Source organism: Cornus florida, unplaced genomic scaffold, assembly GCF_030987335.1.
Source record: "Cornus florida cultivar Cherokee Brave unplaced genomic scaffold, ASM3098733v1 CherokeeBrave_3.0.0_Hap2_Chr06, whole genome shotgun sequence".
Classification (NCBI taxonomy): Eukaryota; Viridiplantae; Streptophyta; class Magnoliopsida; order Cornales; family Cornaceae; genus Cornus; species Cornus florida.
The window spans coordinates 100563478-100628498 of record NW_026775576.1 but is presented as its reverse complement, the minus strand read 5'-3'; the positions used below and the strand labels follow the sequence as shown (position 1 = coordinate 100628498).

The 65021-nt window shown below is 35.7% G+C and overlaps 6 protein-coding genes across 10 annotated transcripts; 2 read left to right on the top strand and 4 right to left on the bottom strand.

The window, feature by feature from the left end:
- Positions 1-28071: 28071 nt before the first annotated feature.
- On the top strand, positions 28072-32243 carry LOC132313348 (ferritin-3, chloroplastic-like). Its single transcript, XM_059812076.1, has 8 exons — positions 28072-28533; positions 30331-30414; positions 30508-30568; positions 30709-30796; positions 31082-31143; positions 31325-31390; positions 31769-31832; positions 31974-32243. Exons 1-8 carry the CDS (start codon positions 28193-28195, stop codon positions 32024-32026), a joined length of 819 nt encoding a protein of 272 aa, XP_059668059.1. The 5' UTR covers positions 28072-28192; the 3' UTR covers positions 32027-32243.
- A 2929-nt stretch (positions 32244-35172) lies between these two features.
- LOC132314724 (uncharacterized) lies at positions 35173-36168 on the top strand. Its single transcript, XM_059813547.1, has one exon. The coding sequence runs from the start codon at positions 35173-35175 to the stop codon at positions 36166-36168; it is 996 nt and encodes a 331-aa protein (XP_059669530.1).
- Positions 36169-36490: 322 nt separating this feature from the next.
- LOC132313347 (small ribosomal subunit protein eS4z) lies at positions 36491-40200 on the bottom strand. Its single transcript, XM_059812075.1, has 5 exons — positions 40089-40200; positions 38341-38418; positions 38037-38217; positions 37427-37524; positions 36491-37166 (listed from the first exon to the last, which is right to left on the bottom strand). The coding sequence occupies exons 1-5, from the start codon at positions 40089-40091 to the stop codon at positions 36732-36734; spliced, it is 795 nt and encodes a 264-aa protein (XP_059668058.1). The 5' UTR covers positions 40092-40200; the 3' UTR covers positions 36491-36731.
- Positions 40201-41908: 1708 nt separating this feature from the next.
- On the bottom strand, positions 41909-43414 carry LOC132313346 (uncharacterized). 2 transcript variants are annotated; one of them, XM_059812073.1, is made up of 2 exons: positions 42568-43414; positions 41909-42480 (listed from the first exon to the last, which is right to left on the bottom strand). In XM_059812073.1, the coding sequence occupies exons 1-2, from the start codon at positions 43154-43156 to the stop codon at positions 42461-42463; spliced, it is 609 nt and encodes a 202-aa protein (XP_059668056.1). In that variant the 5' UTR covers positions 43157-43414; the 3' UTR covers positions 41909-42460. The 2 variants fall into 2 exon arrangements, with proteins under 2 accessions (XP_059668056.1, XP_059668055.1); XM_059812072.1 differs by having other exon boundaries at positions 41909-42248; positions 42568-43395.
- Positions 43415-43997: 583 nt separating this feature from the next.
- LOC132313345 (protein TIC 56, chloroplastic) lies at positions 43998-48395 on the bottom strand. Its single transcript, XM_059812071.1, has 6 exons — positions 47474-48395; positions 46620-46817; positions 45702-45984; positions 45006-45168; positions 44373-44601; positions 43998-44263 (listed from the first exon to the last, which is right to left on the bottom strand). Exons 1-5 carry the CDS (start codon positions 48162-48164, stop codon positions 44401-44403), a joined length of 1536 nt encoding a protein of 511 aa, XP_059668054.1. The 5' UTR covers positions 48165-48395; the 3' UTR covers positions 43998-44263; positions 44373-44400.
- Positions 48396-50863: 2468 nt separating this feature from the next.
- On the bottom strand, positions 50864-55763 carry LOC132313344 (kinetochore protein SPC24 homolog). Of its 4 annotated transcripts, none has more exons than XM_059812067.1 (6): positions 55657-55763; positions 55324-55553; positions 53322-53463; positions 53124-53225; positions 51252-51322; positions 50864-51139 (listed from the first exon to the last, which is right to left on the bottom strand). In XM_059812067.1, exons 2-6 carry the CDS (start codon positions 55499-55501, stop codon positions 51009-51011), a joined length of 624 nt encoding a protein of 207 aa, XP_059668050.1. In that variant the 5' UTR covers positions 55502-55553; positions 55657-55763; the 3' UTR covers positions 50864-51008. The 4 variants fall into 4 exon arrangements, with proteins under 4 accessions (XP_059668050.1, XP_059668052.1, XP_059668051.1 ...); XM_059812069.1 differs by having other exon boundaries at positions 50864-51104; XM_059812068.1 differs by having other exon boundaries at positions 50864-51104; positions 51249-51322; positions 55657-55762.
- Between the last annotated feature and the right edge of the window lie 9258 nt (positions 55764-65021).

Below are 65021 nucleotides of genomic sequence, written 5' to 3'. Positions count from 1 at the left end.
TAAAATACTCTAGTTGTTAAATATTTTTCTAAAAACAAAAAAAAAAAAAAAAAAAAACAAAAACAAAACAAAACAAAACAAAACAAAATTACTTAAAAATTAAAAACAAAATTTTAATTCTTTTTTTTTGGCATATTGACTTTAATTCAAGTATTTGCGAATTGTTGGGGGGGATTAAGACACTTAAGTACTTTTTAAAATTCTTTTCTGAGATCGTCTTGAATCCTTAATTTTCGTGCTTTATTTTATGTGAGTTCCATTATCTAGTATGATAATAATTTTAGTACTTGTCAGTCCCTGATGGATTTCACACACACACTAGAATTTTATCTATGGGTATTTGTATTTTTGGTTGTATTTTGATGATTATCGATGGATATGAAATGGTGAACTTTGAAGGTTACTATAGTAGAGATATTTAAATAATAAAAAAATTAAAAAAAAAAGAGTAAAAATATATATATATATTTCGTAACCCTTTCATGGAGTAATCGGGGCTCATGTCTCATATACATAGAGTGTTCGCATGAAGAAATGGGGATAAGGATAAAAAGAAAAAAAAAGAAAGAAAAAAAAAATTAATATTTTGCCATAGAAAATAATTTGAGAAGGGATCTGAGGAATTGAAGTTATAGAGTTGGGTTCAATTGAAAAGATATTACTACATAGGTGATTTGCAAGTTCACAAATTTCACAAGATTGGGGATTGATTATGCTATTGTTCTTGTTATATAAGTGTGTGGGAAACATTGGGATAAAGTATGAAAATAGGGACAAAAGAGTATTGTCAGTTAATAATTTTTAAAGTACTTTTGTGTAGTCTTTCCCTTGATTATTATGATGATATGAGAATAAGTTGATTGCCAAAGGATTGAATTATTGTATGTTTGTGGGTATCATCTCTGGAAACCCTCACGAGACTTTACTCATCCACTAGGGGTAACCTAGGGGTTTAAAAGGCTTGTTGCATACGCTAAATGCAATCGTGATTCCCACGAAAGTGGCCTTTATGTTTTCTTTAGTTTTATTGCTACGGGACTAGCAATATCTAAGTTTGGGGATGTGTTAGGCGCTGAATATTATATATTTTAGCCCCTTTATTTTGCATATTTTATTCTCTTAATAATAGTTTATTTGTGATTTTACATTATTTTATTGTTTTTATTTATTTCAGGGATTTAATTGTAAAATCAGTCAAGACCAGTGATACTGAGCATTAATAGACATTCTGTAGGACCGAGCAATGTAAAAGATCCAAGTCTAAGTATACTTAGAAAATAGTCCAAAAGAAGCCACAAGTTAATAAGAATGGAAAGAAAAATGAAAGGAAAACTTCTTCTCCAAAAAGGAAATTTTCGCCAAAGTTGGTAACTTGAACCCGTTTTGGTAATCTGGCTATATCTCTCTTCTCAAGTGTCAGAACGGCTATATTCTAACGCGAGTTGAAAGGAGATTCGAAGAGCTACAATTTTGTATTTCGCAAGAAATCCCTAAAACAGATGTTTACCTTGTCCAAATTGGCCTAAAAGTCTGTATGAATTTTGGAGTCCTTATTTGACAGAATTTCTATGTATGTCTCCTATATGAAAAGGTAACTTTAGGGCTGATCTTTTATTATTTAAAGGGGTCCCTCTACAACATTAAGAATCATACAAAGGAGCTTGAGGCTGAGATCAAAGAGGAGCATTCAGAAGAAAGAATAGATCAATCCACAGCGGTGAAGATGTCTTTCTCAACCATAAAGAATTCCACTCCAATCATGCTTGGCTAAACGCTTTGCTATGGTTGTGATGTAGCCCTAGCTTAGCACACTGGTTTAATTGTATTTAATTATTGGAGAACAATTTTTATCATGCATGATTATGTAATCTATAGGATTTTTAATTGACTTTTCAATAAGAATTAGTTTAAGAGTATTAATTCAATTATAAATATTTTTCTATCTTGTCTTAGATATTTGAATCTTGTAATTGAACACAATTCATTCACTTCTGTTAGTTGTGAATGAGATGATTACACAATGGTATTTCTCTGAATATAATGTTAGAGATTTGATGGATTATGCCTAGAAAAGATAGACCATGCTACACCCTAGAATAAAGTAGTTAGGTAGATGGTTTATACCAATCGAAGATAGTCCATGCTTAGCTTTAAATTATATTATTCTCTAACTGAATTAATATGTGCTTGTAGCCATGATTAATTCCTTGTGCATGTTATATGATATATCTCTAATAAATTGATGCAATTGACTGGCGGTGCGACGTTAGTGGTGAAATCATACCCCTGGTCATCTCTCTCTATTTTCTACATCCTATTTAATCATTGTTCTTTAGTTTATTTTATTTTTCTACTTAGTTGATTTAGAATTAATCATCACAATTCGATTATCCTACTTTCAAGTTAATTTAGAATTTAAGAAATCTGTTGACAAACTTGTTTTACACAAGTCCCTTGTGTATGACACCCTTACAAGTAAACCCTATCTGCAAAGATTCGTGTACTTGCGAGTGGTACATATAAATCTCACAACAAGTGCCTTTGTGTTTATGTCTACCTCTCTCTCTTCAAAATCCATCAATGATGTAATTAGTAGTTTATTAGTTTATTAATAAATTAAGGTCAGCTTAATGTTTGCTTAATCTTCTTATCAGTGCACTACTATAAGTAGTAGTGAAGCGTACACTGTAATACCCCTAGTTTTCAAAAGGATAGAATGGGAATTTAATTTTGATGATTTTGAGTTTTATTGCATTTTTAATATGTGAGCTATGTGTTTTGGTTTGTTTAATTGTTTAAGTGTGTATTTATTTTTAAATAAATGATTTACTTAGATTTGTTTTAATTATTTACTTGAATAATTTGATTGAGTTAATTGTTTTATTTAATTATTTTAATTGGATTAATTTTGTGATAGTTGATTTAGTTGGTTCTCAACGTGACTGTTATATAGCTTTTCATTGGGTTTATAATTTTCATAGGCAGCCGTCATTGATTTGTAACATAGGTTTACATATGGACCGGGTTATATATGGATTAGGGTTTAATGTCTAAACCTATATATATGTGTATTACAGTGGATTAGGGTTTAAAACAATACAAAACAAAATGTAGGTTTTCGGTAGAGCAAAGATACAGTGAGATATTGAGAGACAGAGAGGAAGATAAAGAGAGAAGGTCTAGGTTTTGGTCTGGATTAAGTTTGGACCAAGAAGGAGGAAGGAGAGGTGTTTTTGGGTTGAACCAAGGCACTGGAGGAGCAGACTTGCGATTTAGGAACCAAACATATTACAGAGACGGTGATTTACAGTTTCAAACTCTGAAATTGCAGGCAAGTCTCTGTTCTATTCTTTCCCCTTAATTCGTGTTCTGTGCATGCCTGGTTAGACTCCAGGGTTTTAATAAAAGATAAAACGGATTGACACAAACATAATAACATGTTTTCCATGCAGATATGAATTTATTTGATCTCAGTGAGTTAACTGTTTTGCATACTGGTTGATTTTCTGCTATCTGTGTCTTCTACGTTTAAGCCTGTTTTAATGAGATTAGTAATAAGATTGGATGCCTTACAATTATTCTAAGAATGAGTTTAATCCCTAGAACAAGATTTTAAAATAGTTTTGAGTTTTACTAAATAAATCTGTTGTAAGTTGTCTAAAGTTGCTATCAGAAGTTATGTAATCGTTGCCGTAAGACTTGTGTCTAGTTCAAATTATGGTTGCATAACAGTGGGTTAAGAGTACCCTAGAACTAAGATTGAACCCTATAACAACCATTAAGAACCTTACAGAGGTCTGGAAAACACTGCAGTCGAAGAAGAAGCAGCAGAACGGACGACGGCACTAAGGGGAGAAGAGCAGGCTCCAAGAAGAGGAGGAGCCGGCTCTTTCTACCTTAGAGCCAGCTCCAAAGGAAGGTGGAGCCGGCTCTAGCATTTAGGAGCCGGCTCCTAGATTAGTTGAGCAGGCTCTTTTGGGAAAAATAGAGCAGGCTCTTTGTTTTGAATGAGCCTGCTCTTAATTGAACGCACCAAATTTTGTTTCTGTGCACTGTTTGGTCTGTATAGGTTCTTGGAACTTTGTTAGGCTGTTTTAAATTGTTGTTGGGTCTGGAATAAATCCGTTATACTATGGAAAACATTAATCCATGATTAAGCATAAGAATGGAGCAAAATAAGTCTAAGGAAAGCGGTATATTGCAAACTGATTGTCGTTGCATTACAAACTGATTGTTTAGTTAAATTCTTGTTTATATAACTCTGTCTTGTGAATACTTTGGATGTGGATGGGATCTTAAAACCTAAAATAAAACTAAGCTCAATGACTGGAAACCACCGGAGTTGGAGAAGACAACAGAAGAAGAACAGACGTATACTTAAAGTGGAGAAGGCTCTACTTATTTGGAGAAGGCTCTACTTGAGTGGAGAAGGCTCTACTTTTTTTTAGAGAAGGCTCTACTTGAGTGGAGAAGGCTCTACTTATTTGGAGAAGGCTCTTTGAAACACAGAGCCTTCTCTTTCTCTTAAATATCATGTATACTGAGTTTTAAATGGTCTGGTTGGTTAAATCTGAGTTTCTAAAACTATTTAAAGGCTATTAAATGATGTAATATACTGCTTAGGACTTATAAAATAATGGAGAAGCAAGCTTATATTCTAGAATAAAGGATAGAATTAACATAAGTTTAAACAAGGGCTGTATGTGAAAGATTAAACCACTGATTTGAAGTGCAAACTGTTTTAGAAATCTGATGCCTGTACATGACCCTAAGTTTTAAATTATGTTATGTAGCTAAGGTTTAAGCATTCTGTTATTGAATTATAGGTATGCTTGGTTGGAATTAACGGACAATTAAATCTGTTGTATATCTCTGTTAGGACACTGTTTGGAGGAGATTTGATGTTTTTGCATGGTCTTAAGTTTTGGATAATGTTTTACAACTGTGTTTTAAGCATGTTTTTATTCAATAATGTGTATGCTTAGTTGGGTTAAACTGATGCTTAAATCTGTACATAAAGTGCATCAGTCAGGGTACTGTTTGGATAAGCAAAATTGCATAAACCTGTTTTATCAATTTAATAGACTGAAACTTGGATTCTGAATTTTCAGTGGAGATATGGTTTAGTGACACACATGTTAAACTATACTTATGATTGTTTTAGCAATTTATTGGTTAATAATAGGATTATTTAACCTATTCACATGCATGATGGAGTCCCTGACATATTAAATTTGGTCTATGCATGCTCTGGATGTTAGTTGTTGATTTGTTAAATCGTCTCCTGCAACTATACGGTTAAATGCTTGGATTTAAATTGCTGAAGCTTTAAATATTTTTCTGCAATTGTTTGGATGGTAGTTTTTGGTCTGTAAATTATTGAACTGTGATATATGTTGTAATTTACATGGATATGGAGGATGGTATGTACCGGTATGGGACGGTGACATACTAAGGACGGTTTAGCTCAAAACGCATAAACCTAACCTAATGGATTAATGGAATGGATTGAAAGATATCGAATCCTAATTGTGACTAAGTCAGATCAGCTGTAAACAAGTTGGATGACTTCCTGGATTAATGGAGGGTAGTTAAGTCATATCAACTGAATAAGTTGAATGACTAACTAGTTGGTTTATTGTATGACAGTTTAATAAATAGTTGAATTGCATACCCTGGATTTGTACGGACTCTATATATTTATTATATGTGCCATGGTATGAGCCTGAGTCTCAGGACCATGGTTAGGGCGCGTATATCGCCTAGGATGAATAACTGGACATAGGTGTTGTCCCCTGGTAGGTCTAGGTATTCATGCCCACTTTAGGGTGCGTATTTGCATGTTACCTTCTATTCAGGCTGAGACAGACCTACTGTACTAGCGAGCGTCCTATAGTGTGTACTATATATACATATATGGACTACTCTAGTTATTGTTGAGTCTTCCTAGGATGTATCTGCGTATCGGATTACTGTTTGGATCGTAGTAGATCAGGACTTGCATGTGGGCCTGACCCACTCTATTATTTTTCAGGTGTTGGACAGTACCAGGCTTAGAGCTTGATCGTGTTGATGCAGATACAGACACTCACTCTTCCGGTTACATAGGATTTTCTTCCTACTTTAATTTTGGTTTTTAATTATGTAAATTTATTCAAGGTTTTGGGATTAGGGGTCCACTAGGTGGATTCCCGAGTTGTACGGTTTAAAATTATATTAATTTATTAATTCAAGTCTGAGGATTCTTATTTTAGTTTTCTTCCAGCGTATTATTATTAAGTTTTTTTTTTTTCTCTGTTTTTATTTTTTGCTTGTTTACATATTAATTGTTTGGTATCCCTCGGATCTGTGCTCGGACTTGATCACCCGTGGCTCTAGAATTGAGGGGTATCACATACACTTAGTCCATTAGTGACTTAATGAGTTCAATTAGAGTATTAGTGTCAGGTTGGAGCTATTAGGCAAAAAGACAATAGCAATAAAAAAAATTTGCTGCTTAAAATTTAATTGCATCAAACAAAAATAGTATTATCAAGCTGAAGCAAGTTTCTTGGCATTACTACTTGTAGTAATACTAGTGGTAGAAGGTTGGAGCATATGCTCTGTAACCATTTTTGGTGTTATGTTACCAACTTCCTTACTTGAATCTCACCAACTCTCACCCTCTTAACCAAACTAATTGTTTTATGTGTGTTCCAAACATCAATGACTATTGTTAAAGTTATATGTAGGTGTGGTGTGTGGCCAATTCAAGATTTGGTCTCTCTAAATTCTTTTCATCGCTATTATGATATCCTGATAATGCAAATTCGAGTCTGAAAGCAATCACTTTGTGCAAAACAATTCCAAAAATCTCTACACTCTATAATGGTCTATTTAAAAAGCTCATGAAATAACCTCGAAATTGATATTACTTTGTTCTTATTCACAAACAGTACTCTGTCATGGCTAAATGCTTCAATTCAATATGCAAAACCCAGTGTCTGCCCATTAAAAATAAGAACTTTGTTTTTTTCAACAACAACAACAACAACAACAAAAAATAAAATCAAAATCAAAATCAAAAAAAAAAAATCAAAATCTTTTTAAAGGAAAGAGGTTCTCCTGAAAAGCCTTGTGCATCTCTCTTTCTCAGAGAATGTTTACCATTACCACTGCTTAGTTCTCAATTCATTGTTAACCATTAATTAAAAAATAAACGCACATACAATAGCCGAGGCCCTTGATGAAAGGTGTCCATATACACTCCATTCTTCACTTTAATGATCAAGTGTAGAAATTCACACCAAACAATATCATTTTCTATAGCATAAGCCTGTGGATGCTCTAATTTGAAAAAAGGCATTGCTTTATTATGAGGAATGGTAGGCTCCTTTAACTTTCTAACTGATAGTATGACACGTGACCTTCTCACATAGCACGAAAAAGTAAAATATGATGAGCTCATGGTTCTTGTCGTGTAATGGACTCTTGCTCATATATCTTCATAAAAAGATGAAATAATTTTTATTTTTTTACCATTCGTATTCTTAACAAGGAAGAGGTCTCCACTCTCCATTCAACAAGAGGTATGAGTGCTTCCACCATTAACGGCTACTTGCACGTTACAGTTGGGTGCTTTGTTTATTTGGGCCTTGGGCTATCAAAATATGTATTTTCCTATTTGGACCTCTGGGCTCCCTTGTTCCCCATTGTATGGGTTTGTTTGGGCCAAAGGCCTCCCATGTAGAATGTTTTTTAATTTATAATATTAGCTTCAACTTTCAAAAAAAAAAAAAAAAAAACATGAGGTGTGAGTGAACATAGAGACGTGATTGTTAAGTGCAACGAGGTGCAACGATTGTGGCCGATTTGCGCAACAATTTAACCATTACACTCTAAATGTCTACAAAAATAAATTTGTAGTGGATAAAAAATAATACTGTAATTTATTACCACAACTCAAAAGTTCTTTTAGATGTCCGTATATTTCTCAACATAAGTCCTTTTATTTATATGATCATAAAACAAAATTTTGAGAACATCATAGATAAATATAATAATTTAATATATAATACAAGATATAAAAATAATATAAATCAGTGATTTTTTTGGCGCTCTTAAAATTTTATTATGTCTAAATTGTTTTGAATGAGCATCTCGTAAAACATTACTATATTTCGTATGAAATTGATGTTGCTTGACTTGAGTGGTGGGCCTATAGATCTTGTTGTTCTCCTGCTTGGGTTCTGTTTGGGTTGGTGTTTTGAGCCTATTCTTTATTTAAGGCTTTTCGGCCTAGGCCTTTTTGTCTTGTCAGCCTCCATTTTTCTCTTAATTACTGGGTTATTCCCCTTGCATTTTTGTTATTTTTTTCCTCGTCAATAATATTTTTATTTACTACAAAAATGCCAATTGATCAAAAAAAAAAAATTAAAAAATTAATACATCTTTTTTGAAAAAAAAAAAATAGAACTCATCCAATAAAAAAAAACCATGAAGCCTCCCCTGATACCTTCCCAGAATAATCTAGCTCCCAACCACCTCAAACCACCTTTCTCACCTACCAATCTTCCCCTGCAGATTGAAGTGTATGAACCCCCACTACTACCTTTACACCATGGCCATCATACAGATCATTATCCTCCACCATTAACCAAACCCCTTAGACCATTACTGAATAATTCTTCCACTTTTGCATCTACCTCCAAACAATCTCCCCCCTACAAACATCCCCAACCAAAGCACAAAAAACCCCCCTCCTCACACCCTGCTACATTCATAAACTCCATTCAATTGCAACACAACAATCACCATGAGAAGAACAAGACCATCATCCCAAGATTATCTAAGCCTCCACTCACAACTCTAAGACTACTAAACATGACCATACTCCAAAATATTCTTACCCTCCAAAAAATTTCAATTCATTACTCTATGATTCTCCTAGTCATCAAATTGAAAGGCTCCAAGAACAATTACAATGGTCTGAAGAGAATTTGGGCAAATCAATGGATATGCATTATGAGAAGAGCAAGACCATTTCTGAACTGAGAGATGAAGTTTTAAAGCTCAAGGCAATGATCACCACCACCACTGAGGTTACCACAGCACAATTGGTTCACCTAATCACTACAACTACCACTACTATAGCTCCCCATAAAGCAGCAGCAACAGCCACAGCTGAGGCTCGACGACATCTACCACCTCAGACCTCCACAACCACCACTGCTGCACCAACAAATGTTCTCCCTCCATTAAAGGCACCAGGTTCCAATTCAAATTTGAATTTCAAATCTCCTAATCTGGTCAACACTACTTTGCAAGCTCCAATAGTCCATACTGCCCAAATAGGAAACAACATAGTGAGCTTTCAAATCAATACCATTCCAACTCCGAACTCTAAGTCCAAAGTAACAGTCCAACCACCAACTCAGTTAATACCAACTAACCATGCCCTATCCCCAGACAAAACAGCAACCTCTCCTATCCTGACACACTCTACTACTCTGCCTACCCCACATACCAACAAATCACCACACCTTATCAAACATCCACCAGCAAAAACTTAGTCAAATGTTGTTGAACATGGAACAAACAAAATGAAATTTGTCTACATAGCTCCTACATCTACTAATCCCAACATTATTGAACCATCTAAAGAAGTTGTTGATGAAGGTATTAATTTCTGGTCTTCTTTCCATTTGGTCGGATTCTCCATCCACAAGAAATTACCTTTCAAGGTAATACAAAATGCTGCAACTAAACTATGGAAATCATTTGGACTATCTGGCACCATCATTGGGGAGAACAACTCCTACATCTTCAGATTCAACTCCTCCTCAGAGGTGGACAGAGTGTTTTCTCATGGTCCCTGGTCAATAGATGGGCACCCCTTCTCACTAAGAAAATAGAGCCAAAATAACCAACCTCAGCCTGTTCAATTGGGTTGTCTTCATATCTGGTCCAAGTTCTACACTGTGCCACACAATTACTGGACTGCAAAGGGTCTTAGCCACATTGCAAGTGTTATAGGTGAGCCATTATATGCTAATGAAGCCACAGAAATGATAACCAAGTTGAAATTTGCAAGAATCTGCATCAACATTGACCTGAGTAAACCTCTTAAGCATGTTGTTCAACTCAAAATGGAAGACATGTCCTTAGTAGACATCAGAATTGAGTACCAATGGCTACTTAAAATATGTGATAAGTGCAAACTCCTCAACCACTTAGAAGCCAATGCCCTCTCAAATTCATCAACACAGCTCAAGGGAATTCCAGTGTAATCAACCCAGACAACAACACCCCTCATGCTCATCCAACAATTGAAGGTTCTCCCCACAGAGATCACAACCCTGCAGTCCAACCAGCCACTGAATGGGTAACAGTTAGAAAGAAAAAGAACATGGGCACCTCAACTGCTATTAAACCTTTATTACCAACCACTGCAAAGCCTTCAACTGCTAACCAATTCTCTCCGCTACAGCACCAACCTTCTGATTCCAATAACCTTGATTCCCCCTCACTACTACAAATTCTTTCCTCAAACAACTCAGGCAACACAATGGTCAACAATTCCATCACTGATTCACAGTCTTCTACAATATCCCCATCCCCTACTCATTCTCCCCTCTGTAGTAGGAAACTTAACTTCTCCTCACCTATATCCACCCCACTCTCCCCTCATAATAAATCCATATTATCTATGCCAACACTACACTGTAAACCTCATTCCTCCCACCAAACCTCTAGTACACCAAACACAATCCCTCAACATAAGAATCAAAGGAAATCCAAACTTGATCATAAGAAATGCAGTCCTTCCAAGACCACTAATGTGGCTCATACCCACATTACCACACCAAAACATTCCTCAGTGTTAGCCCAAGCTAACAAACACATCTCTACCTCACCCTTTCTGGTCTCCTTCTCATTGAGTGATCCAGGCAGCTGCAGCAACACAGCACAGAAAGGGAGATTAACTGCTAGAAGTCTCAAGAAAGTGGCAAAAATGAAAGATTTCAAAAATTCAGGGTTGATGCATGAGCTTCAGTAAGCTAAAGGCATCTTGGAGGTCACTTATCTCCACCCTTTCCATGATTTCTTTCCTAACATGGAATATTAGAGGGTTAAATCAACCCTTTAAACAATCAAAAATTAAAAAACTAATTTCTGATAGAAAATTGGATATGGTTTCCATAGTGGAGACCAAAGTGGCACTTTCAAATGTGGTAACCATTCACAAGAATATTGCTCCACAATGGTCTATTTCTCACAATTATCATTTTTCAGACTTAGGTCAAATTTGGATACTTTGGAATCCTAACACTCTTAACCTGTCAGTTATTCACTGCAGCAGACAAGTAATGCGTTGCTCAATATCATTGATTGGTTTAAATCTGTCATTTTTCACTTCTTTCATCTATGCTTCCAACTGTGCCATTGAAAGACAGGTTCTTTGGGATGATATCACTCGCCACTCAATAATTTTTGTTTCTATCCCTTGGCTGTTTGATCGGTTGGTCAATTAAACATCAACCTTCGCAATAGCACGAATCATTGTAAAATAGGGCTATTGGTCGGGTAAGTCGAACCACTGGGACTGCGCTAGTTTAAGGCAACCTAAGCGTCTAGAATCATTTTAGAATGATAAGGGGGAATAGGGTGTTTGCTTGGTTTGTCACTAAAGCTATGAAATTAAGATGCATAAAATAGAACTTGCAAGAATTTAAAAGAGATAAAATGTCGGTAAAAGAGACTAGGGAAGTAACTTCACCACCGACAATATAAACATGCTAGAATATGATTCATTCGGGGAAAAACAACATAAATATGTGGCTATGATAAGTAGTTACTCATGGTTACTACATTACCTTCAAAGGATTCATGGAATCAATAGGCAAGAACAATTTATCAAAGATTTTACATGCTCAATTACCTAAACTAAAGTGTAATTTAAGACATGTTCACTAAGCTAGAAATTGTCAAACCATCAATCACATGATAAGAGCACATGAAGCTAAGAATTAAGAATAAGCCATCAAAGGAAAAACCTAAGCTATGGCCTATCAAATCTCTCAACAACATGCCATTAAAACCATTCCAAAAATCTCATCTTCATTGTCACCATGAAAATGTAAACCATACAACCATGAAAACATACATTCTAAGACAAGAAAGTCGGTCCAACATGATCATTAAATCAAAATCAATTCATTACATCAAGTAAGAGTTCTAGATTATGGAATCACCACAAAAATACATTATTTTTCCCAAACTAGAATCAAAAGTAAAGCATGCTTACAATGAGGGGTTCCATTACCTCCCTAGAGGAGGAGTTAGTTACACATGGGAGCCTTAGAATGAAGAAGAACCATGGATCCTCCTTCCATTTTCGAGCTCCCCTTTCTTGCTCTAAGAACTCTCCTTCCTTTGCTCTCTTCTCTCTCCTCTAATCTTGTAGAATGAAGCTCTCCCCTATTGTGTGGCTCATATCCCTCTTATCTACCACCCAAAAGGCCACCAACCAACATCTCCAACCACTTCATTAAAGAGGAAAGCAAAATGAAGAAACCAAGGTGCAAGTGGGCTGAAATGAGCCATTTTCGAAGGGCATTCTGCCCAAAATTCGAGCACTCTAAGCAAGGCCTCGAGCGCTCGAATTTAGTGTAAAAATGCCCATGCTTCACTTGCTCCGCCCAGACCTACTTTGGTTAAACAGCCATAACTTTGCGCTCTGAACTCCGAATGATGAACTGTTTGAAGATTTAGAAAGCTGATTCAGAGCGCTAAATATTTTATGTTTTAGTGGAGATCCAATTCTCAAGGATGGTTGGTCGAAAATGAAGATCAAGGCAGAATTTCATTGCTGCCAGGCAGTTCTGTGTACCTCTGGTAACAAGGACATAACTCTCTGCTCTGAGCTCCAAATTACAAACCGTTTGAATATTTAGAAAGCTAATTCAGAGCTCTAAATCTTTCATGTTATGAGGGAAGTTCAGTTCTCGAGTTTGGAAGGTCAAAATGGCGAGCAAAGTCCAGGTTGTACTGCTGCCAGAATTCAGCATTGACACCTTTTGTTGCTTAAGATTCCACAAGGCCTTATTCTTGTTCCATTTTGGCCAATGAACCTGAAAATGCATAAAAACATAGAAATGAAGATAATGTACATAAATTAACATACAACGGACTTTACTAATGCAATTTAGGGCGCTTGAATATATAATATTCGGCGCTTATCACACCCCCAAACTTACATTTTGCTAGTCCCTTAGCAAAACTACAATGAAAAACTTAATGAAAAGACAACCATGGGCATGCTACTACAAAAATATCATCCATGGTAAAATGAGATATATACATAGCTCAAAAATAACTTGAAACAGAAAAAGAGCTGGAGATGGGGTCATTGGGAAGACTACCTTGCATATATGAAGCATTGATACTAAACACATTTCAACATACATGTATTAACATCATAGACTATATAAATAACTCAATTATCATCTCTTGAATGGAAATCAACTCTAGCTTCAGTGAAAGTGAATTGGATTCTCAACATGCGGCTTTTACTTTCTTTTCCAATTTCCAAGCACAAGTTTTCAAATCATTGAATTCCCCTTTAAATGAGGTCCCTAAGGCATGATTTTATTTACAAGACAACTTTTGTTGCTTGTTGACAATTTATTGTAACTCATAAGCGAAACATAGAATGGTTGTGCAATGCCGAAGTCCCTTAAGCTTTCTAACCAACCTATGTAGCAAGCGTTAGGCCAACAACTCCCAAACCAGATGGCTTTAGGGTGTTAAGTGTAGAGACACTCCATAGGGCTTAATAGCTCAAGTTGGAAAGGCTACGAACTCCAACGAACCATGTTTATTACCAGCTTATTTTTTTTTGAATGACCGTGCAATGTTTAAGTCCTTTAAGCTTTCTAACCAACCCTTGTAGCAAGCATTAGGCCAACAACTCCCAAACCAGATGGCTTTAGGGTGTTAAGTGTAGAGACACTCCTAGGGCTTAATAGCTCGAGTTGGAAAGGTTACGAACGTCAACTGGTCATTATTTTCTTTCCTTTTCAGTTTTTTTTTTTTTTTTTTTTTTTTTTAGACGACTTAAATCATGCCAAAGATATTCATCTATCAGGTTCATCAAATCAAATTAACTAGGCCAAGGTCAAGGTCGATCAAGTTGCATGCCTCACAGTTAAGTTTCCAATGTGCATCTGTGCATTGTGAAGCTTAAAAGAGTGTCAAATCCAGCGAGAATTTAATTGAGACATTTATACAGACTAATTTGAATCTACATGATCATTTCAACTCAATTTTTCTTTATTTTCAAAAATATCAACTGCTTCTATACACAAAGTTTTAAACATATGCTTTCATCTCCAACAGGTTTCAAATTCCATTATCATTGCTTAGCAAAAATTATGAAACCAAAAATATGCCAAAAATGCAATATTACACCCCAAAACTTGAATATCACATTGTCCGCAATGTGTGAAGACAAGCATACCAAACTAAGAGCAAAAAAAAGGGGGGAAAGGAACAATAATACCAAGTGGAGTGACGACGACATAGATGTTCAGCCATGTGAGTGCGCAACTGCGTCCCCCAAACTTGGATATGAAGACCTATCAAAACACAACTAATGTACACAGGTAAAAGCATAGGTCTCGTAAGAAAAACCAAAACAGAAATTAAAACACTAACCTAAATTTTAGTGCAAGATAAAAAATCAAAACAAAAGACAAATGCTGACATTAGCCACAAGCGTAAAATGAAAAACAAAATAAAGCCAAAAAATTTATTTATTTATTTATTTAGTATTATTATTAGTAGTATTATATCTATATATATATATATAAATATATATGTATATATATATATATATATGTATATATATATATATATATATATATTTAAATGTTTGCAAGAAGGTTGGATGTGTGCATGGGGTGGGGTTGAGGTTGGTTGGTTGGAGGAGGCTTGGGTTTGCATGCATGATGGGCTACATAGGAAGCCGAGAGAGAGATGGTTTGCATGGAGTGTGGTTGGGTGGGGGATGGTGTTGGGATGGTGATGTTGAAGTTGCCGAGATGAGATGAGGGTGAGTTGGTTAGCACATGCATGGTTGCTTGCATGCACGGTTGCGAGGTGTGGGGTGGTGGTGCAGGCAAGATGCATGGAAGTTGGTTTGGTGCGGAAAAGATTGGTGCAAGATGCCGAGAGATGGGCATGCTTGATGGGGTGAGAATTTCGAGCACTCGAAATGGGTTCTTCGAGTGCTCGAAGTAGATGCAGTGAGACAGGGAGAGGGAGTGAGTGAGGAAGAGGTATAGAGGACCGAGAGTGGTTGGTGGTTTGTTTGCTGTGATGCATGGTTGGCTGAGTGGTGTGAGGAAGAGGGTTTGTGGAAGGATGAGAGTGGAGGGTGGTGTGAGGGAAGATGGGTTTGTTAGGGTGGGAAGGTTGGTTATGCATGTGGAGGTTGAAGGTTGTGGATGGAGGAGTGCCGAGAGGGTGAAGGTTGTGGATGGGTTCGGGTGAGGTGGTGAGTGGTGGTAGGCATAGGGAGTGAGAGGGATGCATGGAATGGGTTGTTTGGTTGGAGCCGAGATAGAGTGATGCATGAGGTGAGAGAAGGTGATTGCTGGTATGTTGGTTGTTGAAGTTGGGTTTCTTGGTTGAGAGAAGTGGTCGAGCACTCTAAGCATGGAAGTAGAGTGCTCGAATTGGGACCAATAGCCTCAGCAGCTTTGGGGTTTAAAAATTCAAGCAAGGTCGAGCACTCCAAATTGGAGTTTAGATTGCTCGAAATGAAGCCAGAGAGTTCGGGTTTGCTGGGATGTGGCTGCGAGCACTCCAAAGGAACTTGAGAGGGCTCGAAAATGAGGCAGTGGCTGCAAATGAAGGGCTGAAATTGGAGGGCATCAGCGAGCACTCGAACTTGGATTTTGAATGCGCGAAATTAGGACAGTGGTGCATGCAAGATTAGAGGCAGCAGCGAGCACTCGACAGGGAAGGTAGATTGCTCGAAATCATAGCAGTAGCCTCAGGATGTTTGGTTTCGAGCACTCAACTGGACATCTTCATTGTGGGTTGACAATGGGCACTATTGCATGTATTGGATGCATTTTCATGCATGGTGTGCTAGCAGTATTCTTATGCATTGCATGAATGCATGCTATGGAATCATTAAACTGGACTGCAACATTGAGATGGAAATTGTAAACCTCGCATGGCATTAGAAAGTGACAACTTCATTCCCATTAAGGTATGCATTTTGAAAATGTGGCAACATTTTTCCATGAATGCAACCTTCCCATGCATGGAAAAAATTTTGAAAATTTTTGCATGTCATTCCATGTAATGCATGGGGAAAGTTTTAAACTTTGCATGCGGCAACCTAAATTCAAGCTATGCATAGAAAAAATTTGAAGCTTTGCATGGCATTCCCATGCATAGAAGAAATTTTTGAACTTTTGCATCGCAACATCATTCCAATTTTAATGTAGGGAAAATTTTTGAAGCTTTGCAAGATAATTCCAATCCAATGCATGGATGGAAAATTTTTGGAAAAATTGTCAAATTGCTCAACATTTCTAATGCCTAGATGAAAAATTGTTAAACTTTGCATTTCATCTCCAATGCATGGAAAATTTTGGGGAACCATGATCCAACAATGCATTGAAGATGAGAGGCTATGCATGTGAGTGCCAAGTCGAAAGTCCGAGAAATTGTCTGATAGAGCCGGAAACTTGCGGGAATGAAAACAGGAGTTGAGAAGGTCTAATAAGCCGGTCTAAAATTGCGGAACGCAACTGAAGACCATTTCAGAAAAATCAAATTTTTGGCTTTTCTAAACCATTTCCCAGAAAATTTCAAGGCACGAGCAATTTGAGAAGGTAGGGAAGCTTGGAACATCGAAAGAATTTCTTCCCTTGCTTTGCTAAATTTAATGTCGATAGCTAGACGAACCAGGATCAGGATCCATTGGAGAGATGGATCCTTAACGCTCCGTATGCAACTTGCCTCCTTCATATGGTCTCAAACTTGGATCAATGAATGGTGAGGGATATTGATCCTTCCGAAGAGAAACAAGTTTGGCCTTAGAGGATTTGAGCATCGCTTTTAATCTCACTTCTTTTCTTTTCAGATTTAAGCAAAGGTGTTGCTTGTTCGAGATTATGGAGGCTCGTTGAATGTCATTGTTTTGACTAACAATTGTAGGATCATGACCTTTCATATTTGCAATCTCCAAGTCATATACCTCATTGTACGCAAATGGTTTGTTCACAGGTTGAGTATCATGGACAATGATTCTAGATTGGGCTCGAATGATTGGAAGAATTTTCAGCAACTTGTCAACATTCTCCTTACCTTTGTCCGTGGTTCACCCTCAAAATGTTGAGGTAACTCCGGTGAAGAAATGGAAGGAGATGGACAATCCCACGATAGAGATGGATTTGGTGCTTCCCATAAAGGAGAGGAAAATGGTGATGGAATATCAAGCAAGGAGTTGACTTCCCAAATGGATTTGTCCACACCAAAATCCTCAAACTCAAAAGGGACCAAGCAAGCATATAGGGGATCCTCCGTTGAAGGAGGTGGGATTGGATTTTGAATGTATTCATCAGCAATAGTGATTTCAAAACACTCATTGTCATCTGAAGGAAGTTGCACAGCATTGAAGATATTGAGCTTAACATTCATATTCCCAAAAGAGATATCCATCAATCCGGATCTACAGTTAATGGAAGCATTAGCTGTAGCCAGAAAAGGACGTCCGAGAATTATGGGAATGTGTTTTCTTGGATCATGGACTGGTTCCGTATCAAGAACCACGAAGTCTACCGGGAAGTAGAATTTGTCCACTTTTATGATCACATCTTCAATAATTCCCCGTGGTTGCTTAATAGATCGATCAGCAAATTGCAACACTATCGGAGTTGGCTTTAGATCTCCCAAACCAAGTTGTAGGTAAACCGAATATGGAATCAAATTCACACTAGCTCCTAAGTCAAGGAGGGCCCTCTCGATTTTGTTGTCACCAATGACACAAGAGATTATGGGGGCACCCGGATCCTTATACTTCGGAGGAGTGCTGTGCTGAATGATCGCACTAACATTTTCGGTTAACCTCACTTTCTTTGGTAAATGACTTCTGGAAGTGCGCTTTTGAGTGCACAAATCCTTAAGGAATTTTGCATAGGGAGGAATTTGCTTGATAGCATCCAAGAGAGGAAGATTGATCTATACTTGCCTAAAGACCTCCCACATGTCTTGAATTTTGCAATTCTTATTCCCAAAATGTGTCGACTCTTGAAGACGTTGAGGGAACGGAGTTTTTGGCTCATAAGTAGTTTCCACATTTGGGGTGACATGCGTGGGACTTCCGTGAATGGTATTTGGACAAGAAGAAGTTGGATTTGGACTTGAAGAGCTTGAATTTGGATTGTTCAACGGAGGGTTTTTCTCACTTGTGTCTCCATCAACCTTGTTGTCAACCACTCTACCACTCCGAAGGGTGGTGATAGCTTGAACTTGTTCATGAGTCGGCCCACTCGGAGGAGGGGTTTCATCAATCACATGCATTCCTCTAGGATTTTCAAATGGTTGAGCGGGAAGCTTACCCTTGTCTTTTTGAAGAAGTTGGTTCACTTGGTTAGCTATTTGTCCCATTTGATTTTCGAGCCTAGCTATGGATTGAGTATGGGAGTGAACCATTTGCATAGTAGGTTGCAAAGATGTCAAGAGATGCTTGTTGGAATCTATGATTTGCTTGTTTAATGATTCCATCATTTGCACATTTAATGATTCCATCATTTGCTTGTTTGCAGCCACTATCTCATCAATTGGATTCACAGGAGGTTGAGTGGAGACATTTAGATTGTATGGAGGTTGGTAGCTTGAAGAGGCTTGGAAAGGCCTACCTTGATATTGAGAAGAGGGCTGATTTTGAGGCCCTTGATTTTGAAGTTGGGAATTTTGTGGGGCTTGTTGCCTCCACGAAAAATTCGGATGGTCTCGCCAACCCGGATTGTAGGTGTTGGAATATGGATTGTTCCCGGGCCGTGAGAACATGGCATTAGCTTGCTCTTGGTTGGGATTGGGAAATTGCCCCGGTGTGGGGCAATCTTCCGAGAGATGAAATGGACTATTACATGAGGCACAAACCGAACTTGCCGAATTTTGAGACAATGAAGGAGGAAGATGTGGTGCCATCAATTGGTAGAATTTATGAGCTATGGCATCCACTTGAGATGATTCCTCCCTTATTGATTTTTGTTGACAAGGATTGGTGTTCTTTGGAGTGGTTGAGGTCGGAGCCCTACGAGAATTGTGTTGAAGTGAATTTTCACTCAAATTCTCAAGTAAGGTCCAAGCCTCATCCGCATTCTTGGACATGAACATCCCACCACAAGAAGAGTCAACCATAAATCTATCGCTGTCGGTCAAACCGGCATAGAAAGCTTGCACTAATTGCCATTTTGGGATCAAATGATAAGGACATTTTCGAAAAAGATCTTGTAACCTTTCCCAAGTCTCGTGGAGTTGTTCTCCATCAACTTGAGAAAAGCTTAGAATGGAACGCCTCATTTGGTTGGTTTTACTCACCGGATAATACTTCTTAAGAAATTCTTGTTGCAATTGAGCCTAAGAAGTAATAGAGTTGGGAGCGAGGGAGTTTAACCAATATTTTGCCCTATCCTTTAGGGAGAATGGGAAAAGGTGGAGATGGAGTGCATTGTCCGGAAAACCTCTCAACCGGATGGTCGAACAGATTTCAAGGAACTCATCAAGATGCTTATATGGATCTTCATTATCAAAGCCATGAAATGATGGAAGCATTTGGATGGTACTAGATTTAATCTCATATTGAGCTGCATCGATGTTTGGCATCACTATGCAAGATGGAGAAGCATAGGTGGTAGGGATGAAATGATCTCTAAGAGTCATTGGCTCGATATTAGGAATTTCAGCCCTTTCATTCCCCGAATTTCCTACGTTATCCCCCATTATATTGAATTCAGTTTCAAGGTCCCTTATAAGAGTGGGTTCCCTAAGGTTCTGTCTAAGAGTTCTTTCAAGAGAGTTAATATCAATGGGAGAATCGATTGTGGGTAAGGAAAGTGACCTACGACCGAACATCAACAACAAAGCATATACTCAACAAAGCAATTCATCAACCACAACTCCACATACGATGTTCCCTTTCTCCTCAATTATCAAGACAGAAAATGTAAATGGCCACGACAAGGACCGATGCTTGAACACAAAATATAAACAAGATAAGAGCCTCGACAAGGGCTTCACAACTAAATTAAACACATACACAATATTCATAATGCGAAACTAGAAGTCAAGAGACTTACCTGGGGTCCTCTAGACTTACAATTTGCTAGCAATCCCACGGCGAGCTCCGAGTCCCTAGAATCTTACAACACGAAGATGATCAAAACACACAAGGAATATTCACAAGACACAATATTCACAATCAAACTAAAATTAACCCTAAACTTTGGTTGCTAAACCGTTTGCAGTCCCCGGCAACAGCGCCAAAAATTGATCGGTTGGTCAATTAAACATCAACCTTCGCAATAGCACGAATCATTGTAAAATAGGGCTATTGGTCGGGTAAGTCGAACCACTGGGACTGCGCTAGTTTAAGGCAACCTAAGCGTCTAGAATCGTTTTAGAATGATAAGGGGGAATAGGGTGTTTGCTTGGTTTGTCACTAAAGCTATGAAATTAAGATGCATAAAATAGAACTTGCAAGAATTTAAAAGAGATAAAATGTCGGTAAAAGAGACTAGGGAAGTAACTTCACCACCGACAATATAAACATGCTAGAATATGATTCATTCGGGGAAAAACAACATAAATATGTGGCTATGATAAGTAGTTACTCATGGTTACTACATTACCTTCAAAGGATTCATGGAATCAATAGGCAAGAACAATTTATCAAAGATTTTACATGCTCAATTACCTAAACTAAAGTGTAATTTAAGACATGTTCACTAAGCTAGAAATTGTCAAACCATCAATCACATGATAAGAGCACATGAAGCTAAGAATTAAGAATAAGCCATCAAAGGAAGAACCTAAGCTATGGCCTATCAAATCTCTCAACAACATGCCATTAAAACCATTCCAAAAATCTCATCTTCATTGTCACCATGAAAATGTAAACCATACAACCATGAAAACATACATTCTAAGACAAGAAAGTCGGTCCAACATGATCATTAAATCAAAATCAATTCATTACATCAAGTAAGAGTTCTAGATTATGGAATCACCACAAAAATACATTATTTTTCCCAAACTAGAATCAAAAGTAAAGCATGCTTACAATGAAGGGTTCCATTACCTCCCTAGAGGAGGAGTTAGTTACACATGGGAGCCTTAGAATGAAGAAGAACCATGGATCCTCCTTCCATTTTCGAGCTCCCCTTTCTTGCTCTAAGAACTCTCCTTCCTTTGCTCTCTTCTCTCTCCTCTAATCTTGTAGAATGAAGCTCTCCCCTATTGTGTGGCTCATATCCCTCTTATCTACCACCCAAAAGGCCACCAACCAACATCTCCAACCACTTCATTAAAGAGGAAAGCAAAATGAAGAAACCAAGGTGCAAGTGGGCTGAAATGAGCCATTTCCGAAGGGCATTCTTCCCAAAATTCGAGCACTCTAAGCAAGGCCTCGAGCGCTCGAATTTAGTGTAAAAATGCCCATGCTTCACTTGCTCCGCCCAGACCTACTTTGGTTAAACAGCCATAACTTTGCGCTCCGAACTCCGAATGATGAACCGTTTGAAGATTTAGAAAGCTGATTCAGAGCTCTAAATATTTCATGTTTTAGTGGAGATCCAATTCTCAAGGATGGTTGGTCGAAAATGAAGATCAAGGCAGAATTTCATTGCTGCCAGGCAGTTCTGCGTACCTCTGGTAACAAGGCCATAACTCTCTGCTCCGAGCTCCGAATGACAAACCGTTTGAAGATTTAGAAAGCTAATTCAGAGCTCTAAATCTTTTATGTTATGAGGGAAGTCCAGTTCTCGAGTTTGGAAGGTCAAAATGGCGAGCAAAGTCCAGGTTGTACTGCTGCCAGAATTCAGCATTGACACCTTTTGTTGCTTAAGATTCCACAAGGCCTTATTCTTGTTCCATTTTGGCCAATGAACCTGAAAATGCATAAAAACATAGAAATGAAGATAATGTACATAAATTAACATACAACAGACTTTACTAATGCAATTTAGGGCGCTTGAATATATAATATTCGGCGCTTATCACTGTTAATGGGGGATTTTAATGTCATCCCCAACATTGGAGAATAGCATGGTGGTTCAATGAAAGGAAACTCTGTAAGGACTGATTTCAAGGACTGCCTCCAAAATACTGACTTGGAAAACCTTAAGTTCTGTGGGATTCTATACTCTTGGTCAAATAAAAGCATGGGTGATGCTTGTATAGCTAAGAAGCTTAATAGGGCCTTGGTTAACCAAAGCTGGACAAACTCCTTCCTAATTTCAGAATGCAACTTCCTCACCCCAGGCATCTCAGACCATAGTCCTATCTTGGTTACACTTGATATCAACAAACCGCAAAGGCAAACCTCAAAGGCATATTCCCTTCAGGTTCTTCAATGCATGGACTTCACACAAGCTCTTATTATCCTCAGTTCAAGGGGTCTGGAGCTCACACATCAAATGAACTGCAATGTTCTAAGTTATTCAGAAGCTCAAACAACTGAAAACAATCCTAAGAACCACATGTGGGAAATAATTTTCAGAGTTGGACTCCAGAATCCATGCCATACAACTTGAGTTACAATCCTGTCAATTGGATCTTGACCTCTCTCCTAGTGATCCCACTCTAAAAGAAATGGAAATAACCCTCACTGCTGAATTTCTGAGGCTGGGAACTATTCAAGAAGATATTTTGAGGCAGAAGTTTAGAATGGCTTAGCTTAAATTGGGGGACTATAACTCAACCTACTTCCATAGGTTAGTTACTTCAAGGAACAATAGGAAGAAGATTGTCTCCTTGATACTTGATGATGGATAAGTCATTCAAGATTATGAAGACATTAAAATCCAAGTGGTTAACCATTTCCAAGCTTTGCTTGGCGAATCCCCACCCCCTACACACCACATTCCTGATCTAGCACCATTCATATCAAAGGTTGTCCTATCAAGCTTCACTCCTTCTTTGAAGACATGCCAAACAAACTGGAGATCCAAAGCTGTATGTTGAATCTAAACAAAGACAGAGTCCCAGGTCCAAATGGCTACAATGCTTCATTCTTCAAAAGTTCTTGGAATATAGTTGGAAGGTCTGTTATCAAGGCAATTTCAGAATTCTTCAGAAATAGAAAGCTCCTAGCAGAGGTTAACAACACTTATATTGCCTTAGTACCCAAATGTCAGAACCCAGCCTCACTTCATGACTACAGGCCTATCTCTTGTGTTAATACCATATACAAATGTATCTTAAAGCTGCTTGCAACCAAGCTTTAATCCACACTACCTACACTCATTGATCAAGCCCAATCTGCCTTTGTCCAAGGCAGAAAGATCAAAAACCCTATTCTCCTAGCCCATGAGCTGCTCAGAGTGTATCACAAACATGGAACTCCTGCAAGGTATGCCTTCAAAGTGGACCTTAAGAAGGCCTTTGATTCAGTGAAGTGGGACTTCATTATCAGTTGTCTTACACTGCACAAATCCCCCCCCCCCCCCCCCCAAGTTCATTGCACTGATCAAAGTTTATATCTCATCCCCCTTCTTTACCATTGCCTTAAATGGTACGGTCCAAGGATACTTCAAAGGGAAGAGGGGCCTCAGACAAGGAGATCCAATCTCTTCTTTCCTCTTTGTTATTCTCATGGATGCCTTTTCTTCTATTATAAACAATTATGTGGATAGAGTTTCATCCTTTAAGTATCATTGGAGGTGCAAGGAACAAAAAATCACTCATTTATCCTATGATAATGATCTACTACTATTTTGCAATGGAGATATCTGCTCAGTTTCAGTCCCAAAGTCTGCTTTAGATCTTTTCAGCTCAATGTCTGGCCGTGAAATCAACCTATCCAAAAGTGTAGTGTACTTCTCAGGTATAAATGACCACACTCAGAATGAAATCTCCTCTTTACTTAGCATTCAAGCAACTACACTCCCAGTGAGATACTTAGGAGTGCCTCTCATATCCACCAACCTTAAAGCTGAGCATTGCAACTTGCTGGTAAGTAAGATCACTCATGGAGTATCTAACTGGACATCAAGATCCCTCTCCTATGCAGGTATATTGCAATTAATCAAATCAGTCCTTGTCTCCACTCAAAATTACTGGTGCAACATCTTGATCCTTCCTAAAGGGGTTATTGATGAACTAAACAAAATTTTCAGAAGGTTTCTATGGTCTGGACCAAAGTTGAAGGCCACAGAATCAAAGGTTGCCTGGGACAAGGTATGTACTCCTAAACTTGCAGGGGGTCTTGGGATCCCTAATTTGGAAGCTACTAATAGGGCTGGAATCCTAAGGTTCATTTGGGACCTCCAAACTGACAACTCAAACAGGTTATGGGTAAAATGGTGCCACTCACACCTCCTTAAATCCAGGAACCTATGGACTCTTAATTACCTCCAACCCTGCTCTTGGAGCTAGAAGAAAATGCTCCAATTGAGACATATTACAAGATCACTCATCAAGCATTCTATTGGCAATGGGGCAGATACAACATTATGGTGGGATAATTGGCCTAGGGGGTCCTTTATGTTCAAAGTTTCTAATTTCTTTACTGACACAGGGGGGAATTCATAAAGGAGTAACATTTGACAACTTCATTCACAACAACAACTGGTCCTTTCCCATGTCCCTCAATAATATGATCCCTGAATTGGCTAACCTACCAGCTCCAGCTTCTTATTCTAGGGACTCAAAGAAGTGGATAGCCTCTCCTGCTGGTTTGCACTCATTCAGTCATACTGTCTCCTATTTGGTGGGGAACCTTCCCAATGCCCCATGGCATAATCTAGTTTGGAACTCTCCTTCCATACCTAGAATGAAGTTCATTTTTTGGCTGGCAGTCCAATCCAAGTTGCCAACTCTTGATAGCAAATCAATGTCTAAGCATATCAATATCTGCCCACTATGCAGCATGTCAATGGAATCTCATGATCACATTTTCTTAAATTGCTCTTTTGTCTCTCCACTGTGGCTTTTTATCAAATATAAGTGCGACATTTTTACATCCTTAAAGAGTTGGGAGGCCCTTGTTCAGTGGGCAAGTATCCAATGGAAAGTCAAGAACTCAATTAAGCTACACAGAAAATTAGGGCTTTCAGCTTTAGTGTATCATACCTGGGAGGAGAGAAACGCCAAGATTTTTAAAGGGAAGAAGGCCTCTCAAAGAGTTGTCTATGCCAAGATCTGTTCAACCATCTCTGCAATTCTAAAATTGGGGTGCCTCCGTGACTGCGATTCATCAACAGCTATTCTCAAGGATTGGAACATTTCCTCGTCTTGCTACAGACCTCCTCCGCGGTCGCCGGACTAATTCTTGGCAGCTTGGCCGCCGCTCCTTGCTACGGGATGAAAGTTCATCTTGTTAATTGCAATTGCCGTTAATGGCAATTACTATTTTTTTTATTTCAATGTTTCATTGTTGGGCTGCCCTCATGGGCTTGTTTTAAGTTGTAATTGCTTTCTTTTGAATTCGAAAGAAAAAAGAAATTAAAAAAAAAAAAAAAAAAAAACCTCAACCAGCGTCTTTTGAATTCGAAGGATGTATCATTGCTCTCGATAAAAATAAATAAGAAGTTTGACAATAATTTAAATTTAATAAGATATATTACATAATGATGAAGTTTTTGGAAAATATTGTAGAGGCACTCACTAATCATTAAAACACCCTGCTTTCTTTAACACGGAGTATCCTGTATTTTAGATATAATACATGTGGTGCTAGAGGTTGGTTTGTTTGTTTGTTTTGTTTTTGTTTTTGATTTTTGTTTTGTTTTGTTTTTTTTTTTTTTTCAGATCCCTAATATCACAACTGTGCTTTTACACTGGTGCATTTCAATGACTAAAAAGTATAATAAAATAGTATGAAGATGTTATGAAATTTGTACCAAATAATCAAAGTTTTCAAGAGTCTTCAAGCTTATCCACAAATGTCTAATTTTAAAAAGTCTGATTGAAAATTTTAAAGAATTCTATCAACAACAAAATAAGTAACCAATCATATAATCATATTTCGACTTATTGACCATGCTTTCTATTCTTCTTGGCAAACTTAAATACGATTCCGTTGTACACGTATTCTTCACCCAATAATGTGAGTTGCACTTATCATGAATCATAGTCACACTTTCATTTCACTTACAAATTCTTGATTTTGAGTTTGTGACCATTACATATATTACCAAGGGTTGAAATTTCAATTAGGATATTACATGAATACCTATTTATCTAAGAGTTGACTTAGGTTTGTGTGTATGTTTTCTTCGTTTCATAATAAGTGTCCTTTTTTAAAAGTTTAATTTTTTAATATAATTATTTTTATTATTATTTATTATATTAGTATTTAATGAATTATCAAATTTATTCTCAATAGGTCTATAGTGATGTGATAATTTACTTTTTATAGATTCAATATAAGAAGGTTAAATTGATAATATTAAAAAATATATATTATTACATTTAACTTTCATTTGAAAAATAAAAGGGTGAGCACTTAAAACGAATAGGGGAATTAAAGATCGTAACTTGGTAATGCTTTCTGGACAATACTTGGGCCCTCCCTTCGAGGATAAAGTTCATCCTCCCAGTTGATGTGGCTCAATACAATTTAGACACATATTTAAAATTTTAAAATTTCTAAAAATAATCATTACCCATTTTCTTTTGGGTTAAACCGAATCCCAAATTTATTTATTTTTTCTTTCCAAAAGAATCACTATTGTTTCTATACCCAATTTCCATTTGAAATTGAAAATTTTCTAAATTTATTTAAAGAATGTATTATATCAAGTGTTAAATATAGAATAAATAGGAACTTAAAATATTATATGAAAATTTGATGTTAACTTATATTTGAATGGAGTTTTTCTAATATATTTATATCTTGTCAGAGTTAGTTTTTCTATTAGATCTATTTTTTGTCACAGTTAGATCTATCTTTTAGATCTCTCCCAAGTTCCCAACACCATCAATTGATAGGGCTAATAATTTATTTTTTTTGCCCTTTTCCTCATTGATGAAAAAAAAAAAAAAAAAAAAAAATTTGTGAATACAACAAATTCGGAGAAAAAAAAAAAAGTTTGGATTTAACCTGTAAGAAATTGGATAATAATCATTTTTAAAATTTTAAACATATATCTAAATTGTATTAGGCCACATCAGTTGAAAGGATAAAATTCATCTTTCTAAAATTTTAAACATATATCTAAATTGTATTAGGTCACATCAGTTGCAAGGATAAAATTCATCTTTCTAAAATTTTAAATATATATCTAAATTGTATTAGATCACATCAATTAAAAGGATAAAATTCATCTGTCTTATAAGAGGACCCAAGTATTACCCGTGCTTTCTTGCCTTTCAACCTGGGCACAGTGACGATGTAATACTACTATTGATTGAGTTTAAGGAATCAATCAATATTTGATCTAGTATCAATTTTAGAAAATCTTTATAGCTAATTTGGTTCTAATTTACCATTCAAAATGAATTATACAAAAGTGGGTTTGTCCTGATGTGAACACCATAAATTGTATCTAGTTACTAAAATACCCTTGAACATTAAGAGCTGTCCATTGATTAATGGGGGGAGTATATATGTAAATCTCTAGTGTGAAAAGAGACCCTAGTCACGGGATACCTTTTTGATGGTGACGTGCACTCGGATATTTCCACAAGATTCGGATAGACACGAGGTCGCCACACGCCAGTACACACTGATCAATCTGGACCGTCAACGTTGCGATCATCCAACGGTTCATAATGAATCGTGTGCCACCCAGACTTTTTGGCCACCTCTATATCTATAGCTCTAATTCCAACTACTAGCCCTCACAGACCTGACAGGCTCAAACCTCCATTACCATTTTCTTCATCATTTTGCTCAATTCAATCTCCATTTTTCTAACCCTTCTATCTCATTCATATATATATATATATATATATATATATAACAATGTTTGTGAAAGCATTGTCAGCTGTTTCTCTTCCTACAATGCAAGGAGGGGCTAGTCTTGGGCACTTGTTGAGCTCATCCTCTGTTTTACCTTGTCCAAGGAACTCATTATCATCTTCTTCTTCCTTTGGTCTGGGGATTGTGCCAAAAAGACTAGGTAACGGGTTGGTGGTTTCGGCTTCACTGAAAGATTATGTGAATTCGCCGCTGACCGGGGTGGTGTTTCAGCCATTTGAAGAGGTGAAGAAAGAGGCCTTTGTGGTGCCAATCTCTCCCCAACATTCGCTTGCTCGTCAAAACTACGCAGATGAGTGTGAAGCAGGAGTCAACGAGCAGATCAAGTGAGTTCTTTTTCATATTTCAAATTTGAGTAGTGATATTTGTACGGATTTGTTATTGTGAATTACCTAACTGAAAGTTTACGATTGATTATTTATACATAATACAAATATAAATAAGTGGAGGGTTCTATTTTTTTCTTTATTTATTATATTAGATGGACCAATTAAAATAAGTAGATTTAACAATTCACTGTAACAAAGTATAATAATCATTTTTTAATTATTCATTGTAATTTTAAGCTAATTTTATGTTTTATGAAAATTTTAAGCAGCTATCTTGGGATCTGATACGTAAAGTGCAATAAAAACCCTTCTATATAAAAAACTTTATGTCTTATGGAAATTCTTAATGTTTAAAAATATCTACAAAAGGTCAATTTTGACAATTTTTTTATAAAAATTCCAAAAAATCCTTAATAATCATTTTTTTTTTTTTTTTTTTTTTTTGTCTTTGTCTTAAAAGGACATTTTAGTTTTTAAATTGATAAAATGTCCATATTTATTAAATTTTAAGAATACAGGGGATTATTTAACACCAGGAATATTTGCACATTAGGTGTGTTTTTTTTTAAGCACTTCACCCTTAAAGAAGATATTCAACTATAGTTCTCTTGTTTTTGGAACTCAGCCTAGGATCGCTAATGAATAGAGTTAAAAGTTAGTAAATCAGGTTGTGCTACTAAGTACTAATGGAGTCATAAAACATATTGTTTTAATAAATTTTTTAATTTTTCAGATTTTAATACATTTTTATTAATAAATTAAAATATATATTTTTAACTTATAAAAGGAAACATATTAGACGTGTTCACAAATCAAAAGAGTAAGTCCTCTGTTACTCAAGTTTGACAAACTCAGTTTTGATTTGTTTATTTAAGGAGCTAGTCTTGAACTGATATCAGGATTCCCTGATCCTATGCCTTCATCCTATGCCTCGGTCTTGGTCTTGTATAGCTAGTGCAACACACTACATCACAATGTAATAGTTTCATGGCGAATCGTACCGCCATAAAATAATGATAATGATGTACAATGTAAATTATTGCATAAGCGAGGTAAAAAATTCAGGTTCCTTGAGCTTAACCTCCAACAACGAGTCAAACATGATGATAAGTATGAATTATCACGTGAGCCCTATTTCCTTATTGACTGAGTGATGAAATAGTCGAACTCCCAATGCCGAACAGAAGATGGGGCTGATGGGTCCCATCAGCATTGCTACTTGGAATTTGGGAGTGAAGACTCCAAGCCAATAGGAGAAAGCAAGACTAGGAAGCATTTAAAACTTTTATCATGGCAGTGAGCTACATACATGAAGTTACATATATAAATTACTAATTTAACTTTAATTTTGAAACAATAGATAAATATCACAAAATAGGACTGTGAAGAAGCTCTCGTTTCATTTTTCACAGTTGTCTTACAAAATTGGATTGTGAATGAGCCAATTGCTTTTTCTTTCTTTTTTTCAGTTTTTTATTTTTTTTTTTTTTTTTATGAATGAACCATTTGTTTTTAAAATAATTTGGAAAACTTCTTTTGATAGAATTTCTTAAAAATAAACATTCTGAAAAAATGTGAAAAAACATTAGAATTATTTGATTTTCAGAGTTTCATTTATGTCAAGCTCCAATTCTATACATTTCACTATTTGTTTTCTACTGCAATATGGTATGTATTTAAGTGTTCGGATTCTTTGAGAAAACAGTATGTATGCCCGTAGGTATTCAGGTTCTTTTTTATGAACATGAGTAGTCTTGATTTTCTCTAAAACTGTGTTTCTTTGTTGAATTGCAGTGTGGAGTACAATGTGTCGTATGTGTATCACTCCTTGTATGCCTACTTTGACAGAGACAATGTTGCTCTCAAGGGCCTTGCCAAGTAATCACAAAACAACCCCAAACCATCCTTTATTTATTTATTTTTAAAGTAATTTCTATGAGTTGATTTATAATCTAATCTCTTTGCATTCAGATTTTTCAAAGAGTCAAGTGAAGAAGAAAGAGAACATGCTGAGAAATTTATGGAATACCAGGTATTTCCCAAATATCATATGTTCCCCTTTTCTCTTTTTTACCTCACAACATTTATTTTTATATAATTACTTGTCTTTGAGTTAAACATCATATCTTTTCTTTTTCTCTTTTTTCTTTTTTTCGGATGACTATTTAAAAGAACAAACGAGGAGGAAGAGTGAAGCTACACTCAATACTGATGCCCCCTTCAGAATTTGATCATGTTGAGAAGGGTGATGCATTGTATGGTAAGTTTAGTCATTATCTTCTAAATTCTGTAAGGTTACATACTAGAGGTAGATAGATGCCCGAGTGTTACATATGGTTTGTGCTCATCTTTTTTCTTTAGTGTGTTTTAATTAATCCAAAATCCGATCTCTAGTAATCTATTATCACATTATGTCTTGGTTAAATCTCAAATTCAATTACTACCAAACGGCATGTTTGTGCTTTGGTTTAAACTTTTTAACAGTGATTTCCACTAATGATTGCATAACTAGCTCGATCTGATTGTTTATGATCTCTTGATGTAGCAATGGAACTAGCATTGTCGTTGGAGAAGTTGACAAATGAAAAGCTTCTGTGCTTGCACAAAGTAAAACATCTTTTCCCTCTATACCTGATTTCTTTATTTTGATTTCATTCTCTGAAATGGAGAAATATTCACTAGTGTGATGATCCAAACATTTATTCAATCAACTATAGTTTGATGAATTTGCATCCCTTATCAAATGTATTAATTTGTGGTTTGACATGTTCGGTTTGATGGACAATAGGTGGCCTGTCAGAATAACGATCCTCAAATGGCAGATTTTATCGAGACTGAATTCTTAACTGAGCAGGTAAACTAAGAACATCATCTTTCCCAAGTCTTGGTTAAATGCTTTATTTTGGTTTGCACTAGAAAAGAGCATTTGAAGAGGCTTTGTGATACAAATTCCACTTAAAATATGTGCTTCTTGGCTTGATATTGTCACATTCTGAAACATTTTAGTTCCAAAAATACACATTCAATGAAAAAACACATTTATTTATTTATTGTTTTTATCGTTTGAACGAAGTTAAAAGTAAAATATGTTCTTCAAAAAGTGACTAGGGCCTAGAGGTAACAGACAACACATGGAAGCTGGAAAACACATGAATTGAATTTTGTCATCCTCGATCAAGTGGATAATAATCTTTTATGGCTTTTAACTGTTGCTATATTTACCCTTCGCTAGGTAGATGCCATTAAGAAAATCGCAGATTATGTCACGCAATTGAGACTTGTTGGAAAAGGACACGGTACGAATCAAATTTAAAGTCAAACCTTTCCCCTCATATATATATGTACATACATATATACATATATATATATATATATAGATGCATATTAAATTTATTTTAGCTATTGGCGCTATGACTAATTGGTGGTTGCATCTACAGGAGTGTGGCACTTTGATCAGATGCTCCTACATGAGGGAGATGGAGCATTTTGAAGCTTTTCACTGTTTGTTTTATTTCTTTACCAGCCTGTGTTCTTTGCGGCATAAGATAAGAGGTGGTGTTATGTAGAAAATGTGTGTATTATTATTATGAGAATAAACCTAGGATCAGTTGTCATTGTTATGTAGAGAATGCATGTACTATTGTAACGATAATAACAATGGGCTTGTACCCAGAAATATGAAGTTTGTTCTGCTGAAAACAAAATAATTGTCACATTAGACAAGGCTTTTAACAATATTGCTTTCATGGATTATAGCTGGAAGCTATTCTCTGTCGTGACTACTTGATGGGAGAGATATGATGCTATAAACGCCTGGGGACGACACTCATAAAATTTCATCAATCATCAACCATATATAGGTTTTTATCTCAAGAATCAACTTGGCATTACTTTTACAATTTGGATTTTGGATTTTTGATAGGGAAGTAAAATCGTCTAAGAATTGACGCCTTTGATTTGAAATTGGTGGAAATTTAAGTTCAAAGTATAAATTGAAAATTTTCTCCAATTCTAGTTCCAAGGGGCCAATTTGGTCCTTCCAAATGCAACATAAACATCATTGATTGCAATGTATCGTTACACCTGAAAGTAGGGAAATTGGGATTTAGTTTTCAATGAAGACTGCATAGAGAGTATTAACTTAATGAATCAGAGAAATCTATAGAATAGTATATACACTCAGCTGCTTATATTTACTGCATTATAGAGGAGGAATATAGATGGGAAGTGAGACCTCTTTAGTTGAAGCCAGAAGAATGACACAAAAAAAAAAAAAAAAAAAAAAAAAGGAAGAAGAAGAAGAAGATGTGTATCAAACCCATCTAAATTCAGATAATTTGAAAAGGAACAGAAAAAGTTTAAGTTGGCCTAAAACAGAATCTCCATTGAGAAGGCCTCTTGCTGCTTCTCTTCTTATGGGTATTTGGAGGACATGAAGAATGAATCATCTCCCACATCACTTGTAAATCTGCATATCCTGCACAAGCTTCCATGTCCTTGTAAAGACTCACCAGCCCCTGCCTATTCTCTGCCATCATTACCACTACAATTTAGAAGAAACACACTTTAAAATACATTATTAATTCATGCACTACATTTGACCATTTTCTTCTTCTTTTTTTGTGTGTGTGTGTGTGTGTGTGAGTGTGCGTGTGGACGTAAATCATACCTTTGGCCTTGTTTCTGAGGCATGAAGTAACCTTCACTAGTATGCCTTTTGATGGAAAGAGAGGTGATATTTTGAAGTTGATGCAGAGCCAACCCTTCCACCTTCCCATCTACAACATTGCTCTTCCACAGTCTTTACTTCTTTTTATATTTTCTCACTCACTCATGCCCTAATAAACTAATGCTGCAAACACTAAACAACAAGAAGCATCCAACATAGCAGAAAGCAACATTCATGGAGATGGGGGAAAAAAAAACTTCATACACAGCATTTACACTTTGGTTCAAACGTAAATGGCCCCTCAACAATAAGAAATCAAAGAGAATAGTCTATATCTTTTAGTGGGATAGTTCCAATACACCAATAATCAGCTCCTTGATCAAGTTTAATAATATTCACGAGTATGTCCAAGTCTATGATAATCATAAAAATTACTCATTTTAAACCTAAAGTTAAAACTATACCATTAGATCAATTTTGTTTTATAAGGACATATTTTGCATACAGAAATAGTGGGGACAACTGAATTATATAATACAGAAACACAGAAATGGACATTGAGCAGGCAGAGTTGCTTTGGAGTTTGCTTTCTCCACTTATTCCTCATACCAAAGATGCTCATTTCTATAGCATTTGAGGAAGGCTGATGGGCCCTATGGTCAAACGGTTGGTTGGCTTTTCTTTCAGTGCCTTTGTGTTTGTGTCTACCTCTCTCTCTCTCTCTCTCTCTCTCTCTTCAAAATCCATCAATGATGTAATTAGTAGTTTATTAGTTTATTAATAAATTAATGTCAGCTTAATGCTTTGCTTAATCTTCTTATCAGTACACTACTGGAAGTAGTAGGTTGGTTGAAGCATACACTTGGCCCAATAGTGATGTGATGAGTTCAATTAAAGTATAGTGTCAGCTTAGCTATTAGGCCAAAAATAAAAAATTAAAAAAAATTAAAAAAATAAATTGCTGCTTAAAATTTAATTGCATCAAACAAAAATAGTATTATCAAGCTGAAGCAAGTTTCTTGGCATTACTACTAGTGGTAATATTAGTGGTAGAAGGTTGAAGCATGTGCTCTGTAACCATTTTTGGTGTTGTGTTACCAACTTCCTTACTTGAATCTCACCAACTCTCACCCTCTTAACCAAACCAGTTGTTTTATGTGTGTTCCGCACATCAAGACTGTTGTTAAAAGTTATATTTAGGTGTGGTGTGTGGCTAATCAAGATTTGGTCTCTCTAAATTCTTTTCATCACTATTATGAAATTCTGATAATGCATATTCGAGTCTGAAAGCAATCACTTTGTGCAAAACAATTCCAAAAGTTGAGGTTTGTCTCCAATTTGTCTTTCCCAAGGTCTATTTAAAAAGCTCATGAAATAACCTCGAAATTGATATTACTTTGTTCTTAATCACAATCAGTACTCTGTCATGGCTAAATGCTTCAATTCAATATGCAACACCCAGTGTCTGCCCATTAAAACTAAGAACTTCGTTTGCTTCAAAAAAAAAAAAAAAAAAAAAAGGGAAAGAGGTTCTCCTGAAAAGCCTTGTGCATCTCTCTTTCTGGGAGAATGTTTACCATTACCACTGCCTAGTTCTCAATTCGTTGTTAACCATTAATTAAGAAATAACCCATCCTCCTCTCTTTAAAAAAGGGAAGCTATTTTGGTGTCCATACATATCATACAAGTGGTCACCCTATTTTTAGCAAACCTTTTATGTTGTTATTGCCTGCATTACAAATTCAGCTTTAACTAATTCTCATACATGATCTCCTCCACAAAACAAGTATGCAAACTCTACCACTCATTCGATATGTAGAAGAATTCGGTGCTACATTATGGATAACATAAAACATTCCCATGCTGCTAATCATGGAAGAGATATTAGTCCCTAGAAATCCTGTGAGGGGTCATCTTCGAGCCCCCGGTCTGCCTCCTCTCTCCCTGCCATTTTTTCAACGGAAACCATGGACAGGGAACAAGAGGAGGTACAGTTTCTGGGGTTCTTTGGCATCATAAAAGAATCTGCCAATATAATCATCTCACGGAGAAAAATTTTCGCCCAGATAACCCTAGCTCTTGTTCTTCCTCTCTCCCTCATCTTCTTAGGCCACATTGTAATTTCTGAGTCTATGTATGGAGAGATCTTCATCAATGAAATCAGGTTGCTCCACACCCAAATGGGGACTCCTAGATATAACAAGCTATACGACATCCTTGCATCCGGATACACTGCCTTTTTCACCTTCACAATTGTCTACTACATCATCCTCCTCATCTTTTCCCTCCTTTCTACATCTGCAGTAGTTTATACCATAGCATGTATTTACACAGGCAAAGAAATCAACTTCAGGAAGGTGATGAGAGTGGTACCTAAGGTTTGGAAGAGACTCATGCTCACTTTTGTATGGAGCTCTGTCATTATATGCGTTTACAACTTCATTGCTGTGCTAATGTTGGCCTTCTGCACAACTTTTTTTTATGATATTGCAAGGATGGTCTTTTTTGTTTTCTTCATCTTCTATCTATTGGGGTTAATATACATAAGCACTGTTTGGCATTTGGCAAACGTAGTTTCGGTAATGGAAGATTGTCAAGGGCTTCACGCCATGATCAAGAGCAAGAAATTGGTTGACGGTAAGACAATGGTTGCTGCAACTTTCTATACAATGTTCAGTCTCTCTTTGATCTCGATTCAGGAGGCAATGGCCGTGATTTGCGCAGATGGGGTACCGGTGCCTCCAAGTAGTAAACTAGGTTATGAATTTCTCTGCTGCTTGATACTAGTAGTGTTGTTTTCATGTGGACTTGTCATCCAAACAATCATTTATTTTGTCTGCAAATCATATCACCAAGAGAGTATCGACAAGTCCACCTTGGCAGATCATCTTGAGGTGTACATTGGGGAGGAGTACGAGCCTCTGAAGCACACGGATATTCACTTAGAACAATTTCATGTCTGATCAATGCTTCTATCAAAACATTGTGACATTTTTTAACATGAATTTTGTGCAATTTTGTTTTATTTTTTTCAAATACAGCATACCCAAGGCAGCTCCCTTTGTTTCGTATGATTCACATGTAATACAAACGAACACACTTCTGGTGTTCTTGTATATAAATGATATCTCCCAGTGATAACATACATATAAGCCTGCCCTTTTAAGATTCTAGGGATTATGTAAAAAAAACACATTGAGCTTGCCAGAGCAGAAAATATTAACAATTACAGACCATAGCATAAATGAATAAATAACCTGGATGATAAAGCTGGGCAACATTGCATAAATGAATAAATAACCTGGATGATAAAGCTGGGCAACATTGTCTAACATTTCTCCAAAATCAACCAACATAAATAGTTTTTTTTCAAATTTCCAACAACAAAACTTAGTTCAAAATTGTACTGAGGAATGAAAATAGAACATAATTTCTACGATAGCTAATCATAGAAGGACCTGCACACAAGGTCCTGCAGATCAAACTCCTATAAGCAAATACCTGAGCAAGGTTCAATTATTAAAATTTATGCAGTAGTAGCACCTTGGGCAGCAAGCCTCTTCCGAGCCTCCTCAATGATGGACAGCTTGATACCCTTGCCCTTAGGAAGAGACACCCAAGGCTTTGTACCTTTCCCAATGGTGTACACATTACCTAAGCGGGTAGCAAACTCATGACCAGTGGCATCCTGGACATGGATGGTCTCAAAGCTTCCCTTGTGTTTCTCCCTGTTTTTGATGACCCCAACACGACCTCTGTTCCTTCCCCCAGTAACCATGACAACATTCCCAACATCAAACTTGATGAAGTCGGTGATCTTGTTGGACTCCAGGTCCAGTTTGATTGTGTCATTGGCCTTGATAAGTGGATCAGGGTAGCGGATAGTCCGTCCATCATAGGTGTTAATATATGGGATACCTTTCTGCCCAAACCGAACAGATCGGACTTTGCAAAGCTTGAACTGTGAAGGAGAAAAAAAATCGAAAGCATCAGATACGAATAAAAGCATGAACACCCCATCATCTAACAGGTCTCATAATGGAACATGAGAAAGGAAAAAAAAAAATTGATCATTATAATTAGGTTCTAATTCAATTCCAGTATTTCCATCATACAAGAACTAAGAAATCAGAAAATAACAGTTTATGATGTATAATAGACATCCAAGTATAGAATACAACCACAGATGAAACCTACGATATATTATGCAAAGGAACAGACCTTGGCCTCTTCATCCCTGATGGAGTGGAGCCGGAATCGACCCTTTGTGTCATAGAGGAGACGGAAGTTTTCATTTGTCTTGGGAATTGATACGACATCTGGTGACACAGAAAATTCAATTTTTAAACAAAGAAATTCATACAAGCATACTAGGGAGAACAAAAGCTGTGCCTAACACGAATCCTAGACCTAACTGTCTATGTCACATGTATCATTCTGAGTAGTTAACTGTCTATGTCACATGTATCATTCTGAGTAGTTTCTACAATAGGAGAGAGAAGCTTTCCCAAGTCTCCTGCAGTGGAAACTTTTGTTGGCTATTCCCTACTTATAAAACAAAGCCTAGCTTAAAAACGCAATATAGTTCCAATGTGGCATCTCTTTGTGAGATTACACCTCTAGATCCAACTCACTACTTCAACTCCGCAATATGTGGTTTTAATTTTTTCGTTTATTAAATATAAAAATTTAAAAATAATAAAATTAAAAAAAAAAATCTGTATTTCCATTTCTGATCTCAACTCTACCTAAAAAAATAAAATAAAATAAAAAAATAAAAAATAAAAAAGCAAGCTATAAAAGCTTGTAATGTTGGTAGAAATGTACATACCCATGAAACCAGCAGGGTATGTCTTATCTGTCCTAACCTTCCCATCAACAAGAACATGGCGTTGCATCAAGATGGAAATAACTTCACGGTATGTGAGAGCATATTTCAGTCTGTTTCGCAGGATAAGAATCAAGGGCAAGCATTCCCTTGATTTATGGGGTCCAGATGATGGCTTTGGAGCCTGCACACCAGAAAATTTGTAACAAATAATCAAAGTAAAAATTCTACTGATTTGTGAGCATTTCAGGAACAAAAACAAAACGAAAAAAAAAAAAGACAGATGGTTTGATATAATTTTACTCACAAATGCACCACCAAGCTTGTCAAGCATCCAATGTTTTGGGGCATTGAGCCGCTTCAAATGTTTCTTGAGGCCGCGAGCCTGCCATGCATCAGAATAAAAGAAATTCAACAGCAAGAATCATGTATATATTCTGTCGATAACTATCTGGTTTTTTGGATTATAGTTTGACCAGGCAGTGGATGGCTCAAATAGTGGAATGCAGTAAAAAAACTATATTTGTAGTTTTTGACACATCAAATATGTTTGTGTCATAGTTATATCCAACATGTACAGAAACAGAGATTGTATGACCATATGCGTTGATCCCAGAAATGCAGAATGTATAATACAAATTCAAAATCTTCATTTAAACACTATTTGCCTAAAAATTAGTATCTTGAATTTATGCATGCCAATTAACCTTGCATTCTTAAAACAGAAGGGAAACTATTCCATTTAGGGCTATTATACTACAAGTACGCCAAGTCACATGAGAGACAAAACATGTTCATGGGAAGTCACATGAAATTCAGAAAGCGTCAAACAACAAAATGACTCGTGAGTATGACATGCTTAACAAGTTCACAAACAGCACATACATACAGAGAATATGACGAAGGTACCCATCTAATAAAATGGTGAACCCGAACCTTCTAACAATTGTTTCTTAGAATGGTTGACAATTAAATTGTATAATACCATCTATTGTACCATTATCTCCATAACAAGGTAACAGGAACAAGTATTGATGTAAATTATCACTTAAAAGGATTTGTTTATTTTACATGTTTTCATGAGAAAGTGAGGAAAAAGAAGTCAAGTCACACGACTTCTCAATCTTCCATTCAATTACATTTGTTGATTCCTACTTTCATCTTACTTGAGATGAAATCATAGAATTGGGTTTTAATAGACTTGTACCAATAAAAAATATAATGGGACAAATAATGCAAAGAATGCATGGTACTTGATTAATTAGGTTGAAGAAGAAAGATTAGGTAAAAACACACTAATACATTCATCATCTGGATCAGATGATGTATTTTAAGATTTAGTTCATAAAATATCCACGATAAAACGTATCACTAACAGTTCCCAGATGCCCATCAAATAAACACGTTAGCCTACCCCTTTTCACTTCATCAATCAGATGTCTATTTAGTCTTTCTGAATTTTACTTTCTTTATCACAGAATTGCTTATCAATATATATATATATATATATATATATATTCTTTATCACAGAATTTAAATAAGAAATTTCCTGATTTATCTACAAAACATTTTCCAAAAAACCTTTCACTGGAGTGAATACTGAGAGCTTAGTAGGAATCTGACGAACATTTAGACAAAAAAATAAATAAATAAATAATAATAATAATAATAATAATAATAATAATAATAATAATAATCAAATAGAAAAATCCCATTAGCACTGTTAACAGAATAAAACATGAAGTGATATAAAGTTTCAATAATCATCCCTCGGGTCTTTTACACACGGACACACATAAACACACATATATGATGGTATGATTAGTAACAAAGAAATAAACTTTATGAAACTTGTCAAGAAAACGAGATCTGAAGAGTCCTAAAGCAGTGGCCTGACATTTTCACAAATCCTAATGTATCATTACAGGTAAAAGAGTGTAAAGAATCCACGGACACTAATATACACAGAAGATCAGAACAGAAAAAAACACAGAAAGTAACAGTTAGATCTGTATAGATATGTAGATATATGTTTGTATATATGAGAGAGCAAACCATTTTGGATTTGTTAACTCAGAGATGAGTCGCCTCAAGCCTAGGGACTCCGCCTTCGCTGCTCTCCTTCTAGCTGTGATGAATGGAAGGAAACTAAACCCTAGCCAAGTGAATATATACGACCACAGAAGGCAGGCTAAGTGGACTTTTGATATTCATAATGGATTGGGGTTTTAGGCCCAAGTATGGGCTTGAACTTGGATCTTGTTTCTTCCAACTCCGCCCAACCTAAAGAATTGGTATAAGATCAACCTGGCCTGATCCGGAAAACTGTTTGGGCTGATCCGATCCTTGGGGCCCTGTTTCACCTGATAATACCAGGGTCCCCGAAGTGGACCATCTAAAATTTCTCAATGTATAAGGGACTAATGATCCCGTACCGTGTAATAACTCCACTTCTCCTAATTTTGTTTTGGAGAGGTTATCTGGCTAAGTGAAAACTTAGATACCAGTTCCAAAAAATATATAATATTAAAAATTAAAAATGAATCAAACCTATTTTGAAATAAAACTTCAATTAAGTAGTTTGTTAGTTACCAATCAACATCTAAATTATGTAACCTTATGATATAATCTTCTCATTCTCAAAAAGAAGAAAAAAAGTTCCAGGCGTAGGCAAAAAGTGTGTAGATGGGGATGCATTTCTTGCAATAAATAATAATAATTTCTTAAAAAAATGTTGTTTGTTTACTCCCGTCCCACTTTACTTGTCCACTATTATAAATTTGACTTTTTAATGGATTGGCTTTTATTAATTTTTTATAATTATAGGTGTGATGGATTTCCAAATTTACCCTTCTTAAAATTTGTCTTTTAAATTTGCGATTGTACTACTTTTCAACGAAATCATAAATAAAAGTGTTGGAAATTATGTAAAAGTTATTATTTGGTGGGTTCTAGTATTGTCTTTTTTTAACTTTAATTGTTTTATAATTTAAATGTGATAAGGGTAAAATGAGAATGTTTTTAAATATAATGCATTTGGTTTTTGAGAGTGGACAACTATTGCGAAACGGCTAAAAATCGAAAAAAAAAAAATGATTAATATGGGACAGAGTTATTTAGAAGAAAAGAAAACGACTTGATTTTATTCGAAGTTTTGTTAATTTCACAAATTGGTTTATGAACTTGGAGAGAAGGAAATAGAAATGAAATGGAGAAGAGAATTGATTTTCTTCGAGTAATGTTAATTTGAGATTAAAAAGAAGAAGACAGAGGAGCAGAGTAGGAAAAATAATTTCCCTTTATGATGTTTTCTCTTTTCCCTTGCTAAATCCAGAAACAAAAACCAAATGGAGCCTAAATTCAAGAAATCATTTCCAAATCTAATCATCCACCTGATCTATCGTGAAAAAAAGGCTCCAAGTGCATATTTTTAAATGATTGATGACTGGTAAGTCCGTCCAATCATCTTAATAAATTTCCATTTCATCCCATTTCGAATGACTTATTAAGGTAATAAAGTAATAACAACTTGAGTCAACAATAGAAAGACATACACAAATTTTTTATTTTTTATTTTTTTTTATTTTTTTTAAGACCAGTTAGAAGTTAGATTAGTCAAAAAGAAAACATTTTTTTTTTTCAATAAGAATTATATTAAAGAAACAAAACCATTACAGAGTTATACGGGCAAACCCCCTACAATCAAAGAAAGACCGTATCCACCAATCAATGATGAAAAAAAAAAAAAAAATTTGCTCTTCCTCTTCATTGTATTTTAACTGTATTCTGGTTTGCGGTTAAAAAAATGAAAAAAAAAAAAAAAAAAATTAAAAGCCCAAAGGCAAGTCAAAAACATAGCAGCAACAAGGAGGAAATGCTACAAAAACAAATCCGAAAGGAATAATTTATCAGAGGAATGCAAGCTGCTACAAAAAGGATGAACAGGGAATCAACCCAAACCAATCAAGAGGCCACAAGTAGACTGAACAATCCTCTCCTTGAAGGAGACTCGAGGCCAATAGATCAACCATAAAATGCATCTCCGAGGCATGAGACAGAAAACAAATTTTGACAATCCAAGAACAAAAAGTACATCAAAAGGAAAATATGTGCCCACTTGAATCCCTTTGTTTAACAACTCACATCTTTCTTCTCAGTCATGTATAATGGAATGAATTAGAATAGAGGCCTCATCACTTGCTGGACCTGTGCTATCTGGTTATCAAAACAAACAGCACAAAGTCATATTCATGAGTTCATCATAGACTCAAATTAGTCAAGAAAACACTTTTCATGAGCCACAAAATCAACTCATGCAGCTCAAAATCAGGACAAATACCAAGTTACAAACCAAGACAATCTATATTTTTCTTGCTAACCAATCAAATACTACTTAAAATCCATATCCATCTCACAATATGGAGGTGTTACGCATGATCTTGATACCCTGTTGAGTTGATATGATCAAAACATATAGAAATTAAAAATAAAAATAAAAAATTAATTAATTAAGAGGTAAAAGGCGGGGATATACCTGCAAGGGGTGTAGGAAAGTGGGAGACAATATTATCAATAATACTTCCTTCTCCACTACCACCTTCCTCTTCTGTCTTCTCCTTTCCATTCTCTGCCTTCTCACTACACTCTTTTTCTCCTCCTCCTTCCCTACGGTGAAATATGTTAGAAATCAGATTATTAATCATCCCACCACCACCTCCACCACCCACATCTTCCTCTGACCTCCAGCCCCCATCACTAACTTTTCCCTCTTCTTTAACTTGAGTGTCATCAACTTTCCCTCCATTTCCTTCTTCTTCAGTTTGGTTGTTCAAAGGAGAGACTAAGTTGGGAATGAGATGATTCAAAACCCCATCTCCCTTGTCCTCGTCTTTTCCTTTCCCTTCACTAACCACACCACTCTTTTCTCTATCTTCTTCTTCATTTTCTTTTCCCCCAGAGAACAAGTTGGAGAGTATGCTTTTTATGAGCCCACCTACTCTCTTTTCTTCGACCTCAGCTTTATCCCTGGTATTTCTCTCTTCTTCTTCTTGATCTCCTCTTGAAACATGATTATTATCCATACTGGAATCTAAGAAATCAGTATCTGTCACACCATCTTCCATTTCTTTCACTTTGGGCTTCTATGAGAATTCTTCTGTTTTTTTCATTCTGCATAGAGGTGGTGATAATAAAGGAAAGGGGGACAAACGTCCTCGTGTGGTGGGTTGTTTGGCAAGTAGCTTTGGTTTGACTCCACGTACTCCCATAGCTGTCGTTGTGTTTCATTAGTACTCCGTATAAATCTTCCAACTCCAAAAGCCAAAAACCAACCAGTGGAACCCATGTGGCAGCTCCTTGGATGCTCTCCAATTCCAATACGACTAGGTCGGTTGGGCTACTTGGGCACATCTGTTTATATCAGATCCATATGTAATGCCACCGCCAAACGAAGGTGATGGACTAATCATTCATGCCACGTGGATGCCAATGAGAAATCCCACGTGGCATCAACTGGTTTGATCTCCTTTTGGGCTGGATTTTAACTACCCCGACCCGATCCAACTGATTTATAAGATCGTACCAGAGACCAAAAAGTTGCATTCGAATCATGCAGTGATGCCATAGTCCAGAGCACACTAGATTAAAGGAGGCAATAAGGAGCAGAGAAGGCACAAGGAGGCTAGGTTAACTCATTCAAGGGAACATCAACTGTGTCTCTCATTTCCTTCCTACTCAACCAAACAACCCCAGGAAAAGCCTCATAATGTTCCCCGGCATACCTCCTCATCCATTATACCTCTTCTGACGTGCTATTTTCATAGCTCACAGACCCAAATGAAGAATGCATATATTGAGCATCATAGATGTGTATCGATAAATGCAGACAACGAAAGAGCATATATTTTCCACTTCAAAAGATTTAAAGAAACCATTCTGCACCTTATCTCATATCAATAAATGATAAGACGGAAATGAGCAGGCATTAAATAATAAATAAATAAAAATTGTCAAAAGTACATGTGTTAAGAAACCCATTCCAACATTTCTATAAATAATCATTGCTTGAAGATAAAACTAAGTACAAATACAATTAAAGAAACATATTTGTACAACTCTGTTGCTATGCCGCCCAAGACTTCCTGTTTCTGGTATCTGAACTGATCCAACTTCATCTAAAAGCTAAAAAGCTTTAAGTTACAAATGAAACCACCACTGTTGGAGATAAAACACTGCCAGTTTAAACGAACAGATTAGAAAACTAATTTACCAAAAAAAAGTAAATTAAAAAAAAAAAAAATATATATATATATATATATATACAAAATACAAAAGCATTACCAATCAATGAAGGACGAACTATGGCAAACTATGGATCCTTTCTAACTTGACCAAATAGCGCAATCTCCTCCTCAGCCTTCTTCTTTGCATCCCTCCTCGCCTCCTGCTTGCCTCGCCTCGCCGCAGCATCTTCCTGGACTTTCTCCATTATAGTCGTAAAACCTGGAATTGTCCGTTCCAGTTTGTTGTACACTTGGATACTGAGGTTGTAGAAAATATCAAACATTCTCTGCGCAAGGACAGAGCAAACCAACCCGCGTAAGCTTCCAACTAAGGCACATGCAACAGCTAGGCTTACAGTTGAGTAAATGAGAGACCCTGGAGAATCGAATCTATACCAGAGTCTGAACAAAACATGTAATAAACCCATACTCAACCATTCTGCTGATTGGGCATATCAGTATGAAGCAGTTGAGTTGACTACCAGCATTGGTGCAGACAACTATGGATGGATGAAATCAGCATCTTTTATGAGCTCAAGTCTTATGACATGTACCAGTGAAAAAATTAACTGTTTTTTTAATACCATCAATCAATGAGAGACGCAACCAAGGGTTGCCTTCTCTTGAGATGTAAGTTTTAGTAAACTTGAAAATAAGAATCAAGTGCAGGAACTGCGGGCAAAAAATGTACCATAACATCATTATTCCATTCCGCGATGTATGGAGGACCAGTTGTGTATGAACCAAGAGGTTCACGATACCACTCGCCACCATATGTTATCTGGTCCATGGCTTGTTCAACACTTAGAACCTCCCATGGCCTCAGTCCAGGAATTGCTTTAGCCAATCGGAGCCTGCATCACATAAAACAAAATTTTAAATTACTGTTACAGCCAAGCAATACTGTTTCAATAGCAATATAAAATACAAAGGCTAAGATAAAGTCAAGAATAAGAATAATTAATATATAAATATATATATATACATATATATATCATAATCTCAAGAGAAGGCAAGATAGTGATGTTGGCCAACAATAAGACTCTCCCTTTCAAACCTACTTCCAATCTACTTATTGGTATGGGCAAGCTTTACAAAAGGAAGTTAAAACTTTTAAATGTAACTACAAGGAGATGGAATTGTAATAGTAAATTTACATTAAAACTTAAGCAATATACACCCTCAACTCAACTAAATAAAGGATAATTCCAACTAGTTTGGATCAGTTACATGAATGTGTTTTTCCATTCTGCTAAGAGTATAAGACCATGACTTCAATTAAAACACCACCTGTAGTATCTCCCTTCATTTATTAAAATTACTTTCTTTTGACTGTTTCATAAAGGAACAAATGCGATAAGGAAGCAAGAAAGATTGGTAGTGATACCGAAGATCTTTCGGGATGTATTTGTTTGGCATATGGTCAGCTTCCAAAATTGACGTCAGCTCAGAGCCACTAGCCCAGAGAAACAAGGCATGACTGGGAATTCTTGCACCAGGCCAGACACCATTATTAGCTTCCAGCACAGCCAAATCACGTCTCTTGCTTTCATAAGCTTCTTCTTGAAGTTGCTTATAGGTTTTATTTTCATGACCCTTGAGAGGAACCCAAGGAGGTATACCTTTCTGTAGTTTGTGAATGAAAGCTGTTGCTGCAGCACCTAGTCTAACTGGAGATTAACCAGACACACACCAAGAGTCAGTAATTGAATGAAAATTGAAAACAAAACCTCTTTATTTGGAAGTTGGAACAGGAAAAATCACATCCTAGAGATCTATCATCCAGGAAAGCATAAAAAAATGGACCAGTACAAAACCAAGGCACATATGACACAATTCTATCACTGGACTGATCTCCTTCACCCAAGCAAAATATTCTAACATCCATAGAAAATAATTGGAAGAGATTGCATCAGATGAATAGAACTAATTGATTAAATCACATGTTTCCGTTTGGGTCCCTACTAACTATGGGGTGCCACATATTACTGTTGCATTGCTGACAGAGAGCTACCATAATCCATTTAGTGGGTAATTCCACTTCACAATACCAACGGGCCAATGGCCTAGCGGTATAAGCCTCTTTTTTTTTTTTTTTTTTTTTTTTTTTTTTTGGCAAGTACGAATTTTATAAAAAAACGCTCAAAGGGGAGCGAAACCCATGGAAACAAGATGAAAAGGCCACAAAAACCCAATACATAAATAAGAAAGTTAATATTCAATATGCGTAACCGAGACGTTAAATATCATTCCTGTATATAATTCTGCAAAAATTCAAAACTCTAACGCAAGAAATATTACTAACCTTCCCAAGTGGCAATTGCACGCTCCAAACCATAAACCATACCAATTGGTGCCCATTCATCCATGTCCTCACCCCAAATGAAAGTGTGTTTGTCAATGATCCCACCACCCCAAGCAGTCTTTAGTTGTATTAGCTCCATTGGACCCCTTGTACGACCCAAGCGATCCTTGTAGTACCAACCACCACTTCTCATGATAACTATAACAAAGGGATTATGACAATACTGTTAGATTAAAAATAGTTTAAAAAATTACTACAGAAATTCATAAATCCATAATATAATATCTCTAATGGTCCCAAATATCAAAGAAATGCCAATAAAGCATGTATGCCGAAATAATCATGTAATTAAATGAAAGGAAAAAGGAAGGAGACAATTAATATCATAAAACAGCCAGACAAACATCCAGTAGTTTTTCTTTTATAACTTTTTGATGTATTAAATTGACAGGAAGTAGAATGAGCATAATATTGTCTAAATTATGCACTTGATTAGAACAACGTGAATGTTAAAACCAATAAGAAAGCCAATTTCTTTACTTGGAAGTAGAATTAGCATAAAATTGTCTAAATTATGCACTTGATTAGGACCATGTGAATCTTAAAACTAATAAGAAAACCAATTCCTTTACTGGGACTCAAACTCATTATTCAGTAGCTCACTGCACATTCTCCTAACTATGGGTAACAACTACATCAGTCAAAGCTTGACACATAACCATATTACCCTCTACAATCACACTTAAATTGACCCCAAATACATTCACTTCTGAAAAAACATTACTCAACCAATAAGAACAAACCAAACATAAATATGTATGAATTCACTTAAAGTTCCAACTAAATAGACTTACAATCATAATAACGCTTTTCAAGCTTCTTGTACCCAATTGCCTGAGAAACATCAATGGGCCTCCCTGGTGGGTACGGGCGCTGCCGGAAACCCCAAAGCCCAAAAAAGAACTGCCGAGCAAAATCCCAAAACTTATCATCCGACTGCTTCTTCGTCCTTATTGCCTTTCGCGGCATTGGCCGGCCATCCAATCCAATCACATTCGGCAACGCCTTCCACAGCTTCTCGTCTTCACTGCGATACGGGCTCTCATTCTCCTTCAGCTCCAATTCATTGATCTTATCAGCAATCTCTTCGGCCCGAGTCAAGAACTGAACCACCGGACTATTCCGAAACTCAGACCACCACTTCTCGTTCTCTTCAAGCTCGTCTGGGGTCGGGTTCTCCTTCCTCTCAAAGACCGGATCATCGTTGAGAATTTTCTCGACCTCTGGGGTGTGGCGATAGTCGGGAAGGTTTTCGCATTCCCAGAAGAATCGTTCCAACATTCGCTTGTATTTTCCAGGTTTTTTGGGCTGGTTTTTGGGTTCTTTGGAGAGGTTTGAGCCGCTGATTGATGCGAAATTTAGGGTTTTGGGGCGTTTGAAGGGGTTTAGTGATTCAGTGAAGGAGAGGAGATTGATGGGTGGGAAGGGATTTGGGGGTTTCGTGAACCAGTTTTCGCCAAATGGATTGAAGTTAATTGACGCCATTGATGACAAGTTAGAGCTTTATGATGAAATTAAAACCCTAGAATTTCCTAATTTAGAGTTTGGATTTTGGTTTGTGCATTATAACAGAACGGAAGAGAAAGAATGGATGGAAAATGTTTGTGAGCGAAATGTGGGAAATGGATAGAGAAGTTGCCGTTCTTCCGTCGCTGTGAATTGTGAAAGCTAGGCACAGTACGCACACACTGCAGTGTGTAGTGGCGGAGAGGTAGAGATATAGCTGGGCCACTGGATGTCCGGCCCAACAAACCTAAAAAAACTCAGGATTCAGGTTTGATAATAATAAATTACAAATACATGAACTCACGTAGGGAAATTTACAGTTAAGAAGTTAAACTTGTAAAATTACAATTGAGTGAGTTCTTCAAATTACTGTTCCAGACATTCACTTTCACTATTCCATTATTTTGAAATACTTAGACTGCCCTAAATTTTATTAGGTTTTTTTTTTTTTTATTTATGAGCTTGCAAAAATTGTTTATAGGAGGTATATGGATCCATCAAGTAATTTTTTTGGTTATTATTTTATATTTTTATTATTACTAGTACTGTCACTAGTATTATTATTATTATTATTACTTCCACTACATCTATTATTGTTATTATTATTATTATTAGTATTACTACTACTAGTATTATTAGTTATTATTAATATTAATCATTATTATTATTGCTATTGTTTATTATTATTAGGCAAAATTTAAAAATAAAAAAAAAACTCTCTGAACTTAGTTGCAAGATAGCCCCCGGAGGTTGTTATGAGTATTCTACATTTATGATATTTTATAACTTTTATATAAATTAATAAGTGGGGAATTTTGATAATTTTGACCCTTTGGGTGCCGAGAAATGTGATCCGGTGATCGGAAGGGTCTTTTTTGTAACGTTTTGTATAGACGATGGGTTAATTTACAAAGCAAGATAGTCAAGGAGGTTATTAAAATGATTTAACAAGAGAGCTTTTACCAAAATCATGTAAATTCTATAAATTCCATTATTAAAATGATTCATTAATTTTTCTTTCAATATTGCAAAATGTAAAACATTTACAGCAGTAACGTAAAATAATTTATTGCATAATTTAAAACTTTCATGCATGTAAGAACTGTACCACTTTCAAAAAGATATTATAATTAAAATATTTTGTTTATTGTAGAATATAAAACGTTCACTACATGCAATATGTTCATTGCATGATGTAAAACTTTTTTATTGCATGATGTAAAATTTTCTTTTTTATTGCATGATATAAAATTTTTACTTTCAAAGGTACAACTAATGGATAGAGAAAATGTACATTTACCATTTTTTAAGTAAAAGTTTTACAACATGTAATAAACATTTTACATTTTACAATATACTCCCTCTGTCCCTTTTGGATCATTCAACATGCTTAGTAAAAATGGATCCAACATGCTTAGTAAAAATGGCCGCCTAAGAATTTCAAAATAATGAACTGTTAAACCATAGGACCATCAGTTCAATTTGAAACTCACCTAACTGTAATTTGACATGTTTGACTTCACCTAATTGTAAAATATCCTCCATAAATTCATGTATCTGTAATTTCTCCAAATTAGGTTAAGCTATAATTTCTCAACCTTTTAAATGATAGGTTAAAGAGTTTAAATTCTCATTAAAACCAGTGAATTTGTGTGTTTGTCAAGATATACAAAATAAAATAATATTTCTTGCCACAATTCTAATATATGAGCTATAAATACTAATAAAGTCCTAGAGAAGATATTTGACACTTTACTGATACATAAATACAGTATTACATTTGCAGCTATGAAATTGAGGTCGTGGATTACTGAAAAATTAGTTTAAACAACTCAACAATCGTTTTGAAGTGAAGTTTTCGATCAACTAAGTATGCGATTTCAAAATAAATAACAGAGATAAAAGAGACGGTATCTTGCGGATGCCAGGTGAAGATATGTCTTTGTTAGTTTGAATTTGCATTTGCATTGTTTAATTAATCTTTAATTTCAAAGTAATTGCTATTTGAATTTGATTTTCCGTAAATTCGAAGCTACCAACATATTAATGAGGATTAGTATTTATCCTCTTAAGAAAAGTCTCGAGTACTACATTTCCCTCCTGTGATAAAGGGTTGTGTTGCATAGGAAAGGACAAGGGCTTGGTAATATCACAAGGTCTTGACATTTAAATGCATCAAAAGCCAAGGATATGCTTATTCAAATTGGTGCGTTGCAGCATTTTATATACCACAAAGGTTCACCATGACAAAGACGTGGAGCTTGGCATGCTTTACATAGAATACCAATAGGTTCAGTATCGCCTCCTAAAATATTTAGACACATACATGCTTTTACTTTTAAAAAAATAAATAAATAAATAAATACAACAAACTAGTTCCAAAATTTTACTGATATCAAACCATTCTTAAAAAATAGAACCAAACAGAACATATAATGTTTTTCAGCATATGATTTTTTCCAGTATTTTCTAACAATCCCTTCATTCCTTGTGTTTCTGTTTCTCCAACACCTGCTGCTGCTATAGACTTCGGAGGATACGGTCTCAATGCTTCAGAATCATGATTGGCTACTTAAACAAGGATATTGCATATTCTGTTGTGATCTAACACACACATACACACATGATATTCTCTTCTAATAAAACATAACCAAAAAGAATTTTAAAACGAGCAAACGGAAATCAACAAGAATCAAATATCTTTGCAGCGTCCGAATACAAAAATGCTAAAGCATCCACAGAAGTGGAAGACTCTGCGACATGATACACTGGTTAAATAAGGCTTGTAAAGAGAAGAATTTTCCTGGTTCTATGGAAGATTTATCATCTTCCAAATGCCATTGCATGTATCAAAGGCAGTCTCCTTCCCTGGGTGAAATTCAAACTTCTCAACCACCTTTTTCTCTCTATCAACAATATCTGTAATTCATCAAGTTCAAGGAGAACCAAGTCCCCTGCAATGTACTATACTATAAAGCCTACAGTGATAATAGCAACACAATTTTAATAAAGAAGAAAGAGAGAAGAAATGAAGAACAAGTAGCAAGTCAATCAAAAGGATACGACCTGATATTATGGACTGGTCATCCAGGTTTGGAATTATGTTCGTGACAGAAGCATACATTGAGAGCTTCCTCCTACAAGACCAAAAGAAAAACCAATCAATGCCTGAACTATAGAACTGACGGTTAATTATCCCATATGGAAGGAAGAAAGAAAAGGAAAAGCTAGATGAACAAAGTAGAGAGAACCAAATCTCCATTGCTACCAAGTCTACAGCACCAAAAAAAGCTTTTTTGGCCAAAGATGATAAATCACATACTGTTTTGCAACAGTAATAATTTATTCACAGCACAAAATTCAATGTATTCATTAAAATATGATCAAACAAAGAGCCATGGACTGCCAGGAGAAAGGGAAAAAAAGCGCTAATCAACAGTAAGTACTAAAAAAGCCGAGGTAGGCTGTCTTGCTTCAACACAGGAAAATATATGGTTTAGTTTGGCTGTGTTATCTAAAAAACATTTTCGTGGAAAGGTACATCCCTTGACTTTCCAGCATGCAGGCAGGGCAATCCCACAGAAATCTTCTAGTGATCAAATCTCTTGCGAGGTGTAGTTTCAGTTTGCATGGACTGTCATTGTCCCTGTCTTGAATGATGTATCATGTATCTAAAGAGAGACCTAAAATAATGACCAAATGATTAAGAGGGAAGGGGGAACTATTTATATATTACCCGAGTTAAATTTTCAAAGGTCTACTTGTAAGGTGGTAAAGGGGGAAAAAGGCTACAAAGCAAATAAGCTTTGGGTTAGGTTATTCATGTATTCTGAATTATAACAAGATGATATAATCATTTGTTTTTTTTTTCCAAGTTGGTACTCACACACAATTGTCTCTTCTGAGACTTGAACCCCTGACCTCCCTTTGGGAAGTAAGAGGTTGACACCGCTAGGCGACTGGCCCGTTGGTATAAAATCATTTGTTTTATTTGCATACAAAATTATCGATGCTTCAAAGTGTTAGAAATATGGCTAAAATTCATGATGTAGGTGCTGATGCAGATGCATAAATCACTATTGATGAATAGTGATGTACAATGGAATCAAAAGAAAAGAAGGAAAAGTAATGAAAGAAAGGAGTCTGCAGATGTGTGCTTCCATATGTATAGAATTACACAGGTAATTTGCATGTGAATTTGATATGATGGTGGAAGTAGATTTGCGGCGTCGAATCACCATGTGGTGGTGAATTGCAAGGCGGTGAATTTTGTGTATGCAAGCATTAATTGAGAGACAAATGAGTAGTTGGATTTACAGCACATTTAATGCAATGTGCTGTGGACTAAGGCACCAAGCCTACCACTATATATATGCATGCTCTTAAGCAGAAGAAGCAGAAGGCAAGTGAGTCGGGCACCAACTTGTGTGACAAAATACAGAGAAGTGAAGAAAAGTGAAGAGAGGTAAAAAGAGAAGAGAGAGTTAAAATTTAGAGAGAAAACTGAGTTGAGTTTGTGAGTGTGTAACCAAAGTATTGAAGTAAAAATAGTCATTCTTTGCCCGTGGACGTAGGCAATTTGCCGAACTACGTAAATCTTGCTTATTTGTGTGTCTCTTTTATCTGTTATATTTGCCAATATTGTGTATGCGATCCTAACACAAAGACCTTCAGCCAATAACATGTTACAAAACAGTCGCCAAAGAAGAAGAAAAAAGGCACCCACGGAACCAAACTTCTGTTTGCTCAAGACATGAACGACAGGAAATATAAGAATCTCAATCATTAACCATCACCTGCTGCCTTAAAATTCTGGGCATAAATACAAGGACATTTGAACTTAGAATAAAATTTTAAGACCATGAAAGACATATGCAGTGTGTAACATAAAAGGATAATCCTTAAATGCTTGCAACAAGTTTTTGGCCATTTACTCACTGTGCTCTGAGCTCTTCTTGCTCAACTTTCTTCAGCAGTTGCTTTCGTTCTTCAATGGACACCCTTTGGTGTTCTAGATCATTAATTTCATCAGTGATAGCTGTGTTTATACAATTGAAGACAAATCACCAATCAACACCATTGACATACAACCAAGAATCTCAAAAAACGTACAACTGAAATTAACAAAATACTTATCTAAGCTCTTCCCTAAGCAAACGTTCTCTTTGAAGTTCTTCTTCCAATTCCTTTTGAAGAAAGTCTATTTCTGCATCAGGAACAACTCCCAATTTTGCTTCATTTGTTTTCTGCTTGGATGCATCTATCTTTTTATGATAATCTGGTAAATATAAAAACTGGTCAACAATATAGCATGGCATCAAAGATCTTCTTCCACAATAAATATATGTCTGTGAAAACAATTAAAATTTTGTGTCAGATTGAAGCAGCGTTCCAGGTTGCTGGAAAAAAAAAAATTGCAGATTTTGTTGGCATATGCATCTTAATTCAAATAAACACATAAAAGACAAAGAATTAAAATGAATGAGATTCACACCTCGTTAATGAGTGCATAAAGGATAAGCGGGCTTGAATTTGACATTTTTTTACTCATGAATACATCTAGAGCATACCTAAGGAGGGAAAGGGACATGAAGCACCAGAAATCGCCATTTAGAATAAATAGATGAAGGGTGAGAACAAGATGACCAAGCTACAATAAGCCTTCCACCAGGGGTTTCTTGTGAAGGAATAAAAGTGCTCCATACAACTCAGAATCAAGTTGGTCCCTCTTGAGAAAAATGTTCACAGTAGAAATCTGTAGATTCTAATATAAACTGTGGTCCAAGTGTCCAACTTTAAAGCAAGACCAAAGATGCATCCTGTTCCGTTTCTTGATCACATTCAGTTAATCCCAATCAAGGATAATATTGGATAATCCTAAGCTTATAGCTTCTGTAAAGCCAATAGAGGGATAAAGGTTCAGCCAACATTGGGATTGAAATAAGAAAAGAAAATTTTCTAAACTATACATGCAAATACATCCATATCGCGGATGACTGATTCCATTCCAAAAATCAGCTTAACATTAATAAAGGGACATGGGCAGCTACACAAAGTGCCATGATGGAACCTTTGTGCAGCTAGATAATATTTTTATTCCCTCTCTCTTATTACAATCAGGAATTGTTGCATTTGGGCCATTTCTCTCAATTAAATGTCCAGAGCTTGTCCCAATCATGAATAAAGTTGAATGCTTTCTGGTCAAATTCAAATAGGAGAACGTCACATTAATTTATCCTCAAAACCTGTCAATATAGCATCTTGTCCTCAAATATCCTCTTGTTTTATCTCTTCCCAAAAACATTAATAGGCGCCCAAATAGAACAATTACAAAACATTTTCTATGCAATCATAAAAAACTAAAAACCCAAGCTAAAAGCACAAAACATTAGAAGTCCAATTAGTATCTGCCAAACTAGTTCAATCTAACTCAACAAAGCCGTTTTACCCAACTAATTAGGGTCAACTGCATGATTCTTATTTTTTTCATTTCTTTTTTTTGATAAGTAATGATTCTTATTTTTTTTCATTTCAATCTATCTAAGGCAATAACCACAGATAAACCACATGTCACTCTTCCTAACTGACGCACTTAGTTGTTTTCTTTTCACATATCCAAACCACCTTAAATGATTTTTTCTCATATAGTTAGTTTAGTCTAACAAACTGTTAAAAAGAAACAAAGGGATCCTACCAATGTGGTCGATTATCTCATTTGCATATTTGGAGCGGGTTAATCAAGTTAATCCACACAGCCACGAAAGGTAATTGGTTTAAGCCTAAAACAACACTTCTAGATCCTACTTTAAACAAGCATAAATTTACAACTTTTTCTTACAAGGTCAAACAATTGTGTGTACATGTATATATACATACAAATAACTTTCACCACTAAACTAAATCTGATGTGTGTGTGTATAATCACAAAAAGTTATCTTGTAATAACTTAGAAAATCTTAATATTGGAATAATCACTAAACTTTCAAGTGGTTTTGTGTCGTATCATGAGTATAAAGATTTTTTTTTAAAAAAAAGGGAATATAAACCAAGTGAAAACACAAGAATAGTAAACACCCAAAGACAAGTGCAAAAACCTAGCTGCTGCATGAATGTATAATGTATAGATATGAAAAGGGACCTTGAATCAAAATCTGTACTTCGCTGTAATCAGCGTCGCATTGCGATTGAAGGGCTTCCGATTTTCCCAAACACTGCGATAAATCATCGGTGTCCTTTTCGTTCTTCAGGACCTCAACGAGGTCGTTGCTGAAAGAAATCAGCTCCTTCATATCGGTGTTCCTCGAAAACTCTCCCATTTTGAGACTGTTCGTGATCGATCGTCCTTTGAAGCAGTCTAGGGTTTTTGATCTGTGAATATATATATATATATATATATATAATCGTATTGATCTGTGATGACCGGTCTATAGTTAATTTTATACAGAGAATTTAGATATGTATAAGCGCATACCTTTGATTTTGACTAAATTTTACGAATCTGAGAATTCGGATTTCTCCATCGTTACCTGCTTCCACTAGAGAAAATGAGAACTGAGTGCGAGGGAAAACAAGGAATTAGGAACATTCAAAAGGGCGGAAAAGTAATAGTTAATTGCACAAAACACCCTAAACTCTAAAAATTTACATGTATACATTTCATTTTATCATGATTCCTTTCAATAAACGAACCTTTCATATTTCATTCATTGGATGCTTCCACAAATAAAAGTTGGTTTTTTTATTAAAAAAAAAAAAGCCTTATCCATTTGGATGGCGATAACGTTATATGTTATGGTTTGGTATGATATGAAAATAACTGTTTTGGTATTGGTATGCTTTTAGTAGAAATCGGATCCGTGTTTGGTAACGATTGTTTTGTTTTTAATAATTGTATATCAGAAACATGATAAAGCATTTGGTATTGTCATGCGTTTTAAGGAATCCAAAAACAAAACACGTTTGGGAATAGTGCTTTGTTATTAAAAATTCTGAATCAATAACAGAATACCTGTTTGATAAAGACTGTTTTGTTTTGTTTTGAAAAATTATATATATGAATACAATTATAAGTTTATATGTAAAATAGTCCATTTTTCTTTATGATTTGAGATAATTTGTGGAAAAAAAAAAAAAAAAAAAATCTGCATTAGAGTTAGGAAATTTTTTTTTTGTTAAATTTACATGTATAATGACAACCAAACTACTTTGTAATAATGAATAAATCTGCATAAACATGATTAATGGCAACCAAATTACAAATCTAACTTTGTAATAATCTTTCAATGAGAGTAGATCTTTGCACTCCATTTATCTTTTTCTTTTGGCTTGCATTCCATTTAACTTTGTTTTGTTTCATATATATATATATATATATATATATATATATATAATGAATGTGAGAGAGAGAGAGATCCTTGTAGTTGAAACTAACAAGAAACAAAGCCAAAACGTTAATCGTCTTGAATTGGTCAGAGTTGAAATTTGGTGAACATTGAAGCTTGTAAATAGTTTTACTTCACTTAGATTAGTTTGAAATTTTGTAGTGGAGGTCCTTCAAATTGGTAATATTTTTTTTTGTTTAGTCATAAGACCATTTCCCCTTTTATTGAGTATTTATTTTGATAACGGACTTGTGAATATTTCATACAATATCCAACCATAAGCAGAATTGATAAATATGAATAAAGATTAAAAGTAAGCAATCAAGGAAGATCCCTCTTACAAGACTGAACGACATTCACATATATACTTCCACGTATAGCTTTGCTTTATACATCACAATCTTAAGAACTTGAGTGTTGCACCATTCACATATATACTTCCACATATAAGGAGCTAGACATTCCTTTAAAATAGTATGTGTGTACACACACACTTCATTACACTTACATAAAATGTACACATAATTGGAGATCACTAATATTCATTCTATAAAATGTACACCCACTTTTTTATACTTGCATAGGCCTCCATTTGATTAACTTAGAGATCACTAGCTTTCTGGAGTTGCAGCAACTAGAGAATGTTTCCTATCAATCCCACTGGTGCCACTGCCTACAACTTACTGCCATGTCCTTCAATGTAGTAGCAAAAAATGAATTTGAATGTAAAACAAGACATTACCTATAGTAGCAAAATATAAAGTAGAGTTAAATTAAATTATTATTATTTTTTTAAAAAAAAATTCGGCATGACTTCCCCTTAAAAATGGACATTTCCAAAATTTCAAAACACAATAAACCCAAGGGACACCGCCCAGAAAATTAATTCAATAAGGGACACCGCCCACAAAATTCATTTAACAAAGGATACCGCCCACAAAATTATTTCAATAAGGGACATCGCCCACAAAATTCATTTAATAAGGGACACCGCCCACAAAATTATTTCAATAAGGGACACCGACCACAAAATTCAACTAACAAGGGACACCGTCCACAAATTTAATTCAAGCAAGATATATCTAACCTTCTTTCAGGCTAAGCTGCAAATTTGGAGTGTAAATGACCTCATGCAAAACAAAACACATGAAGAACATTAGAGAAAAACAAAATAACACACGGTAGGAATGAAATAATTAGAAGTAGTAAATAAGATATATCTAACCTTTTTTCAGGCTAAGCTGCAAATTTGGAGTGTAAATGACCTCATGCAAAACAAAACACATGAACAATATTAGATAAAAACAAAATAACACACGCTAGGAATGAAATAATCAGAAGTAGTAAACAAGATATATCTAACCTTTTTTCAGACTTAGTTGTAAATTTAAAGTGTAAATGACCTCATGCAAAACCAAACACATGAATAACATTAGAGAAAAACAAAATAACACACAGTAGGAATGAAATAATTAGAAGTAATAAATAAGATATATCTAACCTTTTTTCAGGCTTAGTTGTAAATTTAAAGTGTAAATGACCTCATGCAAAACAAAAGACATGAACAACATTAGAGAAAAACAAAATAACATCCGGTAGGAATGAAATAATTAGAAGTAATAAATAAGATATATCTAACCTTTTTTCAAGCTTAGTTGTAAATTTAAAGTGTAAATGACCTCATGCAAAACAAAAGACATGAACAACATTAGAGAAAAATAAAATAACACACGGTAGGAATGAAATAATTAGAAGTAGTAAACAAGATATATCTAACCTTTTTTTTTCTCTAATGTCGCAAATAGAGTGTAAATGACCTCAGTAGCAAATTTTACAAATACCCTAAAGCTCACTCCCAAAATGACAGAGAAGATAACACAACAACAACTAATACGCAGTTCAAAATATACCATTTAAGTATATATTACATACCAAATGAAACACAGGAAATTAACTAAATACATATTACATGTCATATATTACAAAAGATGGAAGTTTATCTAACTTCATCTTTCAATAACAACGATAATGAGCAACAAGAGGACAATCACAATAAACATGATTGTGATAGCAAGACATCCACAGCCTAGGAAGAGCATGTACTTCTGTCTACATTGTTCATTTTGAATCATTGCAATGACTCTGTCCAAGTCAGATTGAACCTGTTCTTCAACTTGTGCACCTTGGTGCAACTCATCCACCCACATAAATGCATTCATATGTGACTACAAGAAATATAAATTATACAATTAGGAAACAGTAACAGAAATAGCACCTAAAAGTAATTGACCATACCTCCCGAGTTGGGCACCTATAGAATTGTCGACCATCATTTTTTGGAGTTCGAGCCCTATACAAATGCATAGGACCTCTACCACATGCACATTGTGGTCGCTCACCTTCAAGCCTATACATAAGTGCGCCTACAAGTACTAAAGCATTTAATATTTGATATCCTAATATAATTAGTTATTACAGTTATCCATAAATAAGGAGCATCTGAGTTTAATTTACGTAATATAATTAGTTATTACAGTCATCCACATTTTAATTCTACACACTATTAGACAGTTTTATAATTAGTGATTACAGTGCTCCCAAATTAGGTTGGCAATACCATCACGATAAATATCCATCTGTCGTATCTGTGTATTAATAGCACTGACCACCTGAACATCGTCATCCACATCAAGTTCATTTTGTGAAGATTGAGGGGTTTCAGAATCAAAAATTTCATCAGATTCACCTTGGGATCTTATGAAATTATACAATGTACAACAGGCAATGACAATAAGAACTTGAGTGTCAAAGTGATAAGGGGGCATTTGCTTCAATATAGCGAATCTCATCTTTACCAACCCAAAACATCGCTCTATGATATTCCTCAATGACGAGTGCCTAAAATTGTGCACCTCTTCTTTACCACATGGTCCTCTAGTATGTCTACGATATTCCTGCATATGGTAACGTTGACCTCGGTAAGGGGCCAAAAACCCCGGTTGATTGGCGCACCCAGAGTCGACTAAATAAAACTTACCTGTCATGTTAAGTATGTTAAGTATTAAAGTTAACGTATTTGTAATGTTAAATGCACAAATATGAAAACTTAATATTTTTACCTTCGGGTGGTGATGGAAAATTGAAATCCTCATTCTGAATGCACTCATTTAAAATCTTCGAATCATTAGCAGACCCTTCCCACCCTGCTAGAATGTATGTGAATTTCATATCAAATGAACACACGGCCATGACATTTTGGGTCGTATCACCCTTTCTACCACGAAAGGATATTTGTTGGTCAACTGGCATTACAGCATGGATATGAGTACCATCTATGGCTCCTACACAATTCTTAAAGTATGGGTAAAACTTTGGATTGTTCTTTATCTCTTTAGGAATTTCATTCAAATCCGGGGGAACAATAATCTTAGTCCCTAACTCACAAACTAACTTTAATACAGTATGAAAGTGATATGAAATTGTGGATGTAGAGTGTTGGAATCTTTCAGCAACGACACGATTCCTTTCATTGTGAGACACGGTAAGTAGGAAAATTGCAACTTGTTCTTCTACCGTTAGAAATGTTAAATCTTTCAATCCTAACAATTTCAACTCACGACACAATGCCCTAAAGGTGTTGGGGTACATCCGAAAATTTTCATAACACCTATCTTCATGTCCATTTAAGACCTCGAATATGTAATCTTCCCCTTGTAACATGGAATCCCTACAACGTTGTTTATCAAAATGTTTATAATAGTACTCATATACGGCTGCGATCAATACAAGAATTTCCTCCTCATCATCATCATCATAAATGGTTAATATTGTCCTTATATCCATAGCTACTATCCTATTTAAGAATAAACAGGAGCAGTTATTGTAACAAAAATGAAGCAAAATGGAAAAGACATACCAAATCATACAATTATCCAGCAACAATGTAAAAGCAATAGATGTAAAACATAAATAGTTTTCCAGCATTAATTTAAAAGCAGTAGATAGAGGAATTAAATACAGTCTTCCAACAATAATGTAAAAGCAGTAGATAAGAAAAATTCATTACAGTCATCCAACAGTAATGTAAAAGCAGTTATAAAACAGTCATCCAAAAGCACATAAAAGTAAGATACCGAAGAAATCATAGAGGCTGATTCATCACCCACCCAACCTTCCTTTCATCAGGAATGCGAAGAAATATATCCCTCCACACCTTGTCCTCACCAAACATCCTTATGATCTTAGCATAATGGGTATCATCAATCCTCACTAATGTGTTGACGATCTTGACGCACTCTTCAAGCTGGGGATCCATTTCTATTTCTTTTTTACTGGGAGATGTCACTTCAGGCATTTCGGTAAATCGAGATGGTTGACAACTAGAAGATGATTCTGCTATGGCTTTTGCAATTTTTTCAGATTTCGCGTTCCCAATATTAGTCAAACATTCCATCACTAAAGACATTGTTTCTGAAAAAGTTTATTTCTTCTGTTTCTTAGCTATAGGTTTGGGAGTAGGACTGAGGTCAATAGGTCTTTCTACATTAAGTCCTTCTACATTGCCCTCAGTGTTATGAATTTGAGCTTCATGTGTTGCCACTTGAGGCATTGTAAGCACTTGGTGAGGTCTGGGTGGCTTTGTAGAAGGATGAACATGCTTGCCAGTAGCATGTGTATTCCCAAAAATCCTTACCATCTGCTCATAATTCTTACACCCCTATTTTTTTATTTTTTTTCCATGCTTGAGAACCTACACGTTATCAGCTTACAATTATTGTTCATCAAACCCTTTTAATACTAAATCACTAATTACTTACTGTATGTATGGTAAATAGACACGTATTGAAATACTAACCTTGCACAATCGAACCCATCTTTCAGCTTCCAACTCAATCATTCCAGTTTCACTGTTGTACCCTACACCGGTCTCAGATAATATTTGTTTGCAATCTTTGTACAATGCTCTTATATTATTGAATTTTTGTCTACATTGGTCCTTCGTGTACTTCTTTCCAGTTTCTAATAACATTGTGTCCACAATATGTGTCCAACCATTTGGATTAAAAGTCGTGCTTGTATGATTTCCTTTTCTAACCTCTTCCTCCATCAAGAGCATGAATTTCTCTTGATGGGCATTACACCAAACAGCGGCATCGGCCTGTTCAACAACTACAACATCCTCACCATTGTCACCATCAAGAGAATGAATGTCTCTTGATGGGTATTGCTCAACATTGTCATTGTTCATGTCCATCTGATTATTATTAAGTAATTGAACAGTTTAGTATATTGAATTGTTTTTTGACTTATAATTCAACACGTCAATGATAAGTAAAAAATGTACTGTCTATAAAACACTTCATCTCATGAAGAGCAAGGTGAAGGAAAGTGGTATATAGCAGTATAACACACAAGGTACTGTCTTTATCTCTTTACGAAATTTCAGGGAAATATTATTGCAAGCACATTTCACAGAAGTAATACCTCTGGATGGCAACAATCATATTTATGTTTCAGATGTGTGCATAATATACTGAGAGAATATTCTAATCATTTAGTGCATAGTGAGTGTTCCAGTAAATAAATGTATAATAGTATTCTTTAGGCCATTCTTTAGAAACTTAATTGCAACCCTATGAATTTTTGTATAATATCAACAAATATGCAAATGTGAATTGACAAGATTTGACAAATTATCAGTGCATTTTTTTCAAAGAGATGTAAATGTTTATTCTTTTTCTTATATTACCAATGAATATTCAAACATTCAACAAGCGATTCGTTCTCTATTTAGTTATGTGACCAAAAGTTCATGTTCCTCTTCTGTTGATTTAATTTCTTTTTTGGATTCTTTGGGGCCTTAGACCCCGGTTTCTTTTATGTCTACGGGACGAGTTCCCCTATTGAACGCCTTTTTTAATATTATTACTTATAAAAAAAATAAAATAATAAGGCTATTCTTAAAGATATAAATTCAGTTTTAATGCATTTCTTGTGGAAGGGTAGTTCTTTAATGAATGCTGGTTCAAAAGTAGCTTCGGAGGATGTTTGTTACCCTAAAAAGGAAGGTGGTTTGAGTCTTTGGAGTTGAATGCTTGGAACAAGGCCGCTATGGCTAAGAACTTATGGGAAGTTGTTCAAGTGATGCCTCAATCTCTATGGACTGAATGGGTTAAAGTTCATCTCATTAGAAATAGAGACTTTTGGTCTATTAAAATTCCTCAAAGTAGTTCTTGGAGCTGGAGAAAAATCTTACAAATTAGAACTAACTTTAGAATGTTTATTATGCATAAAGTGGGTAAAAGGACACACACTTGGTTATGGAATGACTATTGGCTCCCTATGAGCCCTATTGTGATGAGAATAGGTAATAGAGTCATCTTTGACTCAGGTTTACAATGAACAAACAACTGTGGCTGATATTATAGTTAATAACCACTGGCAGTGGCCTCAAACCAACACCCTTGAGCTTATGGAGCTAAGGAATGCCATACCTTCAGATTTCCAGCCTTTCTAAATAATGATCAAGTTATTTTGTTACCTAGTAAGGGGCAGTTTACCATTAAAACTGCTTGGGAAAATATTAGACCTAAGAAAAATGTTGTTGCTTGGAATGAGACTGTTTGGTTTAAAGGAGCTATTCACAAGCATTCTTTTATCTGTTCGCTTGCCTGTTTAAATAAATTGCTAACTCAGAACAGGATTTGGATTTGCCTGAATCTGTTTTGAGGATCTAATGCTTTTGCTTATGTTGTGCCATCTCTTACTCTGCAGCAGGCCTGTTAGCTCTGACCAGGTCTGTTATGTTTTTTTTTAGGTGTATTCTTCATAATATCAGGGTTGTCATTTGGATTTCTTGGTGCTGTAACTGGAAGTTGTTCTGTTATCAAGATTAGTACTCCAATTCTTGTATTCTCAAGTCTTGTTCTGTTTTTTACATTTAGGGTCTGTTTTTGTTGGTTATGGTCTTGTGGAAAGATAATAGTGAAACTCCATTTTCTGTTGATATTTGAATTCCCTAGTTTAAATTTTATTCTAGGATGTACTTGTATTTATTCTTCTTTTTCAAGTCGTCTAAATTATACTGGTTTGAATGTTTACAGAACTGTGAAGCATACATTAAAATATTGGCGGGGCCCAGCCAATATAATGCACAAATTCAAAAAAAAAAAATATTGGCTGTAGATTTCATCATCCTAAGTTTGAGAATTTAAAAGTTGATGAATGTTTAAATTTTATCCTTTTGTCGAATCTTTTGTCCTCCCATTTGTCCTTAAATAATATAATACAACAAATTAATCATTCAAACAATTTAATAATTTACAAATATCAATCTTAATTTTGCTTTTTAATGTACGATCAAGCCTAATATGATATAAGAGCCTGTTAGGTTGATTTATACATAATATAGATCCTTTGCAAAATTGTAATTTGGACCAAGAACAGATCTTGAAAAAATCGCTAAAATCGATAGCTATAATTAACTCAGTCAACATTCTAATTGCTTCCACATTGCAACACACACAATCGATGGATGACATATAAACCCTTATATCAGAACCATGGTTGATAAAAGAAACAACCCAGAAACAGGGCTAAAATCAAACCCTAGATCTCCGTCACAGCCTCATGAAACTTGAGATCTGGACACAAATGCCCTAAATTACAACACTCACAACATGATTGGAATAAAGATCAGAACTTGGAAACGCAATATAGATTCTGATTGTCACAATATTAGAGAGAGAAAGTGAACACAAGGACCTCCCAAATGTAAATCTCAAAAGCGAAGATATATGTGATCTATAGATACAAACAGAGACACAAAATGACGTACCTGGTGGAGGAGCTCTGCCAGATCGGTGGTGGAGAAACTTGAGATCTGGACACAAATGCCCTAAATTACAACACTCACAACATGATTGGAATAAAGATCAGAACTTGGAAACACAATATAGATTCTGATTGTCACAATATTAGAGAGAGAAAGTGAACACGAGGACCTCCCAAATGTAAAGCTCAAAAGCGAAGATATATGTGATCTATAGATACAAACAGAGACACAAAATGACGTACCTGGTGGAGGAGCTCTGCCAGATCGGTGGTGGAAAAGGTTGGATCGCCACTGAAGTCGCCTTTCAGGGAGCTACGCGAAGAGAGAGAAACGATGCTGGAAAATGACCTAAAATCTGATATGCGACCTTAAATACGTGATATCACCGCTACAGTAAAAACAAGGGTTGGTTTGGTTTTGGTTTGAGATCAATTCACCGCTACAGTGCCATATCAGTCTAATATCACCAAAATGTTGATATGGGTTTTGGCCCAAAAATGATAATGTTTTGGCACTGTTAAATACCATATCAGCCCGCTCCAAACATGATATTGGCCCAAAACCAAAATCAAAACACCAAAACAATATCAGATATGGGCCTCCGAACAGGCCCTAAAATTA

Coding starts and splice junctions, on each gene's coding strand:
- LOC132313348 (XM_059812076.1), top strand. CDS start 28,193: ATGTTTGTGAAAGCATTGTCAGCTGTTTCTCTTCCTACAATGCAAGGA. Junction 28,534..30,330: donor GGAGTCAACGAGCAGATCAA/GTGAGTTCTTTT, acceptor GTTGAATTGCAG/TGTGGAGTACAATGTGTCGT. Junction 30,797..31,081: donor GAAGGGTGATGCATTGTATG/GTAAGTTTAGTC, acceptor CTCTTGATGTAG/CAATGGAACTAGCATTGTCG.
- LOC132314724 (XM_059813547.1), top strand. CDS start 35,173: ATGGACAGGGAACAAGAGGAGGTACAGTTTCTGGGGTTCTTTGGCATC.
- LOC132313347 (XM_059812075.1), bottom strand. Junction 37,525..38,036: donor ATACCCTGCTGGTTTCATGG/GTATGTACATTT, acceptor CTGTGTCACCAG/ATGTCGTATCAATTCCCAAG. Junction 37,167..37,426: donor TCAGGGATGAAGAGGCCAAG/GTCTGTTCCTTT, acceptor TCTCCTTCACAG/TTCAAGCTTTGCAAAGTCCG.
- LOC132313346 (XM_059812072.1), bottom strand. CDS start 43,156: ATGGAAGATGGTGTGACAGATACTGATTTCTTAGATTCCAGTATGGAT. Junction 42,249..42,567: donor CTTTCCTACACCCCTTGCAG/GTATATCCCCGC, acceptor TTTGATAACCAG/ATAGCACAGGTCCAGCAAGT.
- LOC132313345 (XM_059812071.1), bottom strand. CDS start 48,164: ATGGCGTCAATTAACTTCAATCCATTTGGCGAAAACTGGTTCACGAAA. Junction 45,985..46,619: donor TGCAATTGCCACTTGGGAAG/GTTAGTAATATT, acceptor GTTAATCTCCAG/TTAGACTAGGTGCTGCAGCA. Junction 44,602..45,005: donor AATGGAATAATGATGTTATG/GTACATTTTTTG, acceptor GTCCTTGCGCAG/AGAATGTTTGATATTTTCTA.
- LOC132313344 (XM_059812067.1), bottom strand. CDS start 55,501: ATGGGAGAGTTTTCGAGGAACACCGATATGAAGGAGCTGATTTCTTTC. Junction 53,464..55,323: donor AGTACAGATTTTGATTCAAG/GTCCCTTTTCAT, acceptor TATATTTACCAG/ATTATCATAAAAAGATAGAT. Junction 51,323..53,123: donor CAAGAAGAGCTCAGAGCACA/GTGAGTAAATGG, acceptor TTGGTCTTGTAG/GAGGAAGCTCTCAATGTATG.